The 56,078-nt window shown below is 37.9% G+C and overlaps 1 protein-coding gene across 7 annotated transcripts; it reads right to left on the bottom strand.

Annotated features, from left to right (window-relative positions):
- Positions 1–4,818: 4,818 nt before the first annotated feature.
- On the bottom strand, positions 4,819–43,913 carry CRBN (cereblon). 7 transcript variants are annotated; one of them, XM_043966112.1, is made up of 11 exons: positions 43,736–43,913; positions 38,449–38,555; positions 37,421–37,539; positions 36,348–36,497; positions 32,630–32,792; positions 23,690–23,752; positions 22,739–22,823; positions 21,807–21,922; positions 20,207–20,271; positions 17,255–17,386; positions 4,819–7,466 (listed from the first exon to the last, which is right to left on the bottom strand). In XM_043966112.1, exons 1-11 carry the CDS (start codon positions 43,794–43,796, stop codon positions 7,283–7,285), a joined length of 1,245 nt encoding a protein of 414 aa, XP_043822047.1. In that variant the 5' UTR covers positions 43,797–43,913; the 3' UTR covers positions 4,819–7,282. The 7 variants fall into 7 exon arrangements, with proteins under 7 accessions (XP_043822047.1, XP_043822057.1, XP_043822029.1 ...); XM_043966122.1 differs by having other exon boundaries at positions 38,449–38,552; XM_043966094.1 differs by having other exon boundaries at positions 37,421–37,623; positions 43,736–43,912.
- Positions 43,914–56,078: the final 12,165 nt, after the last annotated feature.

Below are 56,078 nucleotides of genomic sequence, written 5' to 3'. Positions count from 1 at the left end.
CTTCAGATTTGGGGGGAAATCCAAAATACCAAGTGGTATGCTTCAGTATTAAACTGATTTTGTTTTGTCTTACAATTCAAGCCTAAAGGAAATAGGATGTTTTTTTGCATTTGTTTCATGAGTGTTACCTTCCTGTGGCTTACAAGAGCCCCAAGAAATGCAAAGTAGAGGCATAATGCCCATCTGGAATGCATGATATCTTATCAGTATATATCTTGGGTAATAAGTAATAGGATCTTTTCAGGATTTAAAAATTGCTGAGATTGATCTTAGACTAGCTTCTCCTCAAAAACAGATGGATTCTGGTAACATTTTTGGCCATAACTTCCAGGTAAAATGTCAGGGATCATCTTTGGGAAGGCCACTGAGTTCTCTTCCGGCTCTCCTAGTTGTGTTTTTAGCTCCTTTTGGAGAAAGGGTATATGGAGTTTGGAGGGAGGGTGTTGAGAGAATGAGAATTGCTGCCTTTGGTTTCACCTTAGGTTGCAGATTCAAGGTTTGTGGGGCAAGGGTGAGGCCAGCTGATAAATGATCCCCATTACTACAGTGATAAGCTCTGCATATTTTGGATAGTGGATGGTAAACTCCCTGCTCCTTAACACTTCTTCAGTTTTTAGTGGGAATGAGTAGTACAAGACGAACAGACATTGATGGGTTGCAATTACAATTTTTTTTCTTACTATAGTACGATATATGATAAAGTTTGAAGACAACTGCATTTCTTTATAAGAAAATGGGGTGTCTAAAACATGTTAGAGCAATCACTGTCCCAAATGGTAAAATGAAAAGAATCACATGTATGGAATATTTATATGCATGTGGGAAAATATGACTTGTCTCTAACAAAATGTTTCATTAAAGTTTATGTACTTTAAAAAAAAAAGGGGGGAGGCACCAGAGGTAAAGATTAATTGCAAATGGTCCTTTATGTTTTCCAGAACATTAATTTTAAAAGTGATTAAAAAAAAACCCAGCTATTCCTTGCACAATGCATAAATTCTACTGTAGAATCTTAACTCCCTCATTCACAAATGAAATAATCAATATGATTTTGTTTAAAAATCCTGGTGTTAGAATGATGCTCAAAAGAGAAAAGCATAAATGCAAGATAATGAACTCTAAATTACCAATGTCAAGGATATAGTTTGTCCATCAGTGGGAGTTTATCATGTCATTTCCCTATTCCTGAAAAAAAGCTAAAATCTAAGGGTCGTGAATGTGATAAAATAATGGAATTTGATAGCCGCCCAGGGGCCCCACCTGATTGATTTAGTATTGTTTGAGAATGAGAAACTAAGTACTGTCAAGATAATGGAATGTGATAGATGAGATTTGGCAGATACTCATGAGCCTACCTGAGTGGATTAGTGGCTGATTTGACTGGATTAGTAGTTGACTAGATTCTAAGCACATTTGGCTGGTACTTGAGAGTACTTAAGAAAGCATGGTTCTCAGAATCTAGAAAAACTTTGAACTTTTGGCCAGTAAACCAACCAGCTTGAAGAACCTCCAATTTCTGGGAGGGGACAGGAAGGAGGAAGGAGAGCCTGCACCTAGAGCGCTGTCTCTTTGGGTTCCTGACTTCACCATGGTGGTGGTGGCAGAGGATGAAACAGAGGAGTTGAGGAAAGATAGGATTGCCAGGTTGTAGAAATTCTGTTCTCAATCTTTCTCTTTCTTTTACTATCTTTCAATAAACTCTTAAAAAACTTAAACTTGTTTATCAGTGATTTTAGTCACTTTCCCCCAAAACTGGGGGAACAGATTGGGACCCACATTTAGAATTTTAAATTACACAGTAACTACTTAAGGATGATTGTATGGAGGCCACACCTGGCCAGCCCTGAGTGATGTGTTGGTGTACTACTTTTTTTTAGTGAGGCAATTGGGGTTAAGTGACTTGCCCAGGGTCACACAGCTACAGCTAGTAAGTGTTAAGTGTCTGAGGCCAGATTTGAACTCAGGTACTCCTGACTCCAGAACCTGTGCTCTATCCACTGTGCCACCTAGCTGCCCCATGCCACCTAGCTGCCCCGTGTTGGTGTACTACTGATGTCAGCAAGAGACCACTCTCAATCAACCAGGTTGAAGGACCTCCCCTTTGGGGGAGGGAGAGAGGAATGACAAAGTGAACACTCACTCAAAGAAGAACTCTTTTTGATGAGGAAGAACCAACGTGGCAGCAGATGGAGGAGGGGATGGGCCCTCTTAGTCCATTGGACACCAACTTGGTGGTGAGAGATTTCATGTGGGTTGCTAGGAAAGGAAATTGCTTTCTCTCTGGCTATACCAAATTAGATCTGAGCTAGGATTTCCATGCTATAGGTAATCTGTTCTCAATCTCTCTCTCTCCACTAACTTATTTTATATATATATATATTTTGGTGGGGTAATGAGGGTTAAGTGACTTGCCCAGGGTCACACAGCTAGTGTCAAGTATCTGAGGCTGGATTTGAACTCAGGTCTTCCTGAATCCAGGGTCGGTGCTTTATCCACTGCGCCACCTAGCTGCCTCTATAATATATAATTTTTTTTTTTTGATGAGGCAATTGGGGTTAAGTGACTTGCCCAGGGTCACACAGCTAGTAAGTGTCAAGCGTCTGAGGCAGGATTTGAACTCAGGTCCTCCTGATATAATATATATTTTAATAAATTTTTAAAAGCCTAAACTATTGTTGAATTCATCAGTGATTTTAGCCAGCTTCCCCCCCAAGACTGGGGTGGAGGGCAGATTAGAACCCAAAATTTAGATTTTTTTTTTTTTTGCAAGGCAATGAGGGGTTAAGTGACCTACCCAGGGTCACACAGCTAGTAAGCGTCAAGTGTCTGAGGCCTGATTTGAACTCAGGTACTCCTGAATTCAGGGCCAGTGCTTTATCCACTGCGCCACCTAGCTGCCCCCACAATTTAGATTTTAAACAACACAAACTACTGAAACACACAACTGCCACATCTATTGACCAGGATGTTGATTTGCTCTCAAAGGGAAACGCAACACTGAGAATGTAAAAAGGTGACAATTGGCACTGCTACCACTATTCTTTGCTAGGTAACAGACAGTGGAAAGCACATTAATTTCTTAGGAACTCTGTGACTTCTCGTATTAGTCCAAAGATTCTCAGTGACTTCAGGTAACTGAAACCTGCAGAGCTAGTCAGAGTCTAGCGAAAGATCAGCTTTATATGATTGTGGTCATAACATGAGACGAGGTTGGAATGGGAGGCTGACTAGGGAAAATAAATAGCTAACACTGGAAACCCCAGAATGGTTCCCTTTTGAACAACAAAATCTATTTTGTTTAGCATCTACTGTGAAATGTAATTAAAGAGCTTCTGATTCACCTGCATCAATACTTGCCACCCCGACACATACAGTAAGAAGGATTTAGTGGTTTAAGGGGGAAAAAAAGAAGTTCCTATTTACTGGCCAACCCTAGGTGAATTATCCATTGGCAAGCCTGGACGTTAAGCAGTTCCAAATTGCCAAGACCTACCACGAATCCAAAATGTTATGCCATGTTGTGCCCTCCTGTGCCATGAGGAGACAATCGAACAGGATTTCTTTGTTGTTCAGTTGTATCCAACTCTGTGACCCTATTTGGCAAAGTTACAAGTGGTTTTTTCATTTCCTTCTCTAGTCCATTTTACGAATGAGGAAACTGAGGCAAACAGGGGGTTGTGACTTGCCCAGGGTCACACAGCTAAGTATCTGAGATCAGATTTGACTCTTCCTGACTATAGGCCTAGTGCCCTATCCATTGCTCCACCTAGTTTTCCAGTACAGGGCTTAGGTGAAGGACTTCTCTTTTGACAAAAATCTCCATGAAAAGCCAGTTCAATATTTTTTTTTTTAAAGTTAATCCTGGGAAAATTGGTCTTATAACAAAACTAGCTAAGTACGGAAAACTTAATCACCAGATGTTTAGCCACCAAATGATGACTTTTTTTACAGCTACAATAACAAAACAATGTGTGATGTCTAAAAATCTGTGTGGTTGACTTAAATTAGAAGCTCATAGCACCAGTCTTTGGGGCATTAAGCATTTATTAAAGTATTTAGGGCAGCTAGGTGGCACAGTGGATAGAGCACCAGCCCTGGAGTCAGGAGGACCTGAGTTCAAATGTGGCCTCAGACACTTAACACTACCTGCGTGACCCTGGGCAAGTCACTTAACCCCAACTGCCTACCCCCCCCCCCCAAAAAAAAAGTATTTAGAAGTTAGCAGGAGAACACATGTAGTTCAGAAGGAAACCTAGCTACCCTGGTGACTCCCACTGGGACCTCCAACAGAAAATAAAGATTCCCATTCTTGAGTGGAAGCTCCCTGAGGGCCTGCCCAGGCTCCATCCCTACACACAGCTCCAAGCTAATTGGCTGGTAGCATTGATTGACATGACTTACAGGCATTTCTATGAATAGATATAACTCCAGGTGCTAGTCACATGCTTCCTCCTCAGGGTGGTGCTGCCCTGGTTCTCACAATGTCTTTCTCAGCAGGGTGGTGGCCCTCTGATTCTCACAATTGAGAGCATCCCCACCAATGATATCAGCTATCAGAAAATAGGATTTGAAATAAATATAAAAAATAGATTGAGGGGGCGGCTAGGTGGCACAGTGGATAAAGCACCAGCCCTGGAATCAGGAGTACCTGAGTTCAAATCAGGCCTCAGACACTTGACACTTACTAGCTGTGTGACCCTGGGCAAGTCACTTAACCTCCATTGCCCTGCAAAAAAAAAAAAAAAAGACTGAAGCAGATGTACAAAATTTTCCATTATTACAACTAAATATATCCATACTTTTGCAAATCAAAAGGAGTCAATCACAATATTAGGGCTTTATTATTATTTCTTAAATACTTGAGTTTAATTCTCTGCAAATATTGGCAAGCAGTAAGACAAATTATTCTGAGATCTATTTCAAAAATCATATTAAGAAAGTGAAAGCAGTGGGCTTCCTAACAGCAACTCTGCAAAACATCCTAGACTCTTTTGAAAACTTTGTATCTGAACTCCAAACCAGAAATATTAATGTACAAAATAGCATCATAAAAAAATCTCACAAGATAATGCAGACAAGAAAATTTAAAACAAATAAAAAGAATCACCACATGCTACAAAGCAGCTTTCAGCATTTTTCTTTTAACAAATCTAAACTAGGCAATTTTGTTGATTCCTGGAGGTATTTTATGCTACTGAAATAAGCACTTAATGGCAAGTACTTATAAATTGTACAATTATATATGGTTGGGATAACTCTAATAGAGATTTGCATCCCACTGGCCAGTGTGGGACCATTCGCTGCTATCTGAAATCACCATCCTAATGTTCAGATTCTTTTTTAAAAAGCAAAGGAGGTTTCAAGTTATGAAAATTTATAATGTACAGAACCTTCAAGTCTATTAACAATACTATAAAATAATATATACATAGTTAATAATGTCTCTACATGTGATACTTCTGTAGCTAGGAACCACAAAAAGAAATTAGTCATTCTTTCAGTGACTTATCAGGATGTCATAAACGTAGATACAACAAAGATGTTCAGGTCTATGGAATGCAAATAGAATCATAATTAAACTGCATTCTGAACTAGTTTCATTTGATTACATATTCATACAATACCCAAAAGAAGCACATGTCATGCTAAGATGTCACAATCAGTTTGACTTTTTGAGGGAATCTCCTAAGTTCAGGGAACTCGAACAGGGCTGCATTCAGTGGTAACTGAAACCAACACATTTAACTTCTACATTTCAACTCAAGAAAATAGTTTCTTTTAAATGACTACAGTACAGATATGTTCTCATATTTTGATTTTCAAAAACCTAGAAAACATTTTCAATTGAGAAAAATCATTTCCTACATTAGCATTACTAATGATTTCTCCAGTACATTATAAAGGTAAATTACTGAAAATAAAACTATGTTATGGAAATGGGTCAACTAAACATTTTAATAAAAGCAAAGATAATGAAAGTATCAAAAATTAGTGGCCATTAGTTCCTCAAAGTCAACTGAAAAGTTTTCATAATTATAACATCACATTCTCAGATTTTGTTGTACATTTATAGAATGTTAGTTCTATGTGCACTATATAAAACATAGTCGAGTGGAAGAGAATCACTGAATACAATTTAATGTAAGAACTCCTTTATTAGTAAACTGACATATATTTTTTTTCATTATTTACTTTGAACATGTAAAGGGTGAACCAAACAATACTAGAAGAAATTTAAACAGGTCACCACTAGACTCTTGCTTAAGAACATAAAAAAAAAAATTAACATTTTTCTCACTCTTTGTCCATTTCCAATAACAAAATGGGACATACAGAATTAAGGCTGCTAAGTGAGTTAAAGGATGATTCTCTTATGTTTAATCTTTCTTTGTAGAAAAGAATGTACTGGGCAAATTAAATTTAAGTGGATAAGTTTACTAAATACTAAACAAATAGAATTTAACAGCATGACTCAGAATTCACTAGTATTTTTGGAAAATGAGGAAAGTTTATTTGGGGAGTTCAAACTGTACATTTTACATCAATGCTTTAAAAGATTTACAAATCAACATGGCAAAAAAGCTAAATCAGAAAGGAAAAAGCCCTTTTTAATATATGATCCAATCTCCCTATAAAAAAGGAACACTACCGTACTTGCTTTAGCAGCAAGTGCCATTGATTGCCTTTTGCCACTTTCATTACCAAAATGGCATTATAACCTTCACAAATACCAGGATGGAGCAACCAGTCTCACACCAGGATATTTTACTGTTGAGCAAAATAGAAATTCAAAAAGTCTGTGTGTGTATACACATACACAAACTTGGAAACATCAGCGCCACTTTGAAAAATGTCTTCATGTGCTACCCTTGACAAACATCCCTAAAAAAGAAATGCACTTTTATTACTTATTGCCACACATGAAGGAAAAAAGCAACATGCTGTTTTTAACAGCATTTTTTTTTTCTTACACTTTAGTTGGGAAAAAAATGGATGTCAAATTCAATAGGGCAGTGGCAAGTTTACCAAGTTATTTAATATAGATGTTCCTGAAACCAAACCTATTTGCTAAATTTCTTTTCCTCCTCTTCAACCATGAATTCAACTCTTCACCTACTGTTGTTTCTTAGGGAAGTAGCAATTCCTCAAACATACAGGAAACCTCAGTGTAATGACACTTTTTACTTAGGTAAGCATTTGAGGAGGGAGTAACTTCCAAGGCAGATTTGATTTACAAACACTGACTGGTTCTGTTTTTTTGTTCCCAAAGCAAATCATCAGGTTACAAGCAGAGTAATGGTGAGCTATCTTGGTTGGATGTGTCTTCAGTTTCTGGAATCCTGGGCAGGAGAGCAGATCGAGTTAAACCCCAAAATTTCTGAGGTGACATATCCTTCTTGGTGGCTGTAAATTTCCACCCAATATGACTCGAGCAAACCCTACACTGGGCAATAGTCCATGCATACCTGGAAAATAAAGCGAGTAGTCATGTATTTCATCTTTCAAATGATCATACATATTAAGAGAAATCTATTCAAACGATAATACACTGTTACAACTTTTAATGGTACATAAGCTAATTCGAACTTGAAGCCAAATTCTGAGGCTGATACTCAGAAAAGTAAAATCTAGTTAGGACAAATACCTTTACAACCCAAAATACGCAGTCATTTGGCTTCTAAACTTCAAGCATTAGTTTATGTTTCTAGAGCAACAATCAATGAAACAAAATCCTGTGCAAAAAAAATATAAATAAATAATCTGGGGTGGACACATGGCAGTTCTCCTCTTGGTGCTGTAGTGGTACCACTTCTTGGTTTGTGTAGAACTGAATAGTCACCTGGTAACTTCCTACGCATATGTAAAAGTTTATAGGAAAAGCTTTTGGTTGATAAAACCTGAAACACTGGGTTTTTTATCACACAAGAAAAACTATACTAATTCTCCCCCCACACACACACACACATCAGGGAAACGTTCTTCTGAGGAATCTAGAATTTGTCTTTTGAATCTCAGTTTACTCTGAACAAGAGCCCATGCATCGTGCCAAGGCCACATACCAGTCTTGCACCTGCATTTTTTGTTACTTTGCATTTTCAGGCTCAATGAGAACAGCAGGATCTGTTTTTATCCTCCCACCTGCAGAAGTGTATATTTTTTCTACTGTGTATAAATTAAACATTTCAAAAATTAATGATCATCACACTAGGACATCAAAGGCATTCAAGATGATAATACTGAACTGATTCAAACAAGAATGAACCTGTTCTAAAATGAAGATGAAAGGATGTAAGGGTACAAACAGCATAATTTTTTTTAATTGGGAAAATAAATCAACAAAATATTTCTTAAAATTTTTGTTATTTTAAGTACTCTTAAGGAACAGAGGATTCTTTTCCATCTTTATTTCCCCCACCACACAGTATATTGCAGATAGTTGCTACAGTAAAATGGAAAGCATTAATAACTGTTTTCTCTTTTACCATTTTGTGAAATGGTAAAAGTTTTAACTTCTTGTGAGCCACTGGACTTCAGGGAAATCACGCCCTGCCCCAATACCGCTTCCAATTTCAAGGAAATTATAAACCACTCCCTCCACTCCACTGTCTCTTGATTTTGGGAAGAGTCCCAATAACATCTACCAATAATAAATAAGATAACTTAATATATTGTTTTTTTCATTCCCTTCAACCTGTAACTAGAAACTAAGGTTCAGGGTCCTTGGCTACCAAGAACACTGGACCCTATTTATTTCTGTGCCTACATACATTGTTGAAGAAATCACTGTCTGGATGTAACTACTCAGGATCTTTATCCCACCATAATCACTATGGCTACCACAAAGGGCCAGAGACTGTCTCTGGGTGCTTACCCAATATTCACCAATGGAACACCCTATGGGCTCTGGTAAGATTTCTAGTGGACTTCCTTTGGGAAAGATAACCTGTATCTGGATCTCCACATCCTCCCAAGCTGTGTGCAGACAGTTACTTCCTAAGAGGTGAGTGGTCCCTGATGAAAGCATGGTTACCCAACAGATATCCCCATCAGGGAAGTTATTAGCCTGGAATCAGAAGTTTCCTATTCAGAAGGAGATGAGTAAAAAATAAGAGTTCTCAAGATTGTGCAAATATCGGTCTAAACTATTTAACAACCTTGATGGGTCCCATATTTAGCCTTGAAGAAGGGACTTTCAATTGCTGCAAATTAAAGGTCTTGAGATTGCTTTTAGAAAATTCTGCAGACTGACTTTTTTTTGGGGGGGGGGGGCTGAGCAATTGGGGTTAAGTGACTTGCCCAGGGTCACACAGCTAGTAAGTGTTAAGTGTCTGAGGCCAGATTTGAACTTGGGTTCTCCTGACTCCAAGGCCGGTGCTCTAGTCATTGCGCCACCTAGCTGCACCCTGCACACTGACTATAAAAAATGAAAATCCTTCCGACGAACTTTCAAAGTTTTCAGAAAAAGGGAGCAGCTAGGTGGCGCAGTGACTAGAGCACTGGCCCTGGAGTCAGGAGAACCCGAGTTCAAATACGGCCTCAGACACTTAACACTTACTAGCTGTGTGACCCTGGGCAAGTCATTTAACCCCAAATACCTCACCAAAAAAAAAAAAAAAAAGTTTTCAGAAAAAATAATCTTTTTCTCTGTATTCCAGAGCCTGGACAGGCTGGAGACTATAAAAACAAAGACAGATAAGAGGGAAGGTAATCTTCTCCCACCAATCTGCAGTAATTTATGATACTGTAAACTAAGAGACTAAATATGTGAATGAAATTATAAGTTCTCTACCAGAAATTTCTAAATTGTGGTTTGAATGTTTTCATAAATGTTGAAATATCTTAGTGAGTTTTGGGGTACCACTCTGTAGAATCTGTTTTAAGGAAAAAATAACAAAACTGTGAAAGTTACATCGAAACAGCACTTAGACCTTTTATCACTCTTTTCCTGAAAAGTGACAAATTTATTGTTTTAGTACAAGGGAAGAAGGTGATTTCATTGATTAGAAAAAAGGGGGGAAAATGGGTTTGCAGTTGCTTAGTATTAATTCTTGTTTTGACCATGAAAAGAGAGAAGCTTATATAAATCAGAGAGCAAATTAAAATTAAAATTTAATTTGGAAGAATGATTTGTGTTACTGCCGTATTTTATTTTGTGCATGATATAACAGAACTTTATTGTTTAGGTAAACTAGAAGCAGAGTTAGCAAAAGGCACTGGAAAAGACCATGCAAGTATAAGCTTTTTTTTTTTCTTCCTCCAGCTGGGCAATGAGGGTTAAGTGACTTGCCCAAGGTCACACATCTAGTAAGTGTCAAGTGTCTGAGGCTGGCTTTGAACTCAGGTCATCCTGAATCCAGGGCCACTGCTTTATCCACTGAGGCACCTAGCTGCCCCCAAGTATAAGCTCTTAAAGGCAACAGTATTGCAATTAAATGGTATTGTGCAAAAGAAACTTGTGCTATATCATAAAGAAAAAACTGATAGTCTGGGATATGACTGGGAAATAAAGACTATAGGAATTAAGCAAACAGAAGAAATTAAGAGAAGTGTCAGGGCAGAATATGAAAGAAAAAAGGTCCAACTTTGAAGGGCTTTAATTTATAGAAAGAAGAGAGAAAATTTAAGCAAGTAGGTATAAGAGGAAATGGGCAGAAAGTTCAGAAATCTGTAATTTGTTTGCACTGACTGTGTGAACAGAAGGCTTGAAGGAAAAGTGACTAGAGATTTTGGAAAGAGTTTGATCTCATTCAGATAAAGATATGAGAAATTTTATTTGTTCATTCTTTATGAGATAGGAAATACAGTAATCTATTTGCAGCATTGAATTATTTGAGATCACATACTAAAATTCTGTCTTTGAAGGAGTTTTACAAGGGTATATTTTAGTACTTATTGAGGAATATACCTTCTTAATTTCATTACTACACAACAGTGGTTATGTTTGCAATCTCCACATTTCAGAAAATCTTCATGGATCCTAAAAAAGTGGTGACAATACAAGGCTGTCCCATTAAATTTTGGCAGTAGAATAACTGAGAGTAGCTGGTTTTATAAATTGAAATGCTAGCAGTAAATGACCTTTGGAAAAATTTAGGTTTAATATACTACCATTTGAGATAGTAAACCCAAACTTGATTGAAAATTTATCCTGAAAACTAAATTATATGGTCTCATTTACAGTGAGCTGCATTCTATTAAGTTAATGTTTTTAAGTACATGCTATTGTATATGTTATTATTGTGTTTCCAAAAAATTTTTTTTATATTGTAAAATTTGGGAAATGGTTTTTATCAGAAATACTGTTAGAAAAGTACCTTCTCAAGAGTATACATAAGGGGGCAGCTAGGTGGCACAGTGGATAAAGCACCAGCCCTGGATTCAGGAGGACCTGAGTTCAAATCCGTTCCCCGCCCCCCCCAAAAGTATACATAAAAACTCAGTTGGGTACAGAAATCTATCTTACCCAATAGGGAAAAGGGAGGGGAAGGGGACAAGAGATATGGGAAGAGGGTGATAAAAGTGAGGGGAGATGGGGCAGCTAGGTGGCGCAGTGGATAAAGCACTGGCCTTGGATTCAGGAGGATCTGAGTTCAAATCCAGCCTCAGACACTTGACACTTAACTAGCTGTGTGACCCTGGGCAAGTCACTTAACCCTCATTGCCCTGCAAAACAAAACAAAACAAAACAAAAAAAGTGAAGGGAGATTAAGGGAGGCAGTGGTCAGAAGCAAAACACTTTTGAGAAAGGACAGTATAAAAAGAGAGAAAGATAAACAACAAAATAGGATGGAAGGAAATACAAAGTAATAATTGTGAATGTGAATAGAACAAACTCATCTATAAAACACAAGTGGATAGCAGAATAGATTAGAAACTAGAATTCAACAATACATTGTTTATGAGTGAAACATTTGAAACAGAAAGACATGCAGTTAAAATAAAGAGCAGGAGCAGAATCTATTATGTTTCATTGAAAAGGCAGGGGTAGCAATCATTATCTCAAAGCAAAAGCAAAAATAAAAATAGACCTAATTAAGACATATAATCAGAGAAACTGTATTTTACTAAAAGGTACTGGAGATAATGAAGTAAAATAAATTTTTCTAAGTTTCTCTGGCAAAGACCTCATTTCTCAAATATATGGGGAATTAAGGCAAATTTATTAAAAATACATATTGACGTGTGTTGTAAATACTGTAGTTTTTTGGGATGGAAATTCTCTTTATTTTTTCTTCCTAGTTTTTGTTAGTATGTTATAGAAATACTGGTGATTTTAGGGGATTTTTTTCTATACCCTCCATTTTGCTGTAGAAATTAAAGACCTCAATTAGTTTTTGTATTGATTCTCAAGGGGTTTACATGTCATATCCAAATAGGCATAAATGTGTTTCTCTTTGATGAGATTATAGCTTAGATCTTGTTCTATTTCATTGTTGCTACAACTTGCATTTCTAGAACTATGTCAAATAATAATGGGAAGAAAGTACACCTTTGCTTTTCCCTGTTTGTAATGAAAGCCTCGAGTATTTCTCCATTGCTCATGATAATTGTCTGTAGAAGCTTTAAAACATACATAGGTACTATATTTTCTCTTTACATCAATTGAAATAATTTAAAAATCTTTGTTTAAAAACAAAGCAAAAAAAGTACCTTTGCTTTTAACCCATATGCTGTTAGATTATGAATTTTTAGTCATCACCTTCTGAATGGGTAACCATGTTGAAGTACCTCATTCTTTGTCAGAGGAGAAGAACACTAAGATGTATAGTATAAGTTTTCTAATTAAATGGAGTAGTAAATTTTGAGAAAGCAACAGGATCATGCCATTTTCTTTAAGAACTAGGATATGGAAATAGACAGTATGTTTCAGTAACAAATTCTCAAGACTGGATTAAGGATTTTACATATAAAATTGCAGACAATTGTAAAAAATTGTAAAAAATAAAAAGTTTCCTATTTTGAAGTCTTTGTCTGATAATTTTAAGATAGAGCAGAGTTCATTTTCCAAGTCAGGCTCTCAGAGTTTTTAAGATCCTTCATTTTGAGTTCCAAATCCTATCCCTCCTTTCCTTCCCCCCCTCCCCTCTCCCTGGGGTGGTGAGCAGTCGTACATAGGTTATACATGTGCAATTATGTAAAAACTTATCATATTAGTCATTTTGTATAAGAAAACGAATAAAAGAAAAAAATGAAAGAAAGTGAAAAAAATGATTCTTCCTTCAGCCTATTGATGGCAGTGTCCATATCAGGTAGAGGGGTTTAGGTAAAGATACAAACAGCAAGTGGTATGTAAAAATTGAAATTCTCTGAAGTTTCAGGTGAATCGTGGGTTCCTATTTTGATGTTCTTCTTATGGCTCTGTTGTAACAAAATCAAAACCATAAGGCTTTAAATGGTTTTTACCACATGAACTAGTTATTGGAAAACCAAATCTACGAGGCTGTAGTAAATTGTATTGAGCCATGACTGGCAGATTTTAGCAGAATTACCTAGGCATCTCTGGAACAGACTTGGATCCAGGGAAGCAGATCTACTAAGAGAAATCCCCTTGACAGCTGCCCTGAAAATGAGATCTATTCCAAAATGTCGAAGAAAAGATGTTTTCTAGAACCAGAATACTACCTGGGACATCTGGGACTTAGGCTGAAATGTGTTGATTAAATGGGAATGGGCTGCCAGGTTACAAGGAGCCTTGATGTTATTTAATATTGATGATTTTTATTTTATGGCTTTGTTTTATTTCATACTATTGATGTTTTCTTGGTTACCTTGGTGACATGTAAATTTCCCCTCTCAAATTAGTCCATGGTGAGCCCTCTAAGTATTTTGATTTGTAGCCTGACTTAGTTTACCTATAAAGTCTATTTAACAACATTTGTCTCCTTAGGGACTTTATGAATCTATCTGCTTGTGCCTCTCACTCTATTCATGTGATGTCCTTTAAAGTATACTATGATTCCATCCAAAAATCCCTAATAGATAAAGCCTTTTCTTTTTAATCTTTTTGTTTGTTTGTTTTTGCAGGGCAATTGGGGTTAAGTGACTCCCAGGGTCACACCACTAGTAAGTGTCAAGTGTCTGAGGTCAGATTTGAACTCAGAATCCAGGGCTGGTGCTCTATCCGCTGTGCCACCTAGCTGTCCCTGATAAAGCTTTTAAATAAGCAATCCTGGGGGTTGAGAAACTCAGGATCAAAGGAGTGAATGTTACAGTAAAAAAACCAAAAAGCATTAGTAACTGCATTTTAATTTTTGTCCATTTTGTGAAATAAAGTTTTAGCTTCTCATGAGCCATCCTTTTTCAGGGAAATCATCAAACTACTTCCCCTATCTCACCGTCATCTGATTTCAGAGGAAGTCCTAATCCTTTCCACTAACAGGAAATAAGGTAACTTAAGGAATTTCCTGCATTCTGTTTCCCCCCCCCCCCATCACTTATAATAACTGTTGAAACCAAGGTTCAGAGTCCTTGACATCTAAGAGCCTTGGAACCTATTTATTTTTACAACCACACACGTTGTTGTCTTTATTTCACCATAACATATTGCAAGCAGTAAATATTTGAATTGACAAAGAATTCCTGATTTTGTTCCCAAAAGAAATTATTCTATAATCTGGGTGTTTAGTCTCAGACTGGAAACTGGAATCCTTCCATGGCTTTATTTATTTAGCAAAATGAGATTTCTCTTGGTAGACAATAGGAAATAAAAGCAGAAAAGCAAATGATTTTGGAATTTTAAGGAGATCCTGAGATGTTAAATACAAAGCTTCTTTTGATTCTTTTTCTGGTTAAAAAGGAAAATTAATAATCAATGTTCTCTTCAGTTCCGAAATTTACTAAGGATAAAGACAAAGTCCTCTGCTTGGATTAAAAAAATCAATTGCAAAACTACAGGACAGGGGAGGTAAAGTTGGATAAAAGGTCATGTGTAAAATCAGAGATTTTAATGGACTGTTCAATACACCAACAATGTGGCATGACAGCGCATGCTATCTTAGGATACATTAATAGATTCCTTTTTTTTTTTTTTTGCGGGGCAATGGGGGTTAAGTGACTTGTCCAGGGTCACACAGCTAATAAGTGTCAAGTGTCTGAGGCCAGATTTGAACTCAGGTACTCCTGAATCCAGGGCCGGTGCTTTATCCACTGCGCCACCTAGCTGCCCCCAATAGACTCTTCAGAACACAGAAAATAAGTCCTTTTATATCCTGCCTTGGTCAGATTACACCTGTAGCATTATACAGTTTTTGGAAAATATCCTAAGTATATATAATGAAGACAACTCTCAACCATGCCATAGAAGGTTCTGCTAAAGGAATTGTGCTAAATTTAGCTAAATCAAAATGATAACTGGGGACTCAGGGGGACATTATGGCTATCTTTAAATAAACAATTGTTATATAGAAGAATAAGACATGTTTTGCTTGGCTCCAGATGGCAGAACTGAGAGAAAAGGGTACAAGTTGCAGGGAGATCTATATTGGCTCCTTATAAAGATTTTTGACAATTCTAGTTGCTTGCTACCTTGTAATATAATGAGCTCCCCATGACAGGTGGTTTCTAAGTCAAGGCTGGAGGTCTGCTTGTTGGGGATGTTATAGAGAGGATTCTTTTTTTGAATTCCCTTCTAGCTCTTGTATATCTACTCTGAACTTAAACAATAAATAATAAGAGTATTTCTATATTCAAAAGGGAACAGAGACTCAGTACATGAAGCCGAGAATCTCTTTTTAAGTACACCTAGTAACTTAAGTTTGTTAACCTGTTCTCACATCTGTAAATTGAGCTTTCCTACAGGGTTGTTGTCAGGATGAAAGGAAATATGAGTAACGTACTTTGCAAACCATAAAGTGCTCTATAAATGCTATTGCTATTGCTACTATTACTATTACTACTTGCTTTGAGAGTGGTACCATATAGTGCAATGGAAAATGCCCTCGATTTGGAGTCACCAGACCACCTTCAAATCTGGGCTCTGACACGATCTGTTTGATCTTAGGTAGTCACCTAAACTCACTTGACTTCAGTTTTCTCATCTGGGAGCACTGGACTAGGTAGGTCTCTAAAGTCCCTTCTCATTTTAAATCTCTATACAAATTATCTAAATTTTGCATCACCTCAAGTGCCTGGCTGATGTGTTCTGCAGTTACTATTCATCAATTCATTCAGTTTCCTCTTAAGAGTTTTTCTTACTTCTCTCTCCACTGCGCCATCTAGCTGCCCCCCATTAATTCATTCAACAAATATGTATTCTTACTTAAAGTAGGTATTTAATAAATTATAACTCATCAAGCTATATTTAAAATGTTCTGCTTAGGACCTTGAGTACTTCAGAAGATTCACAGCAGTCTATACTAACAAAGTATAGACTTATTAGACTGCTTATTAGAGCAGTCAAGCATGGACTGCATTGTAATATGAATGTGGGATATAAGCCAAAACAACGTAGACTACTTACCCTAGCTCTAAGTACACACTCTAAACTATCAGGGTGCTCAGACTTAGGAATCATCCTTTGTGAACCAATACATATAAATAACATGTATGATGACTTAAAGGTGAATACAACAATTTGATTAATGCACAAAAGTCAAGTAAATTAGTATACAAATTTTCCAGAAAAGGAAGGATGCTGACTAGCCTATCACTGACCTGCCTGAAGCTTCCCTGACATGGCAAAGAACTACGGCCACAAGACAATAGGAAGCCTCACGGCACAGTGGTGGAGATGACAAAGTACTGAGAGTCAGAGGCCTGAGTTGGAATCTCAGCGCGGAAGCCTTTTCTCTCCATCTCCATGTCCCCTCTACCTGTGACCTGAGGTAAGTCAGTTTCCAGTTTCTTCAACTGTAAAAAAGAGAACTGAACTAGATGTCCTGTAATATCCCTTCTGGCTCCAAATCTAAGATTCTGACAGCAACCTGATCTGGTCACAATGCGTTTTACTTTCGGGACATGGATGACAGACCAGTGTTTTTTGCCTCCAGTTTAAATTTTGCTTGAGGGTCATACCATTTGGCAATCTTTTCTTCTTACCTTTGCATGCTATTTACTTATGTAAAAGGTACAAAAAATAATGCAACAGCTGCTGCTCTGTATTCACAGGTTGGAGAGCATTTAAGCAGAATTATTCATTTCATTTTATGGTTGTGACTGTAATTCTGGCTCAGGACTTTGGGCTTCTGTATCTGATTATGGCCCTAAACTCTAAGAAGTTAAATTAAAAAAAAAAAATCGACTACCACCAAATTACCCGGGAAACCAGCTGTGCTCTGTTGAAGATCGGCCAATCAGATTAAGGTTACCAGCCTTGTACACCGTAAGTGTCTCATGCACGTATCCATGAGGATTCACATATGCTGCCATAGGTCCACATAAGGACAAACTGCAACAGATAAATAAAGACCAGCTATATAAATCACATTTGAATCTGGAAAGAAAGTCTTTCTATTTAATTTTATAACATATAGCAATAAGAACTGGCAAAAAACAGAAGGGTCTTATTTAAAGTAATGATGAAATTTCTTTTTCAAAATATTGGTTAGAAATTAATACATCTTGACATATGAGTACTACTAAGAATCAAAAATAGAAATTTCAAAATACAAACAATACTGGACAAACAGCTTACATTTGTCGAGCTTAAATAGCTGTTTACTGGAAAGTTTTCATTATGATCAATAAAAACTCAATTCATTCATTTAATCCTGCCCTTAGAAATGAGTGCTTGAACCCATTTTCAATGAGGACTGAAAAGAATCAATAGTAATTCTCTAAAATGTTTTGGTTTTTAAAAACAATCTCTACAAGAAGTAAAAAAGAAAATACAAAATCACAAGAGATACCTGCCCTCCCCCCAATACAAAAATCCTCAATATATTAGAAGCAGTTTCTTGAAGTTGCCTCCAAGATGTTATGACCTACAGCAAATGCTTGGTGCAGGTTCAAATAGATGGGCTCTAAAAAGCCTTTGAAAATTCTGTGACTTTGTTCCTTGTATCTCTGAGATTTTATGAATCATTTCATGAAATCAGAACTTTAGAGTGGATGAGCATGTAAAAATTTAAAGAACAAAAACTTCACAAGAAACATAGCATTGCTGCCAAATTTATTTCTTATTGGCTCCAAAAATTTTCTAAAACTGATTATTCCTTATCCAAATGTTGCTTTATAGAATGGATTTAGTACACATTTAAAAAAAATCTGCATGAGATCATACATCAAACCCAAAATCAAACGAGTCCACAGTTAATCTAGAATACATGGAAAGAACCAGATGAGTAGTCAGGAGCCATGTTTTCTAGTCCCAGCTACCAATAATGGGCTGTGTGATGCCGAGGGAGTTGTTTCCCTATTGTGGGTTTAATATCATTTATGAGGAATTTTGAATTAGTATCTCATGTCCTGTCCAGCTCAAAGTATTCTAAGTGTGTAGCCACTGACAAGTTACTTAGATGATATACATTAACTGCTCTAACCGTAAGCTAGAGGGAACAATACCTACCCTCTTTATGAAACACATTACTGATGTTTATATTACAACATAATAGCAAAGAGGCAGAGTGAGTACATAAAAAGAAGACTGTCTTTGCTAGCCTAAGGTCCAACATATCAAGCCCACAATCATTTTCAAGTTCAATCAAGTTCAGTCCAACTTCCATACTTGTCTTGGGGGAAAGACATCTGGGTGTGATTTGAAATAAAATTTGAGAATGGGAGGGGACCTCAGAGGCCAACTAGTCCAACCCACAACCAAACCCGAGTATCCTCTAAACATACAAACAAGAGATCATCCAGCTGCTTCTCCAGAGTGGGAGAATCTACCTGAGGGAGCCCAATACACTTTGGGAGATCTTTAATTGTTAAGAAGTTTTTCCTAATTGGAAGCCTGAATGTGTTTCTTTGCAAACTCCATTCCCTCCTTCTGGTAGCAGATGCTGCCTTTAGAGGCAGGTGATGTAGTGGAGAGAGGGTTGAGCCTGTAGTCAGGAAGACAAGAGTTCGAATTTGGCCTCAAACACTAACTTGGCTGTGTGATCTGGGCAAGTGACTTAACTTCTGTTTGCCTCAAATTCCTCATCTGTAAAATGGGGATGATAATAGTACCTACCTCCCTGTGTTGTTGTATCAAATGAGATATTTGTAAAGCACTTAGCACAATGCCTGACACACAGTAGGTGCTTAATAAATGCTTCATAGATTTCTTCCTTCTTGTTCTGCTCTATGGGATTAAACAGAATAAGTCTTTTCCGGTCACATGACAGCTCTCTTGAAAAAACAATGCTACATCCAAAAAGCTTTCTCATGGTGTGGCAGCAAGAACACTGGAGCAGCAGTTGGTCTGGGTTTCTGCACCACAGCCCAGCTATTTCCTAATGGGACTGTAAAATGAGGGGCTTGTTGTATCACCTCAAGAGTTCCAGCTCTAAGATTCTTATGTGACAATAAAATAGAGCAAGATAGATGTTTGGCTGAAATACAAGGAAGCTGCTCAATACTGATTAGATGCATTAACTATGTTAGGTTCTGGCAATCAGAAGAAGGACGCAGAGAATATTTTTTTCCATTTTTATTAGAGTCCCAATTGAATATCAAAGGGATTACAAAGGAATTACTGACTCCTACAATTCTGTAAGAGATTTACATGAAATAATTTGTAATGTTTTTTTTAGAAAAATATTACTCATATCTATTGAAGGCAATTTCACTCATTAATATGCATAATAATTTTTTTTTGCTTTTTTTTTTTTTGCAGGGCAATGAGGGTTAAGTGACTTGCCCAGGGTCACACAGCTAGTACGTGTCAATTGTCTGAGGCTGGATTTGAATTCAGGTCTTCCTGAATCCAGGGCTAGTGCTTCATCCACTGCGCCACCTAGCTTCCCCGCCTTTTTTTGCTTTTAATATGCATAATTCTTAAAGAAATACTTATCATGTATAAATTTTATTTCATAAAGTTTAAAATAAAGTTTAAAGAAACTTTATATTGACAACCACCTTTTCCAGTAATTAATAGGTAAAGGATTTTACATGAATAGTGAATAAATTCACTAAATTAAATACAAGAGCATCTATGACAAAACTGCATCTGTCCTTAATTTTTCTCCTTGAACATATTCCATCATTATATTTTTTTGTATTCACCCAAACTAAGTAAGTGTTCAAAATAGTCTTTTAATTAAATTGAACTGAATAAGAATCTCACCTGAATATTTCTGTTTTGGTTGTGATTTCTGTTTCTTGACACTGCTTACAGCAAAGGGAGGTACACTTAAAAAAAACACAAAGACCATACTCTTAGAAGATAAAGAGAAGAAAATAAATATATACTGTGTTAAACCATCTCAGTAGTAAAGCTACCTAAAGCATGTAACGTTTCTAAACTTTTCCCAGACATTTCTATGAATACCACATTTTCCAAATATACCACTCAGTCATTTAAATAAAAATATTGGGGAGAGGACAAAAGACTAGAGATTAAATGAGATAATGTCAGATCATGTGCTGATCAAAATTAAACTAAATACAGAAACCTACCAGACAAAAATTCAATTCAATCAATATCATAAGACACCAAGACAAAAATTAAACATTCTTTGCCCTCAAAGAACTTACATTCCAATGCTAGGAATTAGGGAGGGGTGAGGTTGAAAGGATGAATGCAACATATATATATAGATATGTGATGCAAAGTAATTTAAGAAAGGAGAGAAGACAAACATTCTTGTGGAGATGAGGGAAAACTTCAGAGAGATGGTACCTAAGTTGAATATTGAAGGAAGAGAAGGATTTTGAGGCAAAGATAAACCGGGGGGGGGGGGGACGGGGGGACAGGGAAGAGATATGCATCCAAGGCAGGGGGAATAGCTTCTGTGTATATAAAAAGATGAGATGAAATGTCAAGTTTGAGCAATACCTAGTCTGGCTAAATTGTAGAGTCTACAAGAGGAATGTGGTATAAGGATGGAAAGGTATACTAGAAACAGATTATGGGGGACTATAAATATCATTGCTGAGGAATTTGTTCCATAGAACACAGTGACAACAGTAATCAACTACAGATTTTTGACCAGAATGATTAGGTCAAATCTGTGCCTTTGGAAGATTATTTTGTGAAAACCAGATTGGTGAAGAGAGATATCAACAAGAGGGGGACCAATTAGGTAGCTAGTACAATAGTCAAGAAATGAAGTGATGGTATAGGCCAAATGATCTCATTAAAACAATCTACCATATCTAGGAAAAAAAATTAGCCAAACTATAAATCATCAACATTGTTCTGAAAAATTATAAATTGTAAATAATAATTATAAACTATAATACAAATCCTTGGGATCCTAAATCCCATTTCCCCTCTTTCTCTATCTAAAAATGTACTTTAAAAAATTCTAGCAAGAAAACTGACATGACAATTCAAGTTGTGAACCAAATAGTTCAATTATCTTAAGGGGGAAAAAAAGTTACTGAATTGTCATTTGAAAAGTTTATGTAAATTATGATTGTCAAATGGCCTTTTCAATCAATTTCCAAGTGTTGCAAAACTTTGCTATGTATTAAATTATGAGGAAAATGCCTCTTGCATGAAGTAAAAAATGGTGATGTGAAACAACTGCAATAGGTGAATGTTATAAGCTAATTTTTATAGAGCGATTTTCAAATTTAGGTAACTTCTTGTAGGCTTAATGCAATTTCAAATGAGAATAGTTATTCTGATTTCATGGCTCCTAACCACATATCCTGATATTTCAAATTCAACCAATTTTAAATTTCATCAAGAATTAGTGAGAAAATGTTAGCATACTCACTTTGTTCATAATATCTAGTTCACAACGAAGTCGCTGGATAGCACTGCCAATTTTAAGGAGCTGGATTCTCAATGCATCATCAATAGGAAGACAGGCTGCAACTCTGTAAGAAAAATCTTCAAGACATGATGAGTTTTTCAATTTAAGAACCAGATAAATAAAACAAGCATATCTCACATAAAAGACATGCAGAATCACCTCTTTTGAAAATGGATCCCAAACAAAAGTTGTAAGACAGTTAGTGATCTTTTAAATATAAATACATCAGTTAATGAAGCACAATGCTGGAAAATTATATTATCAGCAAGTTCAAAAAAGTCTGAATCACATGAACTGACCACACCCAACCTTTATGCAATTTAACAATTTTACATGAGCTATTCCTTCTTTTACAAAAAATTCTGATTCATATGCTGAGAAAACCCTCAAATTAAACCAATTTGAGAGGTGTTTGCCTCCCAAAATACTTATGGAAAATACAGAATTGTTTTAATTACACTTTAACTTAAAAACAAACATTAAATAGTAAAGTAAGTTTAATTACTGCACCAAGACCATTTATAAATGCAAGGATTTATATTAACTGGAAAATACTCCTTTATAAATATCAAAACAACTATCTATGGTTTTTAAGAGAACTAATTATATACTTTTAAACTTTTCTGAGGAAACTTTGCCTAAAATAGATAGGTTTTTACATATGAATCAAAGAGGAAAAAAAATTGTATTCCACCTTCCTTTTGATTTTCTTCTGGACTACTTTAAAATCATTTCTAGAGAATAAAGTTAAAATTCAAATAAGTACTTTGGGTTTCAATCAAGTGACATGAAAATAATTCCCTTTAAATAGAAAGCAAGTTTTTCAACATAGTAAACAATGAACGTTTGCTGCACTGGATTAAACATTGTAAGCTAAAAGTAGCTTTCCATACCGATTGGATTTGAAGGAAGGGATTCATCTTTTAGATTTTCATCCCATTCATGTAGTTGTCTCTTGACTCTTTCCATTAAAGTTTCCTGTGGTTAAAATAAAGCATTCATTTTAACAATTTAGCTACTTTATCTGTTTATCAGAAAAGGTCAGAACAAATACTTCTTTATAAATAGCATACATATATTTTATTTTTTAAAAAATAATATTTTCCCCAATTACATGTAAAAGCAATTTTTAACATTTGTTGTTTCTTTTAAATTTTGAGTTCCAAATTCTATCCCTCTTTCCTTCCCTGAGACAGTAAACAATATGATATGGATTATACATGGGCAATCATGTAAAACATTTCCATATTGTCATTTTGTGCAAGAAAACTCAAAAGAAAGGAAGAAAGAAAGGAGGCTAGGAACAAAAGAGACAAGAAAGGAAGAAAAGAGGGAAGGAGACAAGAAAGGAAGAAGAGGAAGGAAGGAAGGAAGAAAGGAAAGGCAGGCAGATAGGAAAAAAGAGAAAGAAAGGAAGGAAAAACAAGTAAGTTTTGGTTTGAATTCAAGACATCATCAGTTCTTTCTCTGGAGACAGACACCATTTTTCATTTTGAGTCCTATAGGACTGTCTTGGATCACTACATTGCTGAGAATAGCAAAGTCATTCACTTAAGAAAAAAAGAGAAGGAAGGAAAGTAGAAGAAGGTGGGGGAGAGAGCAGGAATATGAATGCATGCACAAATGCTAAACACTTTGCCTTTAGTTCTAAATATGGAGGGAAGATTCCAAAAAGCAATCTTTCCAGTTCCCTAGTGCCCTTCATCTAATGAAGCACTACATTTTTGGAAATAAAACTCCATTCAATAAATATGTATCAAAATGTAGAGAGATTGTATATTAATATTGACCAAAAATGAAACAATGGGGCTTAGAAAATGAAAGATTAATAGAAAGTAACTTACAGCATCATATAATGAATAGAGCCAGGGAGGCCAAGAAGTCAGACTTGCACAGTGAAACTTCCTCTGAAAACAGAAAACATTAAAATCATAAAAAAGTTGCTCTATATTAAACAGGGGAGAGAAGTCTTATGCCTTTTTAAGCACTTGTTATGTGCCAGGCACTGTGATGAGCACTTTACAAATAGCATCTCATTTGATCCTCACAACAATCTATGTTGTGAGCAAGTAGGTGCAATTATTACCCCCATTTTATATCTGAGGAAACTGAGGCAGAGAAAAGTGAAGTGACTTCTCTAGGGTCACACAATTAAGTGTTTGAGGCCAGATTCAAACTTAGGTCTTGGGGCAGCTAGGTGGCGCAGTGGATAAAGCACTGACCTTGGATTCAGGAGGACCTGAGTTCAAATCTGACCTCAGACACTTGACAGTCACTAGCTGTGTGACCCTGGGCAAGTCACTTAACCCCAACTGCCTCACCAAAAAACCCAAACCAAACCAAAACAAACTTAGGTCTTCCTAAATCAAGGTCCAGTGAGCCATCTACAGAGCTACTGGCTAACCCTGATTACTTTCCATTTCCATCGTATACTGTATATACAATTTTTGCTACTTGTCTCCCACTGTTTGAGCTCAGGCTCATTGTGGGCAGAGTCTGAGTTTTTGCTATTCTAAGTCTCCATAGTGCTTAGTATGGTGCTGGGTACATAGTGCTTGTTGACGGACTGATCTGTGTCTCCAATGCTCGGCCATTTTGAAAGTATGTCTTACACACAGTAAGCAATTGAATGGAAATGAAATAATTATATGATTTATTTTAAAATCATCTACAATCCAGTGAAAGATTTTCATATTTTAAAAGAATACAAATCTGTATATGGAAGCCCTATGAATTTATTTGTATTGAAAGGTCAAAAAATATTCTCTGTGTTTGACAACCATTTTTATTTGAAACAGGTGGGCAGAAGGATACAATATCGACGTAATTTCATTGCAATTCAGTTATATGAATCATTTAAACAATGGATCTACTTTGTACATAAAGCTGCAAGTATGCATTTTCGCTGTATACTTTGAATACTACCTAAAGGTACACAAAAGATATACACATTAAAACAAATACTGAAGACAACTTAGGAAATGCAACAGAATAAAGTGAATATGAAAAGAATGGAGTTTTAAAATATTACTGACCATTTAATATAATTTCTATTTTTTATATAATCTCCACAAGTATTTGCATAAAACCTCAAAATATAATTCAATGTAAAGTTAGAATTTATAGAACCCATAGTAATTGGGCTGAAAAACAAAATGTTATAACACAAGTCTCAATGTAATCGATATTTACTTACCTAGAACTTGCTGGTAACCAGACAGTGAGAATATATCAAGTGGCATGAAAACATAACTTTCCCTCAACTACAAGGAAATTCTTCATTAACTTTCCCTTTAGATTGACATGTATATTTCCAGAATGTGGTTTAGGCCACAATCCGTTCCAATTTCTTCACTGGAGAGACATACCTAGGAGGCATCCATGGGCTACCCACACATTACCAAAGATGACTTGTACACAAGAAGTGGCAGAAAGAAGCCACTGAAAGAAAAACGTGCATATACTTTATGCTGAAGTATATTAAAATCATCTAATAATGAATCATCACAATCAGATCAGAGCAGAATTAATTCAGTAGAACCAACAGAGTTAGAATTTCCAAAATGTTTGTTTAGTTTGGAAGTGTAAAATCAACCCCAAACCCTATAGTTTAAAAGGAGAAAATAGCCAATGTTTTTCTGTGATACTTTGCAGATACTAAATACTTTTTAAATACTAGATACTATTCAGTGTTCGAGGAATCTGAACACAAAGTTCAACTGTACCCGTGCCAACAGTGTTTTCAAATACATCTGTTCTATAAATCATTCCCAATTTACTTGTACTTTCTAATTTAGCTCAGACAACCACAGAACGCTGGAGTGAAGACAGAAGGCTGGTTATTAATTCTACAAGGTGAACCCAAAGTCCCTGTTTGTCCACCTATGCTGAACACATAGGGTTAACCAGAAGAATAAGGTATTCAGACTCCTTTAACACTAATAAGAAGCATAGACAGCATGAAAGGAAAGTATTATTGAGAATAAGTAATCCTGACATCAATGAGAACTACAGGTTTTTCCTGGTACTAATAACTTTGTGGAGTTCCTTTAATTAAATAGGCTTAAAGAGTTTGCTCTTAATGAAGCTTAGCCATAATAAATATATAGAATAAACCCATCTATGGTAATCCTGTCCTTCTATAATAGCTCTAGATATACTCCTTTATTTGCTACTCCACAAAGAGAAATCAAAGAAATGTTATAAAGTTTCCTCTTGTTGATATCCTATATATATCATACAAGCAATTGCTGTAACACATCGAAAATTAAGAAACCAGATTCTGCTTGGATTGTACATTTTCTAACTCACCTAATAATGTCATGCTTAAAAAGCAATAATTAATATATATTTAAAAGAATGGCCACTTCTCCTCCCACTAATGCAAAAGCCCACACATTACTTTTACTTCCAAAAATTGTTATAGGGAGAGACAATTATAGATTTTTGCAAGCTACATACTCTGTTGAGGACGTAGGGAAGCAAGATGGTACAACAGAAAGGGCTTAGGATTTGGAATTAGGGGACTTAGGTTAGAATTCTAGACCTGTCATTGCTGCTGTGTGACACTGGGCAACTTGCTTCTCTTCTCCGGGCCTCAGTAACCTCATCTGTAAAATGAGAGGGTTGGACTTTACTACTTCTTTAAGTCTCCACTAGCTCAAATCTATGATCCTATGATTCCATATAAAGAAAATATCTTACACAAGAACAATAAATGCTTCATACAATACAAACTTCCTACAATAAAATTAAAAGAATAGTGCTCTGTGATGAAAAAAATATGTGGGGCTGAGACTTAGGAAACCTGGTATTTAGCTATAGCTCTGTTACCGTGGGGGAAGAATCACAAATTCTCTGCATATGTTCCCTTATCTGTAAAATAAGGGGATTTGACCAGATGATCTCTAAGGACTATTCTAGTTCTAGAATTTTACAGACAGTTTATTCTGACAAAGACATCATAAAGCTAATATACTATACCACATTTATTATTTCCTATCAAATGTGTACAGTTAAATATCATATCAAAGAGCAGAAATATATGAAAAAGAACTGAACAGTTTGCATAAGAGTTAGCAAAAAAATTTAAGCAGTTTAAAAATTCCCAAGTTTTAAATAAATGTTTAGTACCCTGGAAGATAACTGTGTTTAACTGCTGTCATACTAGTAAACTAGAAATTTATGGGAGCTAAAATATGCTAGTGGCTCAGGAGTGACCAAGGTCCTGGTTCCCCAGTGAAGTCCCCTTTATTTGGGGGGCACAAGGTTCACCACTGAAGGTCAGCATCAGTGTGTTTTACAGCGAACACTTCTTGGTACCTAGAAGCAGCCATCAATCCCTCTCAGAAATACAAGCTTTTCCCCCCTTTTTTGGTTTCAAAAGCATGTGAAAAGTAACTTAAAGAGGTTGCAAGAATGCAAAAGGGTTCAAAGAGGGGAGAAGTGCTAAATACCAATGTGTCACTGTTAATTACGATTACACGGAAACTAGAGGGCAATATTACAAATGCCATAGCGTTCTATCAAGTGGACAAGTAAAAGCCTACCCCATCTTTTACCCAAACAAAGCTGTCATTCACTTGTGCTCTTCTAAGAGCCCCCAACTAGAGGCAGGCGGCCAGAAAAATGACTGTGGGATTTTTCACATTAAAGAGAAAAACATCCATTAAAGACTAGTTTCAAACAAGAGCACTAAACTAGAAACCCCCATGTTTCTACAAGGAGAGGGAGGGCACGACTTGATAGCCCAAGGTGGCCACGGGCCACGGGACAGTGCTATGGCTGCTCGACTAGGGCTTTTTGTCTCGATTCCTCCAGCCTGTACAATAAAGAGGTAAAAACCAAGGCTTGGTTGAAGAGCAAAGAGTAAAAAGGTCGGCATGCGCGTGTCATTTCCTTTTCAAATAAATGTTTCCACAGTTTGTTGGTCTTATGACGGTCTTTAAAAATAACATTCTGCTTAATCCAGGAGAGCTCCCATGAATGAGGACACAGGCAGAATCCCAGCAGGAGCATTTTTGTTACACTCAAAAATATGGTCAAGATACAGGTTTCTCTACCTACCCCCATGACAGCAAAAGTGTAGAGAAATAAACAAACACTAGCAGCTGTGTCTGGTAAAAGAGTAAATTCACTGACAAAGCCAAAGGTTTCAAAACAGGACATAAAGAACATGAAAACAGGACTTCCCACAGGACAATCTCCTAAACTGCTCCCACATGATGCCAAGTACATTTTCTCTACTGGATCTTTTTTATTCTGTATTTCCTTTAATGTTCTGACTACACTCAGACAAGCCAACTTCCTGAAGCCTGGGCACTGTTCACTTTTAGGGACGGTGCAAGCTTTAGTAAAAAGTGTTCTATTCTACAGGTGGAGAGAAGGTGTGTGCAAACAATCTCAAAGTTCATTGCATACATCTCAGGGACGCTACACACCTGGATCCTTTCAATTCCTGCAGAGGTTTAGCCTTCAGTAAATCTGGATAAGCAGTGTGGCTTGTGGATGAGTCACTCTCTGCAGGTGATGATGTGCACTCCTGCCATTAAGCATCTTTTCTGCTGCAAAAGTGTGTGGCAACCTGATTAGCACATGCTAGAGGGACTGAGCCATGAAGCACATCACCTTAACTACTACTGCAAGATGGAGACAAGGTCTACTTATGCAGTCTTAAGGACTTTGGAATACCTGCAACTACATTTTGTGAAGATGCCTCAATCACATCAGCCCAAGTTTTTGTTGGCTATAATACTGAAATGGCACCAGGTGAATAAGGCTCTCACATTGATGGTACTGGGGTTCACCTGTTCTCTTGTCATAATACTTCCTCCCCAACCAAACACACACACACTTCTTGGCTAGACTTCCTCCTGCCATGAAAATCCAAAGTCCAATGATTTAAAAGTTTGCAAGAGGCTTTCTGATGTGTACAAGAGTTTGCTCTGTGCTCACAATTGTCCACTGAGTTTAGAAACACCTTTGAAATACCAGACATCGTGGCTAATCAAGATTTACAAATGTAGTAGGTATCTAGGACCTTAAAGCTACAAGTGAGATAGGAGTGACGAGGGCAGATGCTGGAAGGTGCTGACTCCCAAATTCACAGCTGCTCCAGGGCTTCCACATCTCGGAATCACCACTATCTGCCCCTAATGGGCTTCCTTCAGTCTGAGTAAGAGAGACTGGGGGACTCTAACGCCAAACAGCATCTGGAAAGTTTACAGAGCAGCAAGAACAATGCCACTTTCTTCCTGCTCCTTTTCTTTCCAACCCAAGGACTGGAGGCACAAAAGGCCCAGGGACCATTTCTGAGGTTTATCCTAGAAACCCTTTTGTTTCCTTTTCCATCCTGATTCTCCTCCCTTTTCACATTCTCTCCTTCCTGGCCTCCCTCCCTTTTCCACTGTCATCTCCTCCTTCATCTTCATCTAATCCACTACATGTTATTCTTATCCTACCTCCTTTCCCTTCTATCTTTAGCTTCTTCATTTCCAGGAGCTCTTTTTCTGTTTCTCCCTATTCTTTCTTTCTGTCTGCCTGTCTCTGCCCTTATCGTCTTTCCTATGCTCTCCCCTAATGAGATCTCATTATCAAAAAGGGGAGCTGGCTAGCCCCACATCCTACAGAATCAACAGGAAAGCAGACAGTGACAAATCAGGAGAGAAAGTGATGATGCTGGCTTATAAATATAGATATTTTTGAGCAAGGCTGTGATGTCATAAATACAGTAAATCCCTAGTACAGACACTTGCTCTACCTCTCAAAGGCAACTGGAGTCAGGAAGCCCTGAGTTCAAATTCAGCCTCAGAAACTAACTAGCTATGTGATCCCTGGGCAAATCACTTAAATGCTGTCTAGCTCATTTTCCCTAACTATAAAATGCAGACAATAATAGCACCTACCTCTCAGAGTTGTTGGGAGGGTCAAATGAGATAATAGTTGTAATATTCTCAGCACAGTGCCTGGCTCACAGCGTTATTGTTCAATTGTTTTTTCTATCATGTTTAACTCTTTGTGACCCCATTTTGGGGTTTTCTTGGCAAGGATACTAGAGTGGTTTGCATTTCCTTCTCCAGCTCATTTTACAGATAAGAAAACTGAGGCAAACAGAGTTAAGTGACTTACCCAGGGTCACATAGCTAGCATGTGTCTGAGACCAGATTTGAATCCACAAAGATGAATTTTCCTGATTCCAGCCTAGTACTCACTCTATCCACTGTGCCACCTAGCTGGCTCATAGCAGGTGCTCTATAAAGGCTTATTCACCTCCTCCCTTCCCTTCTCACTCTTTCCCCCTTCTACCAATGCAGATTAGCATCTGGTGTGCTAATTTAAAGTCTTAGAGAGTTGTTTGAGGCACAAAGGGATCAAGTGGCTTGCCCAGGATCACACAACTACCAAGTGTAAGAGGTGGGACTTAAAGATTGCTCTTCACTACAAGGCTGGCTTTCTATCCACTATTCTTTGCTGTCTCTTGAACTGTTAACATAATAGGAGAAAAGAAATTTTGTTTCTGAGCAAAACAAACCAAAAAACTTTTCCAAACTGGTGGGGGTTGGGAGGAACGACAGAAGAAAGGAAGGGATCCACTCATCTAAAAGAGACATCTCCATAAATATTGAGAATGTGAAAGGCACTCCTTGGGGCAGGCACATGCTTCTTCAGTGTCCAACACATATCAATAAGAACTGAATTTTGCATTGTAGAAAAAACCCCAATAATCTAGATCTTTTTCTAAGAGAAGTTTTCATCAATTCAAGCATGGGAACTGTAGCAAAATGTCCTTACTTTCAAGGTGCACTATTATAAAAAAAAGACAAGGTATTTTCTCACAAGTTTGATAACCAGCATTTCTGAGTCTTGAGAATTAATAGAACCTGTTATCTATTTAACCTGATTAAAAAAAAATGAATAGGAAAGGATACCTTCCACTTTGCAGCTGTCAATGTACTGAAAGTAATGCAAGGGAAAAAATAGAGTGAAATAAAAAATACAGTTGAGGGAGAGGGGGCTGAACATCCATACAGAAGTTGTAAATGTCAGACAGGCGAGTATTAATAATGTTAAAATGTCAAGAAGATATGTTTGCCAGTTGTTTGGAGATGCACAATGGGAACAGTTTGTATAATGCCTCTCCAGTGAGAATTGTGAGCCACTTAACACTAATTAAAAATCACACACTTTGCCATTAGTCATTTCACAGTCTGGTAAACAGTAGCACAGTTAAGTGACTTTCTAAGGTCTTGTAGGGAATCTGTCAAAACTATATAGCAAACCAGGAAGTGTGGACATCCAGGTAAGTGACAAACTAACCCACCTGTATGCTCAAATCCCTTCCATTTAAAAAAGGACAGAAAAAGTCATACAATGAAAAGAATAATGGCAATAACCTTCTTCTGTGAAAGGAATTGAGGTGACCTTAAACCTTTTGCTTTCTGGTGATCTTCCGAGCTCTCATCAACCAAAACATACAAAGGTCCGTTGTTTTAACTGGGAAGTCTAGTATATATTACACTTCTGACGATCTGATGTAAAATTTAAACACATCCAATCATTCTACCTATAAAAGACCAGAGAATCTATAATGCCAGACTCAGAAGTGAAAACCCTGTCATAAAGAAACACACTCCTAGATTAAGTTAAAAAAAAGTTCAATATCAGCCTTCCTGATTAGCACAGTGGTGAGTATCCCCACCTATAATGTAGATCAGAGAGGTTTTGTTTCCTTAGGCAGAAACCGTAAGAAATGTAGATTCTAGTTGAAACCCGGAAAGAGATTTAACATGCTACAGACATATCCTAATGTATGTAATCCCTGTTACTTCACTTTTATAAAAGAAAAAAATAATCTATTTAAATAGTTATGTAAACTGACTACTGCCATTTTTAAGAGGAGCAAATTTCAAACAAACATTCTAATTCCAAACCTGTTCTAGGAAAGGTGAAGTTAAAATAAACTGTTTTAAGTTTAAGTTAAAATAGTTTATTCTGATTTTTTTGCCATTCCATTTGTTTTTTACATTAAATGTGCTCATGGCTCCTGAAATAAACATTAGAACTATGTTATACAGTAGTTAGTTAATAATGCCCACCTGGAATAATACTTTTCTAGCCTTTTTTTTTTTGCGCGGGGGCAATGGGGGTTAAGTGACTTGCCCAGGGTCACACAGATAATTAGTGTCAAGTGTCTAAGGCCAGATTTGAACTCGGGTACTCCTGAATCCAAGGCCAGTGCTTAATCCACTTCGCCACCTAGCTGACCCCCCTAGCTTCTTTTGAAGAACTTTCAAGTATGTATTGTCAAAAAACATTTGAAGAACCTGAACTGGGAGACCTGCAACCCTGGACAACTCCCCAAGCCTCTCAACACCCCGAGGTGACTCATCAAGAATATGACAGGATCAGATGAGCTAACTGCAATGGTCTGAACTTCTTCTTCTTTTTTTAGTGAGGCAATTGGGGTTAAGCAACTTGCCCAGGGTCACACTGCTAGTAAGTATCAAGTGTCTGAGGGCGCATTTGAACTCAGGTACTCCTGAATCCAGGGCCAGTGCTCTATCCACTGCGCCATCTAGCTGCCCCCAGTCTGAAATTCTAAGGCTGAAAAAATGGCCATATTTATAAAGGAGCAGATCTGTAGATATCAGACACAAGGCCTTGAAGTTTGCAGAAAAATGCTGTATGTAGGAGGTGAAGTGAATTGTGAGCAGTCTCCAAAAAGCAGGAGAACAAACAAGTGGCTTCACTTAATTTTAAAAGATGCAGAAACAATTTGTTCTCACCTTCTGGTATTTCTGCCACCACTGAGGTGAGCAGTGGTCTTCCCATGACACAGGTTTTGAAGATGGAAAAAGCTGGCACCTACTAAGAGATTCCAACTGGATTGCAGACATGGTTGAAGGCAACACTCGCTCAGGAAGGATTTGTACTTTTGCTTGCTGGATTCTGTGGTCAAGAGAACCAAACATGGGGAACATTTTAAGCAAAATCTAACTGGATTCAGATCACGAGCTCTAGAAGAGATACAATTATTCTAAGAACTCAAAAATCTGTAAAGTTATTCATATTTCATCAGCCACTACATGCCATATACAAAACACTTTCCCACACATTATACCATTATACTCTAATTCCAACAGAGGATAAGCTGAGGTGTGGCAGTTTAAACAATGTAGAATCAAGAAAAGGGATCTTGTAGTAAGTTGCATAACACATGATGGTGGGGGGGGAAAGTAACTGAATGAAAAAATCCAAAAGTCAACATAATTCAACATAAAATCAAGCAGTGATTATCTATTCTGTGAATTATCTAGAATCCTTACAGTCTCTTTTAGAAACAGCATTTTAAGAAAAAGAGGGAAAAATATCAAATGATCTGGCTAACCATTACACAGAAAAAAGATTAACATAAGGCTAATAGCATGTGTTTTTAGCACTTTAAATGTTTTTAAAAGCTTATGAAGTGATTTACTCAACCCCCTGAGAAGTATGTTCTGCACAAATGTGTCTTCTCATTTTTACAAATTTAGAAACAAAACTGAGGGAGAAAGAAATTAATTAAGATCAAAGGGTATCTGAAGTAATAAGGGAGCAGAATAGTAGAGCTGGGCTTTTGATTCCACACCCACAGCCTTTTCAATTAGGCTATACTGCCTCCTCCAGGTTAAAAAACTGTTTATAGATTTCACATTTCACTCATTATTTCTCCTATTGCCAGGGAACAGCTGAAAGTTGGCTATGCCAGGCAAGTGGAAAAGTATAGTTTACTGCCCTCAAAAGTGAGTGAAAAGGATCTATATTAGAAAGCTTTTATCTTTCCTTGATACCAGAAAGCACAATATACTTACTATACTAGTAAGCAAATAAAACATTTCAAATTCTATATGCCATGGCCATTTAACTTTAAAAGTAGTTCATCAAAATATTAATATTTTATAGCATCTCAATAAGATACTCAATGGTTTTTTAAAAGGAAGGTCCCTGGCTCCATCGTTAGTTATATTTAAGACTTCTAAAATGACTGTTTAAATCAACTATTGCCCTAATAAATGAAGACTATGAAAGAAAAACACATCCTTGCACTTCTATCTTTAACAGAACTAGTTACATATGCTCTCCAAAGCATGTAGGTATGATGTGAAAATGCCCAAGGATCACTCCTCTCTACGAAAGTCTTATTAGAAGCTTCATCATGGCATGGAAGTGGTCACCTTGTCTTCTCGAAGGCTGTGCCAGGGTCATCCAAAGTCTGGGAGTTTTCACTACTCTGAGATGCTCAGCAATGCAATGTGTATACATTGTGGCCCAGTATCAACCTGGAGAAGTCTGGAGTGGTATATAGCCAAAGAATTAGCTGCTGGGTGACTACTTTTTGGCTATAGCACACGACAAAGGCTGGCAACTGATGTATGAACTGATCGTGATATGTACTGATGGGGAAGCACTCAAAGAAATTTTAAAATGGATTCTTTAAGTAAGCAGTCCTTTAACTGTGTGAATGTTCACTAAACACAATTTAGTGAAAAGCTTTTGCCCTACCTAAATATGAACTAAAATTATTTTAAATTCTCAATTTTATTTTTTGGTGTTGCTAAGATGACTTGTTATATAATAAATGAATATTTATGTAAATGTGAACAGGATTAAAATAACTCTCATCTCCTCAATGTCCTTAATGACAAAATTAACCAAAATATTTTTGTCTAACCATGACAGAAAACTATAATTTCATATGATAAAGCACGATTATGAGTGAGAGAGTAAGTAAATGCTTACCATGCATTTTATTAATCTGTTAGAACCAACAATGAACTATTTCCAATGTTCAGCTTCATGCACAAACCATCTTTAAATTTTATTTGCCATTGTGGATAAGGCACTGGTGATATACACAAGTTGAAAGATTCAGAAAATTCACAAGAGTCACAGAAATTATTCAAAGACTGTGGTATAAGACCCACAGGGAAATCCTCAGGATACTAAGATGATTTTTCCTAGAAATGAAAAGGCTGCATTGGCCCAGACTTCTTGGTTATATAGGGTAATACAAAAAAGTAGTGCCCATTTACTGTCAATCTCCCTTTTGCTACAGACAGAAAAGGAAATAGATTGAAGTGATTTAAATTACACATGAAGAATTCCCAGCAAGGGTTGTTACGGCAATCTGTTATCTTTTATGGAGGTTTTAAAAATAAGGACAGATTTTCATCTTTTTGAGATAGTTTAATAGTGTTCTCATTTGAGGACAAAGGGAAAATGCCCTTTCAAAGATCTCTTCTACTCCTGGGTGACAATGTTTTTATTATTGAGTCACAGTCGTATCTTTATATTCCTGAACCATTTTCATAGGTATTGGTGTATTGCCATCTTGTGTTCGAGTAGTAACTCTGCAGCTACCAAAAATCCATGGTACAAATAATACATAGGAAATATAGCATCCAGTATCAATTATCCTTTATGCAATCTTAAAAAAAAAATCCTAGCTCCTGAAGAACATTACATTAAAAAAAAACCTTGGCCAAGTCACTTAACCCTGTTTGCTTAGTTTCCTCATTTGTAAAACAAGCTGACGGAAATGGTAAACCACTCCAGTATCTTTGCCAAGAAAACTCCAAATGGGTTCATGAAGAGTCAGACAGGACTGAACAACAACAAAAGTTGTTTAACAGATTAAGCAATCAATTGTAATTGTGAGGTGTTTTTTTTAATAGGGTTAAAAGATGATTAAGTTGTGGTGAGCTACAAAAAGAAATAAAACTTAAACACTAAAAAAATATGGTGGCTTTGCCATAACACCTGGATGTCTTATGTTTAATCAATGCACAAGCATCTTGGATGCCTATAATGTGCCCACACACTGTATTAAGAATTATGAAGCACACAAAAGTAGAATGAAACCTAATTCCTGCCATCTGAGAGATAATATCCCACCCCTACAGGAAGCCTTCCCCAACCACTTTTAGTTCCAGTGCATTCCCTCCCTAAATTTTTCCTATTGATCTTGTGGGCAGCTTGCTTTATATATATTTGTGTCTTGCCTCCCCCATTAGATTGGGAGCTCCTTGAGGGTAGGGACTGTCTTGTGCCTCTTTTTGTATGCCCAGTGCTTAACACCGTACTAGCCCATAGTAAACACTTAATGTTTAGTGATTGTTTGACTAATGTACAGTCATGGCCTGCAAAGTTCTGCCAGTGCAGTATGAACATCTCATCTGTGAAAGAAAGACAGACTCTCCCACAGAGACCTGGACAGACTCCATACTGCATGGATGGGTGCAGTTAGAGCTTCACTGGAATCATATTGTGAATGGAAACCCAGGCTGTACAGAGTTCTTTCCTGTAACAGGAAGCATGATAATAATGTTCTATTACAGTGTGAAATTACGGGAAAGGTCAAACTGTTTTCTTTTTAAAGGATAATCATACTAACTTATTAGGAAATGACTACAGTCATGAGATAATAAAGGGACAACTTTTAAAGCACACGTAGCAATTTCTTACCCATCTGATTGCGTTCTTATTTCAAGTACTTTGAACCTCTGTCTTCCTACAGCTTTCACTTTTACTATTTCAATTCCAAAGTCCTGCTCTTCCCGATAGGCATATATTTCGGCTGTTGTCCCAAAATGTGCTTCCCTTTCCTGTATGTTACTAAAGACAGGATTTTAAAAAAGGAAATGCCATTCAGTTGTCTAAAATTTCAATTTCAATATATGCAAAGCTACTAAGGGCACTCAACATGTACAAACTTCACAAATAATGCATTGTTTGCTAGAGCCTCTTTAAAAAAAATCACCACCAGATTTAGGGAAAGTCTATAAGCAATTTTAAAGAAAATGACAGCTATCTATTTGTCTGAATTAATTTGAGATTGAAAGAGATTCTATTGAACACACTTTCACTCATCTTCCATATCAAACGTTAGCTGCGATATTTCCTTTGATCCCTCCTTCATAGTGTTTCTGCCCTGACCTCCAATTTCTTACATTCCCTTTTATGATATTTAAAGCCTAATATTTTTATACCATTGGGTTGTAGTCATACAAATCATGGATTTAACATTTTGATAGGAAATCTGTACTTTGCAAAGTCAAGTTTTTACATTAAAGTATAAAATTTGCTTCTCTTCAAATAAGTAAAATTTCTAGGATTAAAAACTGTACATTGTATGGTATTCACTCAGGTTTCTGAAACTTTAAATTAAGAATTAATATTCAAACCAATTCAAACACCTGAGAATATCATACAATGCATAACATAGAAAAATAATCAAAGTCCAATCCTAGAATTATCAGTCATGTACCCAAGTATGTGTGTATACACACACACACACACACACACACACACACACACACACACACACACACACACACAAATTTGGATAGTGAAAGCCATCAACCTTCCCAAATGGTATTTTTATAGTTTTATTAATTCACAGACTCACATGCTATCCCTGCACGTGCATAAATGTTTACTGACTGATGGGCAGTAATCATCTGCTTTGGCTTTGCCACCCCACAGTACCACTGACTAAAGCAAACACACTGTATAACAAAGTCACTCGAATGTTTTACCTGTATGCTAGAACTGCAAAAGTTCTGTCTTTCTGAATCAAATTCCGCACCATGCTAACTTCTTGAGGGCTAAAAAGCCGAAGAGGTAAGGTTTGTCCAGGAATCAACATCACCATCACCTGCGGCAAAACCGGAATCACCTGACAGCTGTCATCGTCATGCAAAGTCCTGCCATGAAATTCTTCCATGTCAGAGCCCAGATACTATTCAAGAATACATACACACAATGACTTCACGGATATGAAACCAAACGCTTAAGGTTATTATATTAAGCACTGTGTATTCATGTGATATAAACAAGGAGATATCTGAGAGAACCCAAAGTCTATATTGCAACGTATGACTTTTAAAGTGTTAAACACTAGTCTATCAAGCAGCAATGTGTAAAGCTGAACATTACACTAAGTTAATTATAGTGCTAATAGGATTCTGTGATTAAAGAAGAGTGAAAATTCCTCAGACCATTGGATTAAATTCAGAAAATTTCCAATCTGTGAGCTGAGAAGTTATAGAAAGGAACACTTGGATTCTTTTCTACAATAAGCATCATCACTTACCTCAACAAAACACCCAACATTGATCAGCATAACAAACTTTTTTTTGGTAAACTGAATAAACAATATTTTGTATCTGATTTTCAAATGCACGTGAATATTTAAGAAAGCACAAATTCATTTAAAAGCATTTCCAAATGCAAAGAAGCCTTTTGTCATAATTTATTTCCTAATTCAATGGATATTAATGTGGGGTTCAAAAATTATTTTACAACAGAGGTTCCCTATACTCAAAAAGTTTGGGAGCCATAATCCAAATTTCTTTTTACAAACAGGTATACATACTGAAGTACAGCTTTTTCAAAACTATTCCATTACAGAAGGCTTGTCAATTAGTAAATGATTAACATCCTCATCCACGTATCATTGTATTAGGTGACATCAGATAATACCACAATCACTGTTTCCAATAACTTAGAGGAATATGACAGCTTGTAAGTAGCTCTGATCAGGATTATAACCAAAAGTACACACCATATGAGATGTTGGCAGGCTGGTGTCAAAATTTATGATATTAGGTTTTTTGGCTTCTTGGCTGTCCTGATCTTCAACTTCCATTTCATCATCTTCTTCACTTTCTGCTAATAAGCAGTAAAAAAAAAATTGTATTTTTTAAAAAGTGAATTAATTTGTTAAAATGGAATTATTTTAATGAAAAGCAAGTTTCACATTTAAAGTTTGGGGCTATGTCTCTCTAGAGCAGAGTAACCTGGGATCCATGGATAAATTTCAGGGAGTCCATGAACTTGAGAGAGGGAAAAACACATCTTTGTTTTCACTAACCTCTAAATGATATTTAGAATTTCTCTCAATATTTTAGAGAGAATTTTCTAAGAAAGGGTCCACAGAGTTCACCAGAATGTCCATCACACCAATAAAGAACTCTTCCTCTAGAAAAAAATTATCTCTTATGCTTCTAATATAAACACATTAAAACCTAATTTTTTTGTCTGCTAACAAAAGAAAATCACGTCAAAGAAAATTAAAAAAGACTTCTTCCAGAAGATAGAACTGGTAGAGTAAGAATAGCAATAAAAATGAAATAGGGATGTTCTGAAAAATGTCTAATAACCCCAACTGGTGGTGCAATAGATAGAGCCCTAGGCTTGGAATCTGGAAAACTTTAATTCAAATCCAGCCTCAGACCCCTTACTCGCCGTGTGAAGCTAGACAAATCATTTACTTTGTCCACCTTGGTTCCCTCATCTGTAAAAATGGGAGTAATAACAGTAACAAGTTCACAGTGTTATTGTGAAGATCACAAGATAATATTTGTAAAGCACCTAGCACAGTGCTACAATGTGCCTGGCACATAGTAGGTGCTACAAAGGGATAGATCAATAAGTTCTCTTTGTTCATGCTTCACATTTGCAAAGCAAATTCATGGTAAACAATTTCAGAGGTGATTTTTACACACAGATATCACATCTCCTTCTTACAAAGTACTAGACTGTACATATTTCCCCTACTTTGTACTTCATTAAATAAATGCTTTGCATGTTAATTTTGGGCCATATAGCTAGCTTTTATATAGTGCTTTAAAGTCTGCAAAGCACTTTACAAATATCATCACATTTTACTCTCAAAACAAACCTGGGCATCAGGTCAATCAATCAACATTTATTAAGTACCCAGGTGCTAGGCATTATGCTAAGCACTATGGTGTGAGAAAATAATGGGATTTTGGCAGATACTCAATCACCACACATTTAGATTTTAAACATCAAAATGGATTAAAAAAAAAAAGCAAAAGACAGTTCCTCCCCTCAAGGAACTTACAATTTAATGAGACAACATGCAAACAAATATGTATAAAGCAAGCTATAAATAGGATAAATAGGAAATAATCAGAGGGGAGGCACTAGAATTCACAGGAATCGGGAAGGCTTTCTGTAAAAGAGAGGATTTTAGTTGGGACATAAAGCTAGGAGACAGACTTGAGGGAGAGTTTCAGGAACAGGGCATGGAGAAAATGCATCAAGTTGAGAGATGTAGAGTCTTATAACCTTAATTTTATAGATCAGAAAACTGAGGCAGGATTTATACTAGAATCTTCCTGACTCCAGCCAGGCTCAGCAATCTTTCCACTATGTTACCAGCTGCCTCCCAACAGACTTCCTCCCCTCTCTAAAGCATCTTACACATCCCTGCAAGAGTGACAAGTCTGATAACCCTCTTCTCCACCATCCAGCTCCACATTGCTTACCAAGGAAACACCAAATTCCTTAGACCATCCAACAATCTGACTGCAGCCTAAATGCATACTACTCCTCTTCACACACCATATGTTCCAAAGCTACACTGGACTACCTGCTGCTCCCAATCTCATCCAATCGTTTCTTGCTTCGAGACCATTCACATGGCCTCCTCCCAAACCCCTCCCCTCCCAAAGAGAAATCCTTTCCTTCCTTCAAGCTCAGGTGCTATCTTTCCCTTGAAGCCACTCCAGCTATTACAGAACTCTGCCTCTTCAACATTTTCCTCATACTTAGTTTGGCTCTCTTATGCATGTTATATTATGTCAATGTAGCTGTCTTATTCTGCACCCCCACCAACTAGATGATAACTTCTCAATAACAGGGAGAGTACCATTTCATTTCCATACTACCAGTGCCTATCCCAATGTACTGCACACAGCAGGCACAGTTTGTAACCTCTTTCACAATATACACACCATTGGTGTATTTAATCTGGAATCTCTAAGTATATTCATAATGGCAGAGTGAATAGAGGGGTCTCCTGGTACCAGGAAGACCTAAGTTCAAGTCTCACCTTGTGACCCCTGAGCAAATTCTTAGTATTCTAGGGAACCTTCCAAGACTATAACTTGCAAAGAGGCCAACCTCCATTAGTATAGGAAGTCCTCGTGCCAGAGCTCACCATACCAAAGAAATCGAAGGTCTAGTCACTCTCCTATGTTAGAATTAATAAATAGAAAGATAATGCACAAACAAGATAAATGTGGATCAAATCTGAAACATGTCAATACATGGATATATTCCAACATATGGGCCGAATATGTTCCAGAAGGCAAATGTGTCTCAATATAGTAAAGATGTCAGATTTTTTTTACTAACTGTTGAAAATTAAGGAGTTAACTATCAAAATCAAAGAAATCTCCTGCAAAATTACTATGGCGATGATGAAATCGCTTTAAATTAATTTTCACTAAGAATATAAAAATGTACAATTAATTGAATGGTTCCTACCATGCAATTCCAAGTACATAAGAACTGCAACATTACAAATTCTTGTAGTTTGTAATTTTATTCATTCTTTATACAAGTATGGTTGCATTAATTTTCACTCTGCATGTTGAAAAAATTTGTCCATTATTCTAAAGTTTATAATTCTACAGCTTTGTCAGGAGACATTTAACATTTTTATGTATATGGTTAAAACTTTCATTTAAAATTATTACATTTTAAATAATCTAACTCTTATTATCTTTGCCTATAGTTTTCTTGTATAATAATTGCCCTTGGAAAAAAAGCCCACTTGCCACTACTTAGCTGTGTTATCTGTTAAAGTTCCAGTTGGCCAGGGTAGACTTTCCCATTTCTTAAATATTAAGGCATTTCCTTAGAACTCGGCAGGAAAACCACACAAAATTGCTTTTATCCAAGGATTTATGAATAATATATGACTCTGTAAAATTAAAATTCATACTCTTCTTGGGAAATCATTATAATTAGGTCAGCAACATGTGGGCTCTCTGACTACTGATAACTTTTTTTTTTTTGCGGGGCAATGGGGGTTAAGTGACTTGCCCAGGGTCACACAGCAAGTGTCTGAGGCCGGATTTGAATTCAGGTCCTCCTGAATCCAGGGCCGGTGCTTTATCCACCGCGCCCCCTAGCCGCCCCCCTACTGATAACTTTTGACGAAAACACACACCCAACACTTGTTCAAGTGAATGATTTTGGTCAATTTAGAATCCAATCAAGAGTGATGACTCACTTTACTGCAGTACAACCCTATCTGTACTTTTTTCACCTCCTACCATAGCAGAAAAACTGGATTTGGTAGATAAAGAAATTAACTTGCATACCATTCTAGGGGGTGAGGAAAGGCCGTCTCCCCCCACAGTGGAAGGCTAAACATAATTTAACTCTTAGACCAATTAGCATTTAAATGGACATAAGACAAATCAGCAAGTCTGGCTTTGAGTATCCAAACTGTTAGTGTTTCCTTTTTAGAAAAAGGTACTTTGTAACTGGTCTCCCAGCATCTATTCTCTTTCCCTTTTGCCGGATTCTGCCACCAAATTAAAACAAAATCCTCTGATCAGGTCACTCCCTTATTCAAAAAACGGCCAATGGCCACAGCTGCTGGGTAAATTCAAAATTTCTTAGCATGGATTCTGAGGTTCTTCACAATCTGGACCTTTTTAGACATTTGTCACTTATTCCATTGTAGCTAGAAAGAGCTACTCACCTATCCGTAAACATCATGCTTCATTTTTCTGCATCCTTGACCTACCCTGGTCATTTTTCTTTCATTCACCCCATTTTAAATGATATCCCTCCTTCGATCAATCACCATCGTGTTTTGTTTTGTTTTTCTTTTCTTTTCTGTCCCCCTAATGCTTAGCCCAGTATCTGGCATAGGCACTTAATAAATGTTTATTGATTGATCACAAACACTGATTATGATGAGTCAGGCTCTGTGCTAGGTCCTGCAGATACAATGAAAAAACAACTCATGGAACTTACAGTCTAAAGTGGGAAAACAACTCGTAGGCAAATATCTGCATTAAAAAATGCACAAAACAAAATACTACCGTCCCAGGACAACAGATCAGCCCTGTCTTTTGGGTCTATTTATTTATACAATTGTTTTGTTGCCATTTTCCTGGGCATTTTGGCCAGCGCCGGTGGAGCAGCCAGAACAGGGGTCCCCCTTCCTCCCCTCCCCCCAAGCTGGGCGGCCGTCAAGGAGCGGCAAAGCCGGGAGCTCTCCCTCGATCAGTGACGTCGGGGAGGGGAGGTCAATGAGATGAGCAGGGCCGGACTCGGCGAGGAGACTTAAAATCGTGCCAGGGACACGAGGCAGGGGCCCCGGGCGCAGGGCCCTTCCCCTCCCCGGCCTCGGCTCCCACGTCTGGGCAAGGGGCCGCTGAAGGCGTCTCCACCCAAGCCCGCCCCGGGCCCGGCCGTGGGGCGAGGAGGGCAGCAGGGTCCGGGGCCCCGGCGGCCCCATCTCCGGCCGGCCTTTATTGAGCGTCTCCTACGTGCCAGGCCCCGGCCGAGGCCACAAAGGCCAAAACGAAACGGCCCTGCCCTCAAGGAGCTTACATTCTACTGGGCGTGGGGGGGCGTGGGGGGGCGTGGGGGGGCGCGGGGCCCACGACTCCCGAGTCCTCCCTAGGCAGGGCCCCGAGGGGAGACCCGAGCGCCTAGGGGGAGGCCGGGGGAGGCGCCCGGAGCCGCGGTGGGGGGCGAGGCCGGGGAGACTCCGCGGAGGAGGCGAAGGCGGGGGTCTCTGCTCCCCCCCGCCAGGACTCCCAAACAAAACGCCCCGCCCTCTTCGCCCCTTTTCCCCCTCCTCCTCCTCTTCCCCCCGCCCCCGAGCCGGCGGCGCCGCCTCTCCGGCCAGCCGCCAGGCCTGCCCCGCTCCCCGGGCCGCAAGGCACCGGCCTTCGCCCGGGCCGGACTCCCTTGGGTCCCGCTCCCCGTTCGGAGAGGGCGCCCCGCGGCCCCAGGCCCCGCCTCCCTCGACCCGCTCCGCTCCCAGGGGACGTCGGCGGTCGGGCGGTTACCGGGCATGAGCTGCAGGTGGTTCCCCATGTTTGGTTCTCCTCCGCCACCTTGGTCGGCCATGTCTGTTTACCCGCGGGGAAGTCTGGGAAAAACCATTGCGGCCGACGAGAGACGGCGGCCGCCAGGTTCCTGCGCTGCCTGGGCTCAGAGGGCGGAAGCCCGCAGCGCCCTCTGCCGGCCCAGCGGCGCGACGACAGCAGGGAGGCGGAGCTGCGGGCGGGCGGGCGGGGCGGAGCGGGCAGAGGGGCGGGGGCGGAGGGCGCCCGCTGGGCCCGCCCCCGGAGGCTGAGGAGGGCCTGGCTCAGCCCCGCCCCTCCCTGGGCTTGGACCAGGGAGGCTGTCATCGGGTATGCGCATGTTGTTGAATTGAATTCAGTTGTAAAATAATCGTAAAAAAAATTGTATTCTCTAACCATAATAGATTAAAAAAAAGAATCACAGAAAATTAAAGCTACAAAGGACCTTTGTACACACGTACATATCACACACAACACCCAGATACATATGTACATGGAGATGCACACACATGTACATATGCCTGGGTGTGTTCATGTGTGTGCGTGCAAAGTGAACCAAAACTCACTAAGAAGTGTGAAAATGAATATATCTTATATTTAATAACTAATTGTATTGGGAACAAGATTTTTCCCTTTTTCTACTTCCTCATCCATTAATCACCCATTTGGGGAAATTTCTCTTAGAAATTTACCCAGGCCAAGATCTGATCAGACAGTAAAAGAAATTCTAATGGGTGTGTATTCCTGCTCATTGTGTTTGCTAGGACAGGCCTGGGAAAATGTTGATTCTCCCTATTATAAAGACAAGTGATGTGGACACTGATAATCTCTTTGATTGAGTGACCCAAGATAGCCCACCTCCCATTTGATTAACCAATCAGAGGTGATTAGGTATCTCTCAGGACTATCTCCTCTTTGAAGGGCACATAAGCTGTCATCATCCCACTGCCATGAGGAGTCTTTAGTCAGAGAAAGTATGGAATGACCATCCTTTTATTAGTAATCTCCTGGCCTTATTAGTAAAATTATGGAGGGACACAAGACCCTAAGAAACTTAAGTGACCCCAACTCCTAAGAATCCTTAAACTTTAGACACTGAAACCAAAGATTTCAGAAATAAACAACTCTCTCCCACCCCGGGAATGTGATGGTGCTAGGACACATGGACCAGGGGTCATGCAGACCCTGGGATGTTTAGAGACATTTCTATCTATGATGTAAACACCCATAAGTATATCAAGGTCTGCAATGATGATTTAGAAGTTTCATATGTTTGAGATATGGATTTTTGGTACATCAACAAGATATGATAGCTCATCACTCAACCCCCGAAACATACCATCCCCGGTTATTTTACAATCTACTTACTTGGCACAGAGTCTTCTTTGTCTGAAATGTATAAAAGGTCAACACTTTCTATTCAGGGGGACAGTCTCCATCTTACTGTCTCTAGACCATGTATTTATTTCTCTTTCCTAATACATCTCGCTATTTTACTAGATTTGCTATGAGCCTGCTAAGTTTTTAGATCAGCCAGGCCCCTGAACCAGCTCCCATGTCACAATGATTAAATTACTCAGAAATTGTCTCTCAATTTTTAATCATCACAGAATGTTGAGATGAGTATATGTATGTATGTTCAGTCATTTTTAAGTTGTGTCTGTCAACCTGAAATTTAATGAAAACAATACAACAAAATTAAGTTCTTTAATTGGGGCAGAGTTGCAGCCTGTAGTACTACACAGAAAACCCAAAATACCCAAAAAAGGGGACTCCAGACAGGGTTTATATAGAATACTAAAACAGAGAGGGAGGAGATTGGCTTTGGGAGGGTTAGGTATCTCATAGTTTCACTAGATAGGTTCTTTTGCACAACAAGCTAAAGTCTTTGAAGAAAGCTTGGGAATCTCAAGGACAGAAAAATTTGAGGGTTTTAAAAAATAATCAGAGGCCAGAGTGATAATGTCTGGTCAGTGCCAGGCAATTCATTGTCCTGGGAACCTAAACCAGGTTAGAATCAGTCAGTTCTTAGACAATTGTGTTTGTCTAGTCAGACTCTACAGCCCATTTGGAGTTTTCTTGGCAAAAATACTGGAGTGGTTTGCCATTTCCTTCTCCAGTTCATTTTACAGAGGAAGAAACTGAGGCAAACAGGGTTAAGTGACTAGCCCATGGTCAAGATGTCTGAACCCAGATTTTAATTCAGGTAGATGAGTCTTCTTAATTTCAGGCCTGGCACTCTATCCACTTCTACATCTAGATGACTGAATATATGCATATACACACATATGCATATGATCTAACATATAGAAACATATATCTATATTTATGTTTATATATAGATATATGACCAAAAACTATTCCTCAACAGATAAAACGTAGGTGGATATAAGAAGACAGTTCACAAAAATAATTGCCAAGTTTTAACTACCATATGAAAGAAAGCTCCAAGCCACTCATAATAAGAGAAATGCTAATCAAAAGAAGCCTGAATTTTCATTTCACACACAGCAAAGATGACTAATGAGGGAGATAGTCAATGCTGGATAGGTTCTAGAAAGAAAGGCATATTAATGCATTGTGGGCTGAGCTTTGGTGAAACAATTCTGCAAGTAATTTGGAATCATGCCAGCAACATGGCTAAAATGTCCACACCCCATGACTCAGAGATTCCACTAAAAGACAGAAAGCCTGAGGAAGTCACTAACAAAAAAGAAAGGCTCCAAACACATTAAAAGAACAACAACAACAAACCTAGAGTACCAGTGTCCTTGATGGCAGAGAAAGGGAAATAGAATAGATATCCATCTATTATAGAATGACTAAACAAATTGTAGTACATAAATGTAATGAAACATTACTAGGCTATAAGAAAAAACTAAACACAATGAATACAGAGAATCATAGAAAGACATGAATTGGTGCCGAGTGAAATAAACAGAGCCAAAAAAAAAAAATACACACAAATACAGCCTTGTAAATGTAAATGGCAACCACAAAATAATTAAAGCTGAATGTTGTGAAATTGTTAAAAAAAAAAGTTTCCCTCCCCCCAAAATAAAAGTAAAGAAGAAACATTCCTTTGAAGTGGCTGGGGTCCAGAGGTGTGGAACATTGCATATAATGTCAGAGTTTTTTAATATATTGATCAGGTTTTTTTTTTTCCTTGTTTTTTTTTGGGGGGGGGAGGTTCTCTTTATTTTTTTCTTTAAATTATTGGCTTCCTCTTAGGAGGGGATAAGTGAAGGGGAAGATTATAAGGGGAACTTTAGCTGATATAAACTAAAATACATGAATATAATCTTTTTTAAAATAAAAGTATTTCTAGGATCTTTTGTAGCTCTAATATTATGTGATTCTCTTCTTTGTCCTCTCATAGTTGGAGAATACAAATGTCTTTAGTTTTACAATTCAATTCCATTCAATAAGCTTTATTTAGCACCTACTCTATTCTAGACCCTCTACTAGGTTCTGGAGATACAAGGATAAAAATGAAATTAACTTTTGCCTTTGGGGAGCTTTTATTGTATTTATAAGGTTTAGAAGTAGGCACAAAGGAATGAAGTGGATTCAAAGGATGAAAAGTTGAGAGATATGATCTCTAGGGAAGCGAGATTGGACAAGGCAGAGTGGTACATTGGAAAAAAAAGATTAATCTAGTTTTGAAATCATTTTATTTCAGTTTCCCAATCTGGAAAGTTATGGAAGTTAAATTACATGACTTCCAGAGTTCCTTTCAGCTTCCGCATTCTATAATCTTATGATATAGGTTTAAGGGTCACCCAAAGGACAATCAAGGAATTATGCCAGAAAAGCTATATGAAAGATTATCAAAGAAATACCCGATCAGAAAAGATGTGTATTATATATATTTATATATACTGTTCACAAAGCCTATATACGCTATACATCTATATTCTGTTAATATGTTTATACATACATATTGTGTCACATACATATACATTTTGTGTACATGTATATATGATATTCATATTTAATATATAATTAGTGCAGCTCTATATACAGACTATACATATGTATTTATATAGGCTGTTCACATAGGAGGGCAAGGGATAATTGACAGGCAGCCTATGTATTCTGTTGCTTATACAATGTCAAGAAAATATAAAGAAAGCTCTCTGCCTATCATATGAACCTCTTTCTAAAAGATTTGTGGAAGGTACACATTTCACAAAAATATGCCACTAAAATATATGTGGAGGGAACAAATGACTTGAACCTCTGTGGTCAGGACACACATATGGAGAAGACAAATATAGGGAATGCCTGGGCACAGGCATGGCTAGGACAGTTCTCAGATCTAATACTGGAAAGGTACTACAGGCTTTATTGATGTCTTTATGCAGTCCCCTACGCTTCTACCCAGTCTTCATGGTTATTGAGCTACGTTCTCCTGTCATTTACTGGACTTCGACTTTTTAAACACATCTTTTGGGCTCTATTCTTCCATTTACTAAGGAGCTGTGGTTATAAAGCCTTTCCTTAATTAAGGATATTGCTATATAAATGGTTATCCAAATACACAGTAGTGTACAGTACACATACACCTACCTACAGCATCCAAATAAGAATTCCATATAACAAGCACAGAAACAAGAAAAATAATCTTGCTTAGGAAAAAAAATAGGTAATATATGAAATAAGATATAAAACAAACTATAAAATAATATAACAAATTATGTTGCAACTTCTATCAATATGTAACTACTTCTCTGATTGCTTCTGAAGCATCATAAGTTGCTATGGTTATGACCTGACTAGTACTGACACTGCTACTGTGACCTCCTAAGCTTGTAGATGATTTAGGATTACTATTAGCTAGTTCAGGCTTCTAAATCATGGGATCACAGGTTGAAATCTAGAAGGGACCTTAAAGATAGTCACATCCAAAGCCCCTTATTTTATAGATTAGGAAACCAAGGTTAAGATGTTAAATGGCTTTCCAAAAGTCACCAACCTGTGAGGTATGAGGCAGCATTTGAACACAGATCTTATCTCCAAGTCCAAAAATTCATTACTGGCCTATAGTTTCAGTACTGGGCATGTGTATAGCTCATTCTCTCTAGGTTGTATGGATATCTTTGGTTCTGTAAGGACCTTCACAAGAAGAAAATTAGGCAGAAAAGGAGATGCCTCTGGATTCAGCTCTCCTTATCTGGGATAGAATCAGTTATGTTCTATAGCCTACATGATGGGTATATATACTCAGTGCTACCCTATATGACTCTGGATTTTCTCTGCATGAGCAATTGTCTGGCCTTAATAATTTGTTAGTGACTGGTGAGTATTCACTTCACTGAACTTCTTGGCTGAATTACCCTCACTTCTCTCTTCCCACTCACTAGGAAATTCAACTAACTCCCCTGATGGCAATAGCCAGTTATAACTAGTGATCCTTCCATTCTCTGAGGTAATTTTGTAGACAGACAACCAGCCCAGTTGTACAACTCAGTACAAGATGACTTTCCATCAATTTGTTTACAAACTGAGATTTTTTTAGTAGGACTCTTGACTTTCTTGACAGTTAACATGCACATCAATTTGTCTCTTGTTTCTCCAAGGGCTTTTCTAAGCTTAATTTATCGATACACATGAGGCTTCTTTTAACCAGTCTCTCAGCTGAGAGACATAACTTCAAAGAACAAATTGAATAAGTAAACATGACTCTCATTGAAATATCAACCAGTATAGAAGCGAGCCTTAGTATGATAAGGAATGGTTCTAGAATTCTCTATTTCTGATAGAGTCACACCTCCTAAAGTAGTTCACTCTCAAAGTCTACATTGGTTAGAGTGATTCTGGGAGGAATACCATATACAGATACACATTTCTCCCACAATGCCCAGTGCTCTGTCATTTTTCAGTTATGTCTGACTCTCCATGACCCCATTGGGATTTTCTTGGCAAAGATACTGGAATACTTTGTCATTTCCTTCTCCAGCTCATTTTACAGATAAGGAACTGAGGCAAACTGGGTTAAATGCCTTCTTGCCCAGGGCCACACAACTAGTAAATGTCTGAGGCCAGATTTGAACTCATGAAGAGAAGTTTTCCTGATGCCAAACCTAGTGCTCTATCCACTGTGCCACCTAATGCCCCACTGTACCTTAACAGCTCTAGAAGCTTTTTGGTCTTTGGTTGGGTATGAATGTGCATACTTGGTGCACAGTATGGTCTGTCCTTAATAGGATGCTGCTCATATTTTTCCGTTCTCATGTCCAAAATAGATTTATATGCATATCTTAACATATAAGGTCCAGGGGCAGCTAGGTGGCACAGTGGATAGAGCACCAGCCTTGGAGTCAGGAGTACCTGAGTTCAAATCTAGCCTCAGACACTTAACACTTACTAGCTGTGTGATCTTGGGCAAGTCACTTAACCCCAATTGCCTCACTAAAAAAAAACAAACACACAAAAAAACCACACACACAAAAAAACCCCCAAAACATATAAGGTCCAAAGACTTGATAGTAGTCATTGATGAGAAAAGTAAGTCATTTAGAGATTAAGCGATTTGTCTATGATCACACTATAAGTAGCTTTCAGAGTTAGGATTTGACCATTAAATAATGCATCTTACATAGTGGTTTTGGAATGTTTAAACTATTATGTTGATTCTTCTCAATCCCTCTCTGAATATAATCACCTGCCATCATCCCCAGGGGATAGAGGGAAAACTTTTGGTGGCAAGAGGATAACTGATTTTCCCAAGATCCCATAGTCCATAGGACAGAACAGATCTTCTTTCTAGTTTAGGTACTTTCAACTAGGCCATTGTCACTCTGTATTCATATCTTCACATAGTGTCAAGAAAAATTGAAGGATGGCACCCTGAATTGCTGGATGGCCCCCTTGTGGTAGATTTAAGAAAACAGTCAGCTCTATATCCCAATAAAATACTGGGTGAGAGATTTAATGGAAGTTGTATGTGTTAATATTGAGGTAGCTCCATGGTGCAGTGAATAAAGCACTGGACTTAAAATCAAGAAGACCTGTGTTCAAATTTGTGCTACCCATTCTACCCTGGGCAAGTCACTTATTCCCTGTTTCCTTCAGTTTCCTCATGAGTAAAATAGAGCATAATAGCACCCATTTCTCAGGATTGTTATGAGAATACAATGGGGTAATATTTGTAAAATTCTTTATAAAACTTAAGGCACTATACGAATGCTAGCTGATTTATTAATAATTTAAAACATATAGGCCATGAATAATGAAAAGCTATTTTTCTGACCACCCATTTCATTATTTACTTATGTAAGCATTGTAATGGATCGGAGACTTAGGGTCAGGAAGACTTGAGCATTGCTAACTATGTAACACTTAACCTTCCTCAGTAACAGTTTCATCATCTGTAAAATGGGAATAATAGCGTTTACTTCACAAGACTCTTGTGAAGATCAAATGAGATTATATATGCAAAGCAATGTGTAAACTGTAACATACTATATAAGTATTATTATTATTATTGCTACTCTTATCTCCTAGGGATGATTTGCTGGCTTTTTCTAGATCATTTTCTTCTATTTCTCACCTCATTTTTTGTAAGTAGACATTGCCTTAGGCGTCTTTATTTTTGATTATACTCTATTTGCCTTTTAGTGCATTTCATGACCATCCACTCAGTTCCTATTTGCAGAATCAAAATAATAAGCAACAATCAATTAACTTTTGGCAGCTTCCATTAGTTCACAAACAACCAAGTTATTAATTTGTACTCTGGGGTTGTCATTATAGCTGCCCAATGGTCAGGCTGGAAAATGTTGGTGGTTCTCAGGAATTCTCCATCACCTTGTTTTTGAATATTGAAAATGCATTTGGTGTTTGCCACAAACACAAGGCAACATCCATAAAAGCTGTCCTGTATGGCTTTTCCTGGGTAAAAAAAAAAATGAAATGTATAATGTGATATTTCCCCAGAAGATAGGGAGAGGTAAACATTACTGAACTTAAGTGCGAATTCCATTTGGAGCAAGCAGATTGAATAAATTATGTTTCATGGCACATCTACATATATTTCTAGCAGTAGAGATAATTCAGAGTCTATAATCTATAGAAGGGTCACCCAAAGTGGTTGTCTACAATAATCTAAGTCACTGGGAAAGTGACAGATCTTTGAGTCTTTTTGTACAGCTTTGCCACAGCTCTATAATAATAAGGATTGCCAAATGATGGGATGGAATATTTGTGTCAATTCATTTTGAAAAATAACACTAGAATTATTGGCTCAGGGCAAGCTTGTGTGAGCAGCCACACTTGGGATTAGTGAATTTTGCCTCCAGTGTGATGGGCCATCATTACAAACATTTATTGAACAGACACCTGTGCCAGGTACTTGGGAGATACAAGTGTGTATAAGATGATCTTTATCGACTGAAAGGATTAGAGAAAGCTACATGGAGGTTAGAACAACTAGGCAGCACCACAGTGGATAGAGTTCCAGACCTGAAGTCAGGAAGACTCATCTGGGTAAACCTAGCTGGGTGATGCTGGGCAACCCTATTTGCCTCAGTTTCCTCATCTGTAAATGGCAAAGGAAATGTCAAATCCTTTCAGGATCTTTGCCACCAAATGGGGTGAGTTGGACCTGACTGAAATGTAGTAGTAGTAGGCCTCCACCAGTCGCTGACAACCATGGATCAGCGCCTTGAAGAGCCAAAGGCGACAGTGTGGCTGTGTAGTCTGATATGGGAGCCACAGCTCCTGAGTGACTTATAACCCATAACTGCAGCATCCCGTGTTGTATCTACCCCATGAGGAGTAGCTGCAGTGTCCTCTCCAGGGCAGTGGCCTGGGCGGATCAGTATGGAAAACAAGCTGTTGCCCATGCAGCAGGTTTTCCCTGTCCATGATATTGGTGGATCCAAAGGAGAGGGAGAGCCAATACAGTTTGGCACCAGTGCCTCTGCAGGAGTTGCCAGAGGGATGTGATGTCCAACATCCAACTGCCTAAGGGACTCCAACTCCTGATTTTTCCTCAGGGTTAACTCCTGAAGCCTTTCCCATATATGGGTATAGCTGCAAAGCAGTGGAGGTTTAAAATCAGGGTTACCTTCCCCTAGGCGGGTTGCCAGCCAAAGCTAAGAGCCCCACCTGCCCGAAGCGACTGGTTTTAAGGCGCCAGTGACTCACCTTTGCCCCTTCTCCTGTTAGTGGAAACAGTTCCACCACGAGAAGGCCAGGAGTTGGGCTTTAGTTATCAGAGGCTATTTGAGACGCACGCTGTTGGACCATTTTATAGAGAGTGGGAGCTTATCCCCACTCCCACCCCGGCATGACAAACCTGACTGAAATGACTCAGCAACAAATGGAGGAGTTTTGAAGTCTGGAAGTCTGGAGAGCAGTAGGGCAATGAAGGTAGGCTGATATGTTTAGAAATTGAGTAACTCACCAAAGGATGATGGAAGGAATTCATTATTAGGAGAAGACCAGTCCAGCAGAGGGATAGTTGTAGTTATAACAATGACTTTATTCATATGATTTATAAAAGAGGTAAAGAGCACAGGCCAAAAATTCCTGGAGAACTCTATTAGAGACCTTCAGTCACTCTGACATTGAAGCACTAGCTCTTCTTTGAGTCCATGTATTTAACAAGTTCCATATACATCTAATTTAATTCAGTCCATAGTTCTCCATCTTGCCCACATGAATGGTATCTGATAAATTATTAAATGTTTTGCTCAAACCTATGTACCTCTGTTCTATCACTTTATTAACCCTGTCAAAAATGACACAAGCATGCGATGAACTCTTCTCACTTTGTGTATATTTGTTTACACTGTTCTCTATGCATAGAATGCCCTCTTTCTCTCCTCTTTTCCTATATAACTCTTACCCCTTCTTTCAATAGAATGTAAATTCTTTGAAGGTAGGGATTATTCCAATCCAGTGATTACCCAGTATTAACCAGCGATTAGAACAGTGCATTGCACATTGTAGGTACTTAATAAATGATTGTTTAATTATTGAATTAACATGCAATTAGAATGTCTGTCACCTCCTTGGGGTCATGATGAGTTGGAGGTGACTGAACAACAATAAAATCAGTGCTACTGTCTTACTCTCCCAGTCCACACACATATTATCAGGTTAAGTTCACTATACTAGGCTGGCCACATTTCCTTCTCAAGGTCCCAGGTTCACTCCAAAATGTTAGAGTGCTTTTCTATTTCTATTGACTCAAGCTCTGATTCTGGTGTTTTCTCCCCACCACTAATTAGCACCCCAGTTTCATTAAATCAATTAGCACCAATTAACTCTTATAAAGGGATATTTACTCCAAAAATATAGTAAGAACAGAAGTTATACATCATTTCCTCCAAAATTTGGGATGATGTGGGTTAGGGAGGTATGATGCTCTTTCATCTATCACTTCATTCCTGGGAAGAACACATTTATACCTAAAGTGTTTTGTACAAAGAATTCACCCTACTGAGTTCACTTCCAAATGTAGTATAGCCAACATGTGTATCTGTGTTTTTTCTACCTCTGGGCTGGGTCAGGCATGTCATTCTTCAGGTCCTCAGATGCCATCTCACCCATACTCAGTCTTTTTTTTTTTTTTAAGTGAGGCAATTGGGGTTAAGTGACTTGCCCAGGGTCACACAGCTGGTAAGTGTTAAGTATCTGAGGCCGGATTTGAACTCAGGTCCTCCTGAGTCCAGGGCCGGTGCTCTATCCACTGCACCACCTAGCTGCCCCTACCTATACTCAGTCTTAGGCAAATTCTAGCATGGAATGCAGCTCCTAGACTTCTGAAGCTGATGATTCTGACCTTTAGAAGCTCACAAGGTTATAACTGTCTTCAATATTTATTCACCTAAAAGCAGGAAGAAAAGACACAACAGACACGGAAGCAATAGCAGAGTCATGTGCTAATGAGACGAATGGTGGTAGCTCTGTAGACTCTCTCTACCAAGCACTTGCCTCCTCACCCAGCCACTCATGAATGATGGCGATGGTAATGGCCATGGTGACAGTGATGATGATGGATAACAATAACATTTATATAGTATTTTACGTTTTACAAAATGCTATATAAATATATTCTATTGTATATTATACATTTATTATTTCATTTGCGCAAGAGGCTTGTTTTGACCAGTTCTTGTCTTTTGAATGAACCCAGTTCCAGCTCAGCAGATAATCAATAGTTGGCCTCTTTACCACATGGTTAGCAGATTAGAACCAGTTACAGAAAGTCTTCACATGCTCTGATTCAGCGAGCAGGTCCCTTCTATTACATGTTAACTCACCCTGCCAGAAGTCAGCTTTCTAGTCTCTTCCATGTGGTCTAGAAGCAGACAGGGCACTGTAGATGTTCTGATGACAGAGCTAATTCTTCAGATGTCCACTTGGAAATCTACTTATTTGTTAATACTTATTGGTGTGTCTTATATTGTTCAGTCTTCAACATTTCTGAAGCCTTAAGATTCTTCTGGAAGAAAATATTATATATAGGTGGAAAGTTTCTGAACATTCTATAAGCCTTTGGTCTCTATCAGTTCTTAAAACTGAGCGACACTTTCCAGTTTCTCACCTCTGTACTGAAATCACCAAGTACCAAAGTGTATTTTGACTTGGTTTGAAAGTCTCTTGACAAATTCTTTGCAAGATTACTCTGTCTCCTCTTCAACAGATATTGACAAATAAGTGGCTATTATCATCATGGCAGTCCCTTTGCTTCTTCTCATCAGAAGCACTGCAAGACAAGAAGACTAAGTGTCTTGGGAAATTTCTTGTTGCCCTTGTTCATATGATGAAACTAACTCTGCCAACTTCCTTATTCACCCTTTGAAGGGGAGCCTGTGCATGGGGCTTCCATTTAGCTGCAACTTCTTTTTTTCTTTTAGAGCAATCTTAAAGTTGAGATGGGCTGCCTCCGTAGGTAATAAGTGAGCTCTCCCTCATTGGAGGTCTTCAATCAAAGACTACAGAAGCAGTTATTCAATATGTTGTAGTGTAAATGCTTTGAGGGGTAGGGATAGGAATAAATGACTTGTACGATTCCTTCCAATTCTGAATTCCATGATTCTTGTTTTTGTTCATAGTGTCATATCAACATTAATATCCATATCAATATTGACAGTCAACATCAATATTGATATTTAGTTGTTGTTAAGCTGTTTCAGTCATTGTCTTACTCTCTATGGTGCCTTTAGGGTTTTCTTGGCAAAGATAATGAATTGGTTCACCATTTCCTTCTCCAGTTCAGTTTGCACATGAGGAAACTGGAGCAGGCAAAGTTAAGTGACTTGTGGAGAGTCATACAGCTACTAAGTGTCTGAAGCTGGATTTGAAATCA

Source organism: Dromiciops gliroides, chromosome 1, assembly GCF_019393635.1.
Source record: "Dromiciops gliroides isolate mDroGli1 chromosome 1, mDroGli1.pri, whole genome shotgun sequence".
NCBI classification, from domain to species: domain Eukaryota; kingdom Metazoa; phylum Chordata; class Mammalia; order Microbiotheria; family Microbiotheriidae; genus Dromiciops; species Dromiciops gliroides.
This window is presented reverse-complemented; position numbering and strand designations above follow the sequence as displayed.

Excerpts from the sequence above, each read along its gene's own strand:
- CRBN (XM_043966094.1), bottom strand. The coding sequence starts at position 43,796 with ATGGCCGACCAAGGTGGCGGAGGAGAACCAAACATGGGGAACCACCTG. Across the intron at positions 22,824-23,689 it reads TCTATTCATTATATGATGCT|GAAACTTTAATGGAAAGAGT; the intron begins GTAAGTTACTTT and ends TTTTAACCACAG. Across the intron at positions 17,387-20,206 it reads ACCAAAACAGAAATATTCAG|TTTGTCCTTATGTGGACCTA; the intron begins GTGAGATTCTTA and ends TATCTGTTGCAG.